The sequence below is a fragment of the Bubalus kerabau genome, chromosome 4 (genome assembly GCF_029407905.1).
Source record: "Bubalus kerabau isolate K-KA32 ecotype Philippines breed swamp buffalo chromosome 4, PCC_UOA_SB_1v2, whole genome shotgun sequence".
Lineage (NCBI taxonomy): Eukaryota > Metazoa > Chordata > Mammalia > Artiodactyla > Bovidae > Bubalus > Bubalus kerabau.
The window spans coordinates 138,238,371-138,310,459 of record NC_073627.1 but is presented as its reverse complement, the minus strand read 5'-3'; the positions used below and the strand labels follow the sequence as shown (position 1 = coordinate 138,310,459).

General features: G+C 41.7%; 1 long non-coding RNA gene across 2 annotated transcripts; it reads right to left on the bottom strand.

Annotated features, from left to right (window-relative positions):
- Positions 1-24,981: 24,981 nt before the first annotated feature.
- LOC129650371 (uncharacterized) lies at positions 24,982-67,709 on the bottom strand. Of its 2 annotated transcripts, XR_008713736.1 has the most exons (5): positions 67,556-67,709; positions 66,764-66,939; positions 65,809-65,902; positions 25,695-25,837; positions 24,982-25,100 (listed from the first exon to the last, which is right to left on the bottom strand). It is a non-coding gene; the product is annotated as an uncharacterized LOC129650371 (long non-coding RNA). The 2 variants fall into 2 exon arrangements; XR_008713737.1 differs by lacking the exons at positions 24,982-25,100; positions 25,695-25,837 and adding an exon at positions 37,944-38,147.
- Between the last annotated feature and the right edge of the window lie 4,380 nt (positions 67,710-72,089).

Here is a 72,089-nt window from a genome sequence, read left to right as displayed (position 1 = left end):
CAAGTCTGTTTTGTTTTGTAAATAAGTTCCTTTGTACCATTTCTTTTTAGATTTTATATATAAGAGACACCATATGATATTTATCTTCCTGTCTGACTTCATTCAGTATGACAGTCTATAGGTCCACCATGTTGCTGCAAATGGCATTATTTCATTCTTTTAAATGGCTGAGTAATATTCCATTGTATATATACCACATCTTCTTTATCCATCCCTCTACTGATGGACATTTAGATTGCTTCCATGTCTTGGGTATTTTAAACAATGCTGAGTGAACACTGGGGTGCATGTATTCTTTTGGAACATGTTTTTCTCCAGATACATGCAATCTGGAGTGGGGTTGCGAAGTTATATGGTAGCTCTGTTTTTAGTTTTTTTAAGGAATCTCCATACTGTTCTCCATAGATAGACATGCACTGTATTTCTATTTGCTGAACCGGGCAACACTATTTTATACACATACAACCTCCGCTGCTGCTGCTGCTAAGTCGCTTCAGTCATGTCTGACTCTGTTCGACCCCATAGACGGCAGTCCACCAGGCTCCCCCGTCCCTGGGATTCTCCAGGCAAGAACACTGGAGTGCGTTGCCATTGCCTTCTCCAATGCATGAAAGTAAAAAGTGAAAGTGAAGTCACTCAGTCATGTCCGATTCTTCGCGACCTCATGGACTGCAGCCTACCAGGCTCCTCCGTCCATGGGATTTTCCAAGAGTACTAGAGTGGGTTGCCATTGCCTTCGGTCTCCGTCTAAACAGAACAATTTTTAATGCGGTAATAATCTTGGCCAACCCTACAACATAGAGGGAGACATCAACCACCAATTCCATTCTTCTTGAAAACATAGAATATCTTTTTATTCTCAGCTAAACCAGCTTATACTGACTTGCTTCATGTGAAAGAAGTTTCTCATTTTTCTCATAATGAGATTTTGGCCTGTCCGTGTGATCTTCTCCCTCAGAGATCATGAACTGATGACCTAAGGGCTAACTAAAAGCTTAGATGTTCTCTTTTGCCTGCAGATAAGTTCTCTGTTATGTGCAAATACTTAACAAATAAGAAAATTATATTCAAGTTCTATCCAAGATAAAGTAACAACGATTTAACATCCTGCCTGAAACAATCAAACCAAACAAAACAAAAAGACAAAGCGCATGGAAAAAAAAAAAAAACCCCTTTCAAGAAACTGAACATCATGTATAAAGGACAATGATCCTGAAAGATGGAGGGAAATGAAGTGAACCGTACCATTGCCCCAGTATATTATCCTGAGAGAGTTTCCAGGTCATGACATGGAGGGAGAAAAGCCTAAGCAGAGCCCAAAAGACTCCTAGAATTTAGGAAACTGATCTAAGTTGATTATACTTCACAGGACGGAATATCAAAAAACAGAGAGTTGCACAAGGAAAGAACCTCAGATATCTGCAGAGGGTCCCCACTAAGCATTCAACAGAATACTGATCCTTGTGACAAGACTACCTGAGGCTAAGGAAAGAACTTAAAAAATTGAGGGAAAATATGCCCAGGACTCACTGAAGGCCAGGAATACTGCCAATTTCCAACAGCCAACTGGGAAACCTCATAATTCACAAGGTTCTGGGTAGAATACTCAAAAGGATCTTACCTCAGTAGTGTGAAATAATTAGTCTTAAACCAAACTTTGTTTTTATACCACTTAGCAAATCTTAAAAGCAGGACACAAGTGAATCAAAATACGTTCAAGTATCTCAACTGTGTCCTGGAACAAAGATTAAGAATATATATATACATATATTCTTATATATATATATATATATATAAAATAATATTTGTAAGATACCCAATATCCAACAAGGTAAAATTCATAATGTCTGAAATCCAATAAAAAAATCACCAGGCATGCAAAGAACCCAAAATGTGATGCCTTATGAGGAGAAAAACCAATTAACAAAAACTAACACAGATGTTAGAATGAGTAAAGGATCCATGAAGGTAGTAATAGTATTCCATACATTCAAAAAGTTAAGTGGAGATATGGAGGCTACAAGAAGTACATAAGTGTAATGCTTAGAGATTAAGGGTACAATGTCAGAGATTATAAAATATGTTGTATGTAATTAATGGAAGATTAGATATGGCAGAATAAAAGAGTATAGAACTTAAAGACATAGCAATGAAAACTACACTAAAAGGAACACAGAGAGTAGAAAAAAAGGGGGAAAGAGTAACAGCTGGACAATTTAACTGGACTAATAAGCATGTTAGGCTTCCCTGGTGGCTCAGACAGTAAAGGATCTGCCTGCAATGCAGGAGACCCAGGTTCAATCCTTGGGTCAGGAAGATTCCTTGGAGAAGAAAATGACAACTCACTCCAGTACTCTTGCCTGGAAAATCCCATGGACGGAGGAGCCTGGTAGGCTACAGTCCATGGGGTCGAAAAGAGTCAGACATGACTGAGTGACTTCACTTTCACTTTCAATAAGCATATTGTTCCTTCAATGGAAGAAAAGGGAGAAAAAATATTTGAAAAAATAATGGTTGGTTTTTGGGAAAAAATACCAAAATTTTTGAAAAAATACCAAAACTATTTTTCTGCTATTTTGAACAACAAAGTAAAGTAACACTGAGTTATAATCCAAAGTATAATATATCCATGGGGCCACATGGATGGCAATCAATCAATTGATTAATCAATAAATGGGAGATAATCGTGGCTCAGATGGTAAAAAATCTGCCTGCAATGCAGGAGACCCGGGTTTGGGAAGATCCCACTGGAGAAGGAAATGGCAACCCATTCCCATATTCTTGCCTGGAGAATTCCATGGACAGAGGAGCCTGGCAAGCTACAGTCCATGGGGTCGCAAACAGCCGGACAGGACTGAGCAACACACACACACACAATAGACAAATCACAGAAGAATTCTAAATAATTAATGGAAACACTCTGCTCCCAACGGGATGGAACGTAACTGCCCACTCCGAAAATGTATACTGTACATAATGACTTTCTTTCAAAGCACACATTATTAAAAGGAGTTCCTTCACTTTCCAGTGGAGAACCTGACAGATACTACCTCAATCAGATAATCCAAGTTAACATGAACAATAAGAAACTCTGGCAAGAATTTCCAGTACAATGTTGAATAACAACAGGGAAAGCAAGCACGTTCATCTGTGTTAGATTTGGGTTACTCATAAATACTGTTTATAGACATACTGTATAGCACAGGGAACTCTACTCAATATACTGTAATAACCTATATGAGAAAAACCTGAAAAGAAACGAATATATGTATAACTGAATCACTTTGCTGTACACCTGAAACTAACACAAAATTTGTTTTTTTTAAACGCAAATACTTCAATAAACTTTTTTAATACCGTTTATTGTGTTGAGAAATTTTTCTTCTATTCTTACTTTCTTGAGAGCTTTTATCATTAAAGGTATGTTGCATTTTGCCAAATGTTTTTTCTACATCAGTTGAGATAATCATGTGGACTTTTTGCTTTATTCTATTAACTGTGTTTTCTTAATTATATTGAGCAACACTTGCATTCCTGGGATAAATTCCATTTGGTCATGGTGTATAATCATTTTGATGTGCTCTTGGATTCAATTTGCTACTATTTTTCTCAGGATTTTTACCTCAATATTCATAAAGAATATCGAACTGTAACTTTCCTTTCTTGTGATGTCTTCTGGCTTTGCAATCAGAGTTATGCTCGTCTCACAGAATGAGTTGGGAAATGTTCTCTCCTCCTCAATTTTTTTTTGGAAGAGTCAGAGAAAGATTGGTATTAATCCTTTAAATGTTTGTTAGAATGCAGTAGTGAAGCCATCCAGTACAGGATTTTTCTTTCTTGGAAGGTTTATGGATACTGATTCAATCTTTTTAGCATTATATACATGATAAGATTTGTTATTTCTTCTTGAGTCAGCTTAGTTAATTTGTGTGTCTTAAGGAATTGTCCATTTCTTCTAGACTATCTAATTTGCTGGCATATAGTTATTCATAGCATACTCTTACAATCTTTTTATCTCTGTCAGGTCAGTAGTAATGTTATCAGTTTCAGTTCTTATTTTGGTTATTTGTGTCTTCTGTATTTCAAAATATTTATTTCAGACAGTTTCTGCCAGTATTATTGTTGTCCAGGTGGAGACAAAGGTTCCCAGTGCTTCCTGCTTCATCATCTTCTATGACATTACTCTTAAAGGGAAATTCCTATTACTAAGCACACACACACATATATGTGTTTTTTAAAGTCTCAAATCAATGGCCTCTGCTTCTACATGAAGAACTAGAAACAGAAGAGCAAATTAAATGCAAAACAGGGAAATCAAAAGAATTAATAAAGATCAAAGCCAAAGACCGTGAAATAGAACATTACACCAAACTGGCAACACTAAAAGCTGGTTCTTCGATAGTGTTGGCTGAAATAAAAACACGTGAGAGCTATGAATTTCAGTTGTATTTGGGAACTTACTGAGGACTATATCCCAGGAAAGGTTCCTCAGACAACTCTAAGAAACTTCTCTGAAGAGATAAGGGGGAGGCCAGCACATATGTGATTTTGGTGAAAGGGGACATCAACCAAGCACACATCTCAGTAGAAAGTTGCCACTAGCTGCAAGGAACAGATGCCTTAATTAATGTTTTCAGTGCTTTTGCAAGTATGAGACAATGCAAGAAATCTGATCTATAAATTTTTCTTCTGAAAATATCTGACTATCTGAAGGTTTGTTCTATAAGTTTTCCCAGAGTACACTATGCTTCATTCCTGATTTCTGCCCTGAAATCCTTTCAGGATGTGTTAAAGGTCAACAACAATAGTGGCTAGTGATTTAATTCTTGAAGAACTAGAGAGGCATTTTTTAGTTTTCAGTGTCCACTCATGATCATAGGGCACTATGATTCCCAGGTGGCACTAGTAGTAAAGAACCCACCTGCCAAGACAGGAGATGCAAGTTCAATCCCTGGTTGGAGAAGATCTCCTTGAGAAGGGCATGGCAACCCTTCTCCACTTCTGTCCACTCCATGGCAACCACTTCTCCCACTCCAGTATTCTTGCCTGGAGAATCCCATGGACAGAGGAGCCTGGCGAGCTACAGTCCATAGGGTCACAAAAAGTCAGACACGACTGTGATCATGATAATAAAACTGACCATGGTTTGAGAGGCATTTCGTGACTATTTGGTCCCATAGTCCTACAAATGCTCATTCCTAGGTCAGACCAGGATTTCACTGATAAACCACTCAATGTGTCAATTACTGGACTAGGCCTTGTTAACAGCCAAGTCTCTGGACCACCTGTCTGACTAGTCTGTGATGGTCCAGGAAAAGATTCTCTCTTGTGGCTTCTTCACATATCTAGAGGTACACTATTAGCATTGATATCATGTAGGATCTTCCCAACCCAGGGATTGAACCCAGGTCTCCCACATTGCAGGCGGATTCTTTACCAGCTAAGCCATAAGGGAAACCCAAGAATAATGGTGGGGGTAGCCTATCCCTTCTCCAGCGGATCTTCCCAACCCAGGAATCAAACCGGGGTCTCCTGCATTGTGGGTGGATTCTTTACCAACTTAACCATCAAGGAAGTCATGTAGAACTATATATTTGGTCAATTATTCCAAGTCACCTAATCTTCATTTTGTCATAGGCTCAGTCACACATTTTGGTAATGCAAGGAAGAACAACCTTGCAAAATGGGCAGAATACAAGTAATATACCAAGTAGGATTAGTAAGGTCATAAGTAAGAATGTAAAGTAAGAGCTTCCATTAGGTGCAGCACCATATATCTCTAGGTCATCTGACCTAGTCTGTTCCATACCAATTTCTATCTTTAAAGGAAATGATATATTGGCATTGTTCATAAGGCACTCAGCTCAATTTCCTAGTGTTATTAGGCTGATTATCCTTAATATGTTTTAATTGTTCCCAACATAATGGGGAGGCCCTAAATTTAAATCATCATGACCCGGCATTATCCATATAAATCCATAACTGAGGAAGTCTTTCACTAAAAGTTAGTTCGTTATTCTGATTGAGCTTGAGTAACTTGAAGAGAAAATTCAAATTTATGCCCATGGTTAGAGCAGGAATGCCTGATTGGCCAAGTGAGAGTGTCCCATGTAGTATTATTAATAGTGGCCCAAAGGCAACTATAACTTCTTTCTTCTAGAATTAATTTCCTAAGGGCTATCCAGTTAGAATCTGAGAGAGAAGAAAGCCAGTGAAGTAACTGAGAAGTGGACTGCATATAGGTAGTTAACCACAAATCCAAATTGAATGACTTTTAAAACTCTGCATTAGATTGCACTTATGATATAAAAAATAATTGATGCATATGCAAAAGTCCAAGAAATTAAGAAAACACTATAAATAATCACACAGCATCTTGGTGTAGCTGTCTACTTCTGAGGACATCTTCTTGATCGGGTGTGGATGTGGTTCTCTCCTCAGTTTGAGTGTCATTTTAAGGTGACTTTGAAATCAGCAGTCCTGTCTGTAAACCAGTCCAGTGTAGGGGCCTTTTCTAGGTGGGAAATATGAATCTAAGAGTCAAATCCTTTCAGTTTTACTTTTCATGAGCTAGTTAAGAGTATCTGATAAAAGGTCTTTTCACCTAGGCTGGAGGCAGTTCTTTAAATTATGTTCTTTTCAGTATATACATAATCTCCTGGTTGCAGGTGGTGAAGTATCTGATCTTCATCCAAAGACAGATTGCTGTGATAAGCTTCAGAAATAAGCTTACAGCATTCTTTTAATAATTCAATTAAAATTTACAAAAATGTAACATAGCAACAAGGAGCTATCTGGAAAGTGAGTTTCAGGCAGTAAATATCAAACCTCAAAGATAATTAATTATAATAGAACTTAATATCCATCAAAATATAATTTTTCTCTCTAAAATTGCCCTCATTTCTATCAAATATAGTTAAATTATAACTAATTTGTTTGAAGAATCAGTCTGGTTTCAATAAACCTGGTCTGATTACTTACATAAGTGTAATTGATCACACAGGCTTTTTTTAAATTGATTTTGCTGGAAATTTTTGTAAGGAATCTCAGAGTAAACTTTTAAAATGTTTCTTAAAGGCAGGCCCAGAAAGCCATGCCAAGGGTTTACCACAGATTCTGCCCACGATATCAGAAATTTGAGTGAATTTCTCTCTTCTCGAGCTCCCCAGTGTATCTTGAGATTTCTACACCTGTCAGGTGGTAGCCTTCCTTATTCATCTAATAAGACTTCTGGTAACCTAAGTTTTCAATTTCTGGTGGGATCAAGTAGAAAAGATAAATGTTTAAATGTTTCAATGCTGCTTGCAAAGATATAATTTACCAATTTGCTATAGACACCATTAGATTAAGGGGAAAGATTTTCTTCTATCTGGAGAATATAGATTAAAAGACAATAATATTTCAGACCAAAAAACAACTTAAAATTATAACTATATTTACCAGCTCACTCATTCCTATGTAACTAATCTTTTTTGTTAACAATTTTATGAAACCATCAGGTTTTCCATTCATATTCCCCAGTTTCTTATCCAGGTCAACAGTATGATCTAAAGTTTATACAAAAAAAAAAAAAAAACCTGTACTTGTAAAAAAAAAAAAAAAAGATGCTTCCATAAAACTTCTTGAAAATGAAGCATTTTTGTAAAGGCATCAGAGTGACATGGTAACTATCTATGAATGACAAGATTTAAAGTGGTAAAAGGCCTGATCACAATGCAACTGACAAAGAAACTTGATTCCTGCTGTGACAAACAACATTTTAAAATAATAACTACAATTACGATTGATTTTACCAGGACAGACCAAATTTTCATGAATTTCAGAAAATTTCTAGAACACTTATATTAGTAACATTTACCCATACAATATACCTAGGAAGTTTTATCACTTATTTGACAATGCTTCCCATACAATTTAACATGGAATATTTCTAGGAAAGGCTTCCCTCCTGGCGCTAGTGGTCAAGAACCTGCCTGCCAATACAGGAGACATGAGGCGCAGGTTCGATCCCTAGGTTGGGAAGATCCCCTGTAAAAGAAAATAGCAACCCACTCCAGTATTCTTGCTTGTAGAATTCCATGGACAAAGGAGCCTTGTCAGCTACAGTCCATGGGGTTGCAAAAGATTTGGAAATGACTTAGCAACTGAACAGCAACATCCCTCAAAGGACTTGCACCTAAAATATAAATACATATTCTTAAAACTCTCCTAACTCAATAATAAAAGAATCATCCAATAAAGTAATGGGCAAAGGATGTAAATAGACACTTCACCACAGAAGATACACGGAAGACAAATGATCACATGAAAACATGCCCAATGCAATTAGTGATTAAGGAAATGCAAATTAAAACCACAGTAAGATACCACTAAACACTCACTAGAATCACTAAAAGACTGGCCATACCAAGCTCTACTGGTTTCTCAGAGTGTCAGAAAAAATTTCCTCAAGCTTCCAGCAGGGGAAGGGAGAAAGAAATATTTTTAACTATGCCAGAGCATTCTTCTTAATAAAGCCTGCTCTCAGAAGAAATTAGTTATCAGAACCTAACCTGCTGGGTTATTGTGCATGTGTGCTCACTCACTCAGTTGTGTCCAACTCTTTGCGATGCCATGGACTGTAGCCCACCAGGTTCCTCTGTCCCATGGGATTTTCCAAGGAAGAATATTGGAATGAGTTGCCATTTCCTTCCCGACCCAAGGATAGATCCCATGTCTCCTTCATTGGGAGGTAGATTCTTTAGCTTATTATTAGAGCCTAACTGAGTTGGGAGAATGAAATACCCAACACAGTCAGCTATAGCTTTCCAGGTAGGAGAAGGGAAATACCCAGTTGCAACCTACTAAAGCCATCTCTTCCTGCCTAAGGGTAAGAAAAATACTGAGAAACACTCGTGAAGTTCACAGTCATAAGCACAGGCTCATTAAAAGACTGAGACCTGATCATAGGACTATAGGACACTTCCCCTCCCCCAACACGTCACCACATTACCAAAGACCTATTTACACTTGTCCCATTGTCCTGAAGCATCATGTCCAACTATCAAGAAAAATTAAAAAGCCATATCAAGACAAAAAAAAAAAAACACAACTTGAAAACACAGAGAAAGAATTAGGACCAGAATGATAGGGATATTAGAATATCAGACTTGGAAAGTAAACCAAATATAATTAATATATGCTAAGGGTTTCAGCTCAACATTCAGAAAACTAAGATTATGGCATCTGGTTCCATCACTTCATGGGAAACAGATGGGGAAACAGTGGAAACAGTATCAGACTTTATATTTTTGGGCTCCAAAATCACTGCAGATGGTGATTTCAGCCATGAAATTAATAGACGCTTACTCCTTAGAAGGAAAGTTATGACCAACCTAGATAGCATATTCAAAAGCAGAGACATTACTTTGCCAACAAAGGTCCATCTAGTCAAGGCTATGGTTTTTCCTGTGGTCAAGTATGGATGTAAGAGTTGGACTGTGAAGAAGGCTGAGCGCCAAAGAATTGATGCTTTTGAACTGTGGTGTTGGAGAAGACTCTTGAGAGTCCCTTGGACTGCAAGGAGGTCCAACCAGTCCATCCTAAAGGAGATCAGTTCTGAGTGTTCTTTGGAAGGACTGATGCTAAAGCTGAAACTCTAATACTTTGGCCACCTCATGCAAAGAGTTGACTGATTGGAAAAGACCCTGATGCTGGGATGGATTGGGGGCAGGAGGAGAAGGGGACGACAGAGGATGAGATGGCTGGATGGCATCACTGACTCATGCACATGAGTTTGGGTGAACTCCGGGAGTTGGTGATGGACAGGCAGGCCTGGCGTGCTGCAATTCATGGGGTCGCAAAGAGTCGGAGATGACTAAGCAACTGAACTAAACTGAACTGAACTGAAGGGTTTCAAAGGATAAAGTAAACATTACTTTGGCTGAGTGCTGAAGAATTTATGCTTTTGAACTGTGGTGTTGGAGAAGACTCTTGAGAGTCCCTTGGATTGCAAGGAGATCAAACCTGTCAATCTTAAAGGAAATCAATCCTGAATATTCATTGGAAGGACTGATGCTGAAGCTGAAGTTCCAATACTTTGGCCACCTGATGCAAAGAGCCAAATCATTAGAAAAGACCCTGATGCTGGGAAAGATTGAAGGCGAGAGAAGGGAATGACAGAGGATGAGATGGTTGGATGGCATTACTGACTCACAGGACATGAGTATGAGCAAGTCTAGCAGATGGTGAAGGACAGGGAAGCCTGGCATGCTGCAGTCATGGAGTTGCAAAGAATCAGACACAACTGAATGACTGAACAACAACAAAGGGTTTCAATGCATAAAGTAGACATTACACAAGAACAGACAGGTGATAGGGTAAGCAGTGAGAAATCCTAATAAAAAGTATGGTATACTCATGCAATGAAATACTATGCAGCTATCAAAATGAGTCAACTATTGATCTCACAACATGGAAAATCTCAAAATAACTATTCTGAGTGAAAAGAGATAGACAAAAAGGGAATATATAATCTATAATTCCATTTATATAAAACTCTAGAAAATACAAACTGATACTGTCCCTCCCTTGGTATCTGAGGGAGACTGGTTCCAGGACTCACAACAGATATCAAAATCTGCTGATGCTCATTTCCTATACTTGGCCCTAAACAGCTGCAGATTTCACAAACCAACTATACATGTAGCAAAAAAAGTCTGAGTATAATTGAACCTGTTGGCCCACACAGGTCAAACCATATTGTTAAAAGTCAGCTGGGTATCCTGTTTTATTCATTCTTCATCTTCCTGTTTGGCATTGACACTCTGTTGTTTGAAGCCTGCACCATCTTTGTGTTTTTAGCATTATCATAGTGACAAAACATTGAACACACTCCGTGGAAGTGGGCTTTTTTCCCCCATGAGAACTAACTTCCAAGTAAAGTCAAAGTTTTTCATTTTTAATTCTCTTCAATCGTTGAAAAAGTAATATATTTATTGAATTTATTGTTATGGGAATGCAAAATGATAGAGCCACTTTGAAAGACAGTTTGGCAATTTTTTACTATAAGTTACAGCCATCGGGCTCCTAGGTCTTCGCCAAGCTGATTTGAAAACTTAATGTTTACACAAACCTGCAAGTGAATGTTGATAGCAACTTTATTCATAATTGCCAAAAAAATGTAAACAAACAACCAAGGTTTCCTTCAAAAATGAGAGGGTAAACAAACCCTGCTATATCCACACAATGGAATACTTAAGAAACAATCAAGTTGTAAAAAGACATAGAGAAATCTCAAATAGATACTGCCAAGTATAATAAGCCAGTGTGTTAAGACCCAATTATTTGATAATCTGGAAAAGGTAAAACTATGGAGATGGTAAATATATCGGTGTTTTCCAGGGTACAGAGGGAAGAAGACAGAGTTGAATGGTGAAGCACAGGGAATTTTTTTAGGGTGGTGAAATTATTCTGTACTATATTTTAATGGTGAATACACGATACCATGCATTTGTGAAAACTCATAGAACTTTAAATACTGGTGGACATTGATGTAAACTTGAAAAATCATTTAGGAGTTTTGGGGATACCAGAATAGAAGACATAAGATGATGAAAACAACATAAGTGAATTATAAACTTATGAAACAATTTCATTGAAGGGGATGGGGTAAAAGATGCTGACACTATAGATGTTGAAGATTCAGCCTCTAAGATCAAAGGCAAAAGAAACTGTATATAAACGCTGTACCCGAGTTGATAAAGTTGTTTCATGGGGTGCAGATTAACCATTTTGATACAACTATAAATGTATACTGCTGCTGCTGCTGCTGAGTCGCTTCAGTCGTGTCCGACTCTGTGTGACCCCATAGACGGCAGCCCTCCAGGCTCCCCTGTCCCTGGGATTCTCCAGGCAAGAACACTGGAGTGGGTTGCCATTTCCTTCTCCAATCCATGAAAGTGAAAAGTGAAAGTGAAGTCTCTCCATCGTGTCCGACCCTCAGCGACCCCATGGACTGCAGCCTTCCAGGTTCCTCCATCCATGGGATTTTCCAGGCAAGAGTACTGGAGTGGGGTGCCATTGACTAGAACTGAACAATTAAATTAATGGAGACAGACGATGGGAACCAGGTTCTCACTGTTGGAGTGGGAAGTTACAGATGATCAAGGGGAAGAAACTAGAATGATCCACCTGGAAATAGATTAGAGTTGGAAAAATCAGTGTGAATTTACCTAGCTTAATATAGATACAAATGTTTATATTCATGGATATGTGAGTAACAAGTTAGTATACACACATATATTTTCTTGCTTTGTCAGCTGACATCTTTTTATTGGAGTATAGTTGCTTTACAGTGCTGTTAGTTTCCACTGTAAAAAGAATTGAATTGGCAGCATGTATATGTATATGTATATGTAGTGTTCAGCTACATGTATATGTTGATAGCTGAATCTCCTTCCCACCCACCCATCTCACCCCTCTAGGCCATCACAGAGCACCAAGTGGAGCTCCCTGTGCTCAACAGCAAGCTCCACTAGTATCTACTTTGCGCATGGTAGTGCATGAATGTCAGTCCCAATCTCCCAGTTCATCTCACCCTAACCCTGACCCCACTGCGTCCACATGTCTGCTCTCTGTCCGTGCCGCTAATTCCTGCCCAGGAAGTAGGTTCACCTGTGCTGTTTTTCCAGATTCCACATATGTTCAACTTAGAAGCAGCAACACCTCAGTAGCAATGAGCACACCTAGCACCCAGACTCTTTCTTTTGATGACACTTTCCTACTTCCCTCTGACTTTCTATTTCTTTCTCCAAAGGCACACCTTCTTGTTTTGGATAAGAAAATGGGGTCCCCAAAAGATGAATTTTATAAAGTCATACAGCCAATTAATATTAAGGTCAGTCCTGGAACACCTTGTGTTACTCCACCGATATTCACATACAGGATAATTCCCAAACTATGAGGGTAATATTTATTGCTTTGTGAAAACAAGAGAGCTGTGAACTAACTCTTCCCCCTAAACATTCCCCAACACCCTTCTAAGGGCTAGGAAGCAGTGCTGGAGATTAATTTGCCTCAGTTCCTTCCTGTATTTATTTTAACAAAAATTGATCACGAGGTTTTCTTTGATAGCTATTGCACTTTCTTATGAGCATAAAAGAAGAACTGAATGGATTTGAGTTTGTTAACATTAAGCTCTTTAAAATGAACAAATAGAACAGAGGAGGTTTCAAGTTGGCCCCAAATCAGAGAAATTGATTGACTTATGCCCTTATCTACTTTTTTTGTATGTCATTATATAACACGGGAAAAATCATCTCAAATTTTCCTGGCCCTCACCCTTCCTGCTTCTCTTTGCTTTCTTTATAGTTAAGCTAAGACACTCAAAAAAATTGGCTCTTAAAATTGTCTTTAGAAAATGAGCCTGGTTGTGAAGTGGGTAACTTTCCTTCCTGCTTTCTCTGGAGATTTCCAGATGTTAAAACCAAATTTTATGCAAATAGACACTGTCTTAATCATTCTCTTTTGTTTTGCTTGATTGAAAGTAGTTACAATAATTCACAGTGATCCATAAATCACCATTTTCCAATGACACCACTCACATGCTCATAACGTAACCTGATAATGATGTTTTTTCCCCAAACTCTTGCATCAGCTGGGGCCCTCTTTTATTCCATCTTATTTATTCTCCACTCTTCTCTAGCACACTACCCAGTTCATCCAAGCTAAAATCTTTCTCAGTCTTTCTCCCACCCCCACTCCATCACACTCATACACACACACATAACACACAAGTACACGTACACAACACCCTTGTATCGTGTTCACAATGGCATTCCCAGCCTCAGTTCAGTTCAGTTCAGTTCAGTCGCTCAGTCGTGTCCGACTCTTTGCAACCCCATGAGTTGCAGCACGCCAGGCCTCTCTGTCCATCACCAACTCCCGGAGTTCACTCAGACTCACATCCATCGAGTCAGTGATGCCATCCAGCCATCTCATCCTCTGTTGTCCCCTTCTCCTGCCCCCAATCCCTGCCAGCATCAGAGTCTTTTCCAATGACTCAACTCTTCGCATGAGGTGGCCAAAGTACTGGAGTTTCAGCTTTAGCATCATTCCTTCCAAAGAAAACCCAGGGCTGATCTCCTTCAGAATGGACTGGTTCGATCTTCTTGCAGTCCAAGGGACTCTCAAGAGTCTTCTCCAACACCACAGTTCAAAAGCATCAATTCTTCGGCACTCAGCTTTCTTCACAGTCCAACTCTCACATCCATACATGACCACTGGAAAAACCATAGCCTTGACTAGACAGACCTCTGTTGGCAAAGTAATGTCTCTGCTTTTGAATATGCTGTCTAGGTTGGTCATCACTTTCCTTCCAAGGAGTAAGCGTCTTTTAATTTCATGGCTGCAGTCACCATCTGCAGTGATTTTGGAGCCCCAAAATAATAAAGTCTGACACTGTTTCCACTGTTTCCCCATCTATTTCCCATGAAGTGATGGGACCAGATGCCATGATCTTCGTTTTCTGAATGTTGAGTTTTAAGCCAACTTTTTCACTCTCCTCTTTCACCTTCATCAAGAGGCTTTTTAGTTCCTCTTCACTTTCTGTCATAAGGGTGGTGTCATCTGCATATCTGAGGTTATTGATATTTCTCCCGGCGATCTTGATTTCAGCTTGTGCTTCTTCCAGCCCAGCGTTTCTCATGATGTACTCTGCATATAAGTTAAATAAGCAGGGTGACAATATACAGCCTTGATGTACTCCTTTTCCTATTTGGAACCAGTCTGTTCACCTCCAATATTCTGTGGATGAAATCCTATCCATCCTCCAGGCCTTGCAAGTATTTCGTCTTTCCCAAAAACACTCCATAATTTGCACAGTACTCAAAGAGAAAGATTAGTTCTATGTAACCTCTATTGCCAAAGAGCTAATCATTTTCATTGATCTCATCTCAAAATACTAGAGCATTTCATCTCACCAAAAGCAACTGAATATATATGCAATCTCTTGTGTATATTCTATACCTTAACAAGAGATTGTTATAAATTATAGGGACTTCCCCGGTGGTCCAGTGGCTGACAGTGGTTATGGAGGGTTCAATCCCTGGTCAGGCAACTAAGATTCCAAATGCTGTACACTGTGGCCAAACAAAATAAGTAAATAAATAAAACAGTTTTTAAAAAATAGTCCTAAGAAGGACTCTTCATCTTTAAAAAAAAAAAAAAAAACATAAAATATCTTACACTTTCATAGTCTTTGTCTTCCTATCCTAGTTTAAAAGAGAGGAGTAGATAACAGGGGAAGGAAGATGGGAACCTAAGAGCCCAGGTAGCAATCTCAATAGCCTTCAATTCTAGGCCTAAATCCAACAATAATGAGAACTCTGAGTGCGTGTCAAGTCTCATCTTTTGGGTCGAATTCCTTGGGACCCCGACAGGCTCCTCTGTTCATGGGATTCTCCAGGCAAGAATAGATGAGAACTCTGTTGCTGTTCAGTCACCACGTCATGTCCGACTCTCTGACCCCATGAACTGAAGCACGCCAGGCTTCCCCGTCCTTCACTATCTCCCAGAGTTTGCCCAAACTCATGTACATTAAGTCAGTGATGCTATCTAACCATCTCATTCTCTGCTGCTTTCTTCTCCTTTTGCCTTCAATCTTCCCCAGCATCAGAGTCTTTTCCAATGTGTCAGTTCTTCGAATCAGGTGACAAAAGTATTGGAGCTTCAGCTTCAGCATCGGTCCTTCCAGTGAATATTCAGGGTTTATTTCCCTTAAGATTGACTTAAAGGAGATTTCATCTCCTTGCTGTCCAAGGGACTCTCAAGAGTCTTCTCCAGCACCACAATTCAAAAGCATAAATTCTTCAGTGCTCAGCCTTCTCGATGGTCCAACTCACATCTGTGCATGACTACTGGAAAAACTATAGCTTTGACTATACAGACCTCTGTTGTCAAAGTGATACCTGCTTTCTAAGTCTTTTCAAATGAAAAGGCTGGGGCTGAAGTACAGATAAAGTCCCATGCATCATGTCTTTAAATATTTTAAAATTTTAAGCAAGCTAACAAATTATTAAATAAAATGTTCTTTCATCTTATCTTGATGAATATATCCTCATAACAACAACAACAAAAAAAAAACCCTCTGTATAAAGCTAGGACATTAAATGACTGAAAATCAGAAAAATAGCAATAATGATTGAATTACTGTCCTTGTGTGGTATTCTATTGTTGGGCTAGCCATTAACAGTAAAAAAAAAATTATACATGATTCATAATTATTACTTATTTATTCCACAAGTTTATTTTCCTTGCCTTCATATCAGTAAAACCACTGTTCTTCCAACTGAGATTTTTACATGTTTTAGACTCTCTTGACAGTAATGATACAAAAAACTAAAATTCTAATATATTTTCAATAAAAGTATAAAGTAAATGTCAAAAGTTATTGTGCTCATGTGTGCATGCATAGTAAGTCGCTTCAGTCACATCTGACTCTTTGCAACCCCAACGACTGTAGCCTGCCAGGCTCCTCTGTCCATGGGATTCTCCAGGCAAGAATACTGGAGTGGGTTGCCATGTCCTCCTTCATGGGATCTTCCTGACTCAGGGATTGAACCTATGTCTCTTCCATCTCCTGCACTGGCATCTTTACCACTAGCACCACCTGGGAAGCACTTTCAACCCAGGGATGTTCGACTCAGGGATCGAACCCCGGTCTCCCACAATGCAGGTGGATTCTTTATTGTCTGAGCCACCAGGGAAGCCCTTTTGCGTTCATAATGCATTTCAAAAGTTATTTCTTCTAAAGCATTCAAAATGGCCTATTAAAATTTAAAGACAAAAAGAAATAAAAGGACAAAAGAAAAAATAAATACAATTTAAAGACAAAAAAATGAATTATTATAGTTTAAAAATAACAAAGTTTAAATCAAACTGGTTTATGTAAACTAGGTTTTATTCATTTTTTGAAAGTATGATTATCTCTAACTCTGACATATCTCATAAAAGAAACCTATTTCCAATTCAACATCCATCCAGTTGCCAATGAATGATTGGTATCGCATTTCACAATGTTACGTCTAGACCCACATATACACAAATTTCAGAGTATTTTTGTTTAAAATTGCAAAATGTTCTTCAGCTGCTATGAACAACTGTTGGCAAATATTATGCTAATCCTTGAATAACTCTGAAACCACAATTTAAACCTGAAGACGAGCAAGAAATGAATACTGGGTGCTATTGGAAAATGATATTTTATCAGGCAAAAATCTATTGAACTCATGCTAACTGAGAAAAGGATTTGACAAATTGTTTTTACATTTACGTAAGTGCTCCCATCACTCACATCCTCCTCATTCACCTAAACCATCTCCTTCTCTAAATCCTGCGTGACACCACCCAGCATTTGAAGACAATTCCCTTCAATCCTGAGACTTTGGGCAGGAGACATGAATAAATATTTCCCTGGAGTTAGTCATGAAAACAAATGTTTAAGTTACACCTCATGCCCAGTGCTGAACACCAAAGCCCCAGGGACAAGGGCATTCATGTATTCTTCAGCAAGTTTGTTTTTATTTCTCTGCATGTCATACTCAAGACTAAGAGAGAGTATTTTATGATTGGTACCATCCACAAAATAAGAAATCCTAGGTCCATGATACAAGAACATTATACTGTAAAAAGGAGAATATTCAAAATATAAGAAAGAACTTTTGAGAAGTAAAAGCACAATAGCAAAAACAAAAGAAAAGAAAATTTAATTCAGCAAAAATGTAGGGAAATAATCCCAAGAAGTCAAACAAACAGAAAAAGAGAGAGAAAACTGATGAGATAAGGAAAACAGAGGATCAATCCAGACATACAATGGCCAACTAGTAGGGGTTCTAGAAAGAGAAAGTAGGAAAAGAGCAGCAATTATACAATAATAACAAAGAATCAAAAAGAGTCAGACATGACTGAGTGACTGAACAACAACAACAACTGTAATAATAATAATTTCCAGGACTGAAAATGTTCATCATGTCACTTTTATGAATACCAGAAATGAGAACCTAAAATTATGTGAAGAGTAATAATGGGTTCATTTACAAGACATGTATCAACATCATTAAAATTCTTATTAGCAACACTAGTAGCTAGAAAACAGTGTAGCAGTACCATCAAAATGGGAGAGAAAATTGATTCTAATTTAGAATTAAGTATCCAGCCAATGGGCTTCCCTGGTGACTCAGTGGTAAAGAATCCATTTGCTAAGGCAGGAGACTTGGGTTCAATACCTGGGTCAGGAAGATCCCATGGAGAAGGAAATGGCAACCCACTCCAGTATTCCTGCCTGGGAAATCCCACTGATAGAGAAGGGTGGCAGGCTACAGTCCAAAGTGTTGCAAAGAGTTGGACACAACTTAACAAACTCAACAACAGCAATTCAACCAAACTATCAATCAAGTATGTGGGTAAAATAAAGATATTTCTTGTTTTCAGTATGCCCCCAAAATTGTCTTCCCAGGTACCTTTCTTGGGAAACTACTGGATGATTCACTACCTCACAGAAAAGACTTAGGCTAGAAAGGAAAATGTGGGATCTTAGTAGCAGGGCTTTAACATAAGAAAGATGAAGGACCCCACAAAATAGTAATGAAGAGTGGCCCCGGATGGCAATTCTGCAGGAGCCCAGAAAGAAACCAGCTGGACTGGAACAGGGGAGGGAGGTTCCCTGAAGGAGGCTGTCAAGAAAAAATTAAAATAATAGAAAACCTGGAATATTCAGAGAAGCTTCTCTGACATGTTTCAGAAGAAAGTTGGAGAGATTCATGATTAGAACAAATAAAACTTGGTGAATAAAAAAGTGACAATAATTCAGAGAAAAATTCATTTTTATCAAAAAGAAGAAATGGTGTCCTGGCATAGTTGAAGCTCAGCTGTGAATACTAGTTACACAGCAATAATAATGTAACCACTGGGGAATGATTTAACCAAAACTTTTAAGAAAACACTATTAAAGAGGGAGTGATGGGAGAAGAAACATGTGTGTGCATGTACAAATGTGTGTGTGTGTGTGTGTAAAGTCAATATGTCATTGATAAAACAAGAAGTACTAATATAATCATGGACTTTCACTGGGAGAAGGAAACAAAACAAACAAGAAGTGGTGGTCCAGTGGTTGAGACTTGGCACTTCCACTGCAGGGGGCATGGGTGCTATCTCTGGTCCGGGAAGTTCCATATGCCTCAAAGTGCAACCCGCCCCCCAACAAAAAAGGAAGTATCACGGCAAGAATATGAGGATAAGAACACAAATTTGGCAAAGAACTGTTGTTTTCATTATATGTCTAATGTTATTTATTGGCTTTTAAACTATGTACATGATTTACTTTGATAAAATTCAATTAAAAATTAAGTTCCATGGGAGAGAGTGTGTGGGATGAGACTGTGATAGATTGTGAAGAAATTCTGGAAAAGTGAGAGAATGAGATAACCAGGGGTGAAGAATAAGATTGCTCCTCAGCATTAAGTCCACTTTAGATTCAAGGTCACGGTTTTAAAGTGAGACTACCCAGTGTAATTATATGTTTTCCTCCATCTACATTTCTTCAGATACTTACTTATTTTCACTGTGCCTGTGGCATGTGGGATCTTTGATCTTTGTTGTGGCATGTCAGGAAGATCCCCTGGAGGAGGAAATGGCAACCCACTCCAGTATTTTTACCTGGAAAATCCCACAGACAGAAGAGGCTGGTGGGCTACAGTGTATGAGGTTGAAACTATCTCAGCTTCATATAACACATTCCTGGACTTCCATGGGAGTCCAGTGGTTAAAACGCCACACTCCCAATGCAGGAGGCATGGGTTCGATTCCTGGTCAGGAAACTAAGATCCCACATGGTGCAGTCAAAAAATAATAATAATAATTCATTCCTACTGCCTATCCCAGGCCTACAGGTGGGTCAGGACAGTCAGCATATGAGTCTTGGCAACAGTGAGTACAAAACCTGTCCCAGACATCTTTTCTTCACATTCTCACTAAACAAGGGAGATGTGTTGAAAATTTTAACTAAAAGATATATACATTTCCACTGGATTCTAATCCTGTGGCAGCATCTTTTCTTCTGGAGATAAAAATGAATAATCCAAGACTCTTGCCCCTGGGATATGCATTCATGTTCTATGTCTCCTGCTCCATTGCTTTTCATCAAACAAAGTCTTACAGTTATCTTGCATGTGCCTGGTACAGAGCTAGGAAGTGTTGCAAAAATAAAGAGGACACAGTCAACCTTTCTATAATTCTTTAATACTTAAATATTACAAATGAGTTTTAGTACAGATTTCCTCTGCTTTTGCAACTGAAGACTTTGTCTACTAAAACAATAATTTTTTGCTCAATACCCTAATTTTATTGAAGTATGAAAAAATTCAATCCAAGTAAAACTTTACTGTCAATTATCTTGAAATCCTTCTCCAATTTTGCTATTAGCTAAGGAATTTATATGGCCTAAAAATAAAGTTTAAATAATTATTTTAATGTTGCACTTACCATTTTTTTTCATGGTGATTTCAAGGGTATTTTAAATTATTTTTCTCAAAGAAAAAATAATTGGATTTAACCAATTAATAGGCTCTTTTTAAATCTTCCACTGATTTTTTAACTTTTCATCCATCTTATTTCCTCAGTTAGGACAGGGATTATTTCTAATCTTTCCTTATACCATTTACAACTTCCAACATCACAGCATATACACAAAATGGCCTAAATACCTGTGTTTCTGGAGATTCAGGGAAGGTGGGTAGCTTTGTTTTGTTTTGTTTTGTTTTGTTTACAGTAATACACTCTTTAAGTATGGGCTCAGACAGTAAAGAATCTGCCTACAATGCGGGTTACCTGGGTTCGATCCGTGGGTTCGAAGGGCATGGCCACCTACTCCAGTATTCTTGCCTGGAGAATCCCATGGAAGGAGGAGCCTGTCGGGCTACAGTCCATGGGGTCGCAAAGAGTAGGACATGACTGAGTAACTAAGCATACACTCTTTAAGAAAGGTATGGAGAACATTTGTTGTCTTTAAAAACTTTATGCATTTTCTAGTAACTACACTATACTTACGTAAGAGAATATCCTTTTTTTTAAAGAAAATACACATAGGTATTTAAGAAGAAAAAGGCACAATGTTTCTAATTTACTTTCAAAAGTTCAGGGGAAAAAAACAGAAAAATAAAGATGGAAAGAGAGGGGGAATGAGGCAGACATGATAGAGCAAAATAGAAAATGGGGAAATTGTTAACAGTGAATGAATCAGTAAGGAAAGGTGTATATTCTTGCAACTTTGCTAGAACTTTGACATTATATTAAAAGTGTCCCTAAAAAAACAATATCTAGAAGGAAGTGTACCCGAGAGTGAAAAGGCCTATCTCGCTATGCTCTAGAAAGCAAGAGGAAAATTATCTTGAGCGCTGCATTACGATGATGGATGAGGTGGTGAGCACTCCGTGGTTTCAGCAGAGAAAGAGGCCCAACGGTAAATGAATTTTCACTTTTGCTCATCTAGGTTTGGCTCTCAGACGATTCATCAGTCAGACTTTAAGAAGCTCTGAGAAAATCTTAGAGCACATGTCTGAGCCCTCTCTAGGACTGCTTCTGGAAGCCCTGCCCTAGGACAAGTCCACCCCAGACACTGTCCTATGGAAAAGGAAGTCAGAGGAACAATGAGTTATAATTACTAGGGAGACTAGACGACTCAGAGGCTGGGAAATAGCTGATATCTCTGGGCTTCTGAAAGTAAGTCAAGGTTAGCTCCCTCATGCTAGATCAGCCCCTGAAGTCTCAAACACTGCCTTTTCTCCCTCACGTAAGTCACGACCAAATGCCAAAATGCATCAGCTGATGGACTCTAGCTCCTGTGTATTGATGGGAACTTGCAGTGCAAAGACCAGCCTCAAGGCACACTCTGCAAGTGTCCTAGCATTCTGGCTCCCCGCTGATGCAAACTGCTCAGCTCTTCTGCAGTGACCTGTGAAACCCAGGGTAGGCTTACTGTAAACCAGGCAAAGAATTAAGTCAAGAAGCTTCAAGGCAGTAAACAGATGCTCAGGGAAAGCAGGGGACTGCCGAGGCCTGAGCACAATTGAGGTCTGAGTCAAAAGTCAAGAAGTCATTCACATGCCAAGGGCCATTTCCTCCACCGCACCCCCACCCCGCTATGCTGGAAGTCAATTCTCCACAGTCCGTGGTGAGTCAGGCGTGAGTACTTTGATTACCGCTCGGCTGATGTCATTCAAGAAAGCAGGGGGTCACCCACTGCATCAGAGGAAGAGACATTTCACTGAGACAGGTCCACCCTTTAGCCCTCTGGGGAGCCTGACATTTCCAGGACACAGAAAACAAACTTCCTCTTCAGAGGGAATATGCTTTCAGTGTGGGGGAAAAAGAGAGAGAAAGAACCCAGAGAGGGTCAAGACGTGCTCACCCTTGGCTGAACGCCCACAATCAGGGAAATTTCTGTCCTTTCAGAAAAGGTGAAAGCATCAAATGTCCTCTGGTTCAAAGGCAGATCCAAGTTACTGCACGTAGGCAGAGAAAACTCAGTCTTGACTCAACAGGACTAGCTGTGCCAAGTAACCTCCTAACTCTCTGTCCATGGAACCCTTTGTTCCCACAGAAGTTAACACTTCGTACATATAATAAGTATGTGTTAAGAAGCTCCCAATGTTTGGCACCAAAGTCATCCTTTGTGGTGGGGAGAGAGGTCTCAGAAACAACAGAGCCAGCATGAGAAGCCATGTTGTTTAGCAGCTAATCTTGAGTGTTATGTTTCTGCCACACCATTTATATGGATTATCTTATTTGAACCTTAACAATTGTGTGAAGTTAGTACTATTATTTTCTCCACCCTATAAATGAGTGAACTGAGACACTGAACAACTAAGTAGTTTATTCAAAATCACATAGCATATGAGCAGAGGTTTGAACCCAAACAGTCTGTACCAGCACTGTCCAACAGAAATTCCTGCAATGTTTGACGTGTTATGTGTTCCATCATCCAACAGTAGCCACAAACCATATGTGAGATGTACTTGGTGCACCTGGATGACTACATTTTAAATTTTTGTTTCATTTTAATTCACCTAAATTTCAATAGCCATTTTTTGCTAGCGGCTACCATACCAGACAATGCAGATCAGAACCAACGTACTTAATTAACCATGTGCTAAATCACAATATTAAGGATCGAACTTCACCTTCTTTTAAGTCATGGGAAGCCAAATTACAACAAACATCAACATCATCCTTGCAGGGGAAGAGGGTCATCATGTGCCTGTATGGGGGAAGGGCAAGGGTTGCAGTTGCCAGGAAGAGAATGAGGCATGCGCTGTGCTGTCATTCAGGCGCTAAACATATGTGTCTTTGGACACGATAAAGGCAAGTGTCTTACCTCCCTAGCTATCTCCACCTGTCCTCCCTGTCTCCATTCAGCCACCACCAGCCTTCTTACAAGTTTGAATTCTGGTCCTGTAGATGGGTCAGCTGGTCCTGGGAGAAAGGACCACCGGATGCTCCTCTTTGTGATAGTATTGTGCTTAACACCAAGGAAGATGCCAGAAAAAAGATCTGCCCTGGACACTTGTCCTCTATGAGCTCTCGCTCCAGAAGGCAGGCTTACAAGCCTGACTGCGCTCACCAAAGCATATACAATGAAAGACAGTGTGTGAATGTACCAAAGCACATCTTATGTGCTCAGCCACATATGGCTTGGGGCTACCATATGGGTTAGTGGAACAGAGAATGGATTTCAGAGTGGGTATAAAATAGGATACTAAATTTGGGCTGGGTGAACAAAGATGGTATTTTGCAGGAAGAGGACTTGAGCTGATATAAACAACAACAAAAAGTGGGTGAACTTGAAAAGTCCAAAAGGAGGGCAAATAACATTTGATGTGGGGCATGATCACAGAGACCAGGTGAGTCAGTACTGGTGTGGTGAGGGGCTCTGAGAAATCAGCTTAAAGTGTGAGATAAGGTGGCAAGATGGGGTGGTGGTCAACTTTTTGGCTAGTCCCTCCTCATCTCAACATTAGGAGCTATGTTAAAAACATTTTGTATCTCAGAAGAGAACCCAAGAGATGATTTAAGATGGCAGTTGGCCCCCACCTGCAGAACTTATTTAAATATATAGATTTCAAGCACCACCCCTAGGGATTCCCTGGAACTAGGGTGAGGACCAGGGGGTCAGTTTTCTTTGGTTTTAATTTGTTAACCAATGACTGAGATCATTCAAATGCTTCTGAGCCCTCTTGGATATCTGCAACCAGAGATTTCAGCCACTCCCTGCTCCAAGCAAGAACCTACTCAATGGGGAATTCCCTAAGGCTCACTGATTCACTGGTTAGGGCTCCAAGCTTCCACTGCAGGCGGCACAATTTCACCCCTGGTTGGGGAACTAAAATCTCGCATGCCCTGGGGCACAGCGAAAAAAAAGAAAAGAAAAACATTATTTTGAAATATAACTTTTTAAAAAAAGAACCTACTCAAAGGCCAGAGGTAAAGGAGAATGTACCCCATTTTCAAAGCTGTCCAGGCAGCATTACCCAGCCCCCCTGGGGAAGCCTTTCTGAGAGGTTATGAGCTTATCCCATGAGGGGAATCATTGAGGGATGATAGAAAGGAGTATCTGGTTTAAAAAAAAAAAAAGCAATTTCAATGAGCTGCATGGAGATTCAAGATTTCTTTGTAGGAAATTGAACACCGTTTCTCTGATCCTTCATTGTATGGTTGAGTATGCTGAGGCTTAGTGAGAAGAATGACTTATCTAAGCTCACACAGCCACATCAGGGCATAAACAGTAGATGAAGACAAGCACCCAGCTAGCCTTGACTCTGCTCTGTGGCCCCTTGTCTGCCCCACCCTGGACACAGAAGAGCCTCATCCTTTGGCACCAACTTCATAGTGCCAATCAAAACAAAAGAGAAATTTTTGTTTGGACCCTTTCATGCTATTTTCATTCCACCATTTTACTTGAGAGCAGTTCTTTATTAAACAGCAGGCACTTATCTTTGGAGGACATGTCCTTTGTTATATCATCTCAATATTTCCCAAAGGCTCAAGGAGATCCAGGGGAAGATAAACGTCTGCCAATAAGACACATATTAGCATTTATTAAGGGGGGAAAGAAAATGAAGTCCCTTAGTGCTTCCATTCTGTTCCCACAATGGAAGTAAGCCTTGTTTGCAATCTGAATTTCCTCCTGCCAAACACAGGTTCCTTTTTGGTCTCCCAGCCAAGCCAATACACTCTTTTGAAATAGTCACTAATTTGCATTAAAATGGAAGAAACAGTCATGTACATATTGCTTAACAAACCCCTTACCTTACCTCTGAAAAGTATAACCTTTTTATTAAAGTATAGTTGATGTACAATATTATATGCTATAGGTGTACAATATAGTGTTTCAAAATTTTTAAAGGTTATACTCCATTTACAGTCATTATAAAATACTGGCTAATTCCTCATGTTGTACAATATATCCTTGCAACTTACTTTATACACTATAGTTTGTACCTGTTAATCCCTTTCTCCTACAAGTATAACTTTGGGGGAATTAGGCTCAAACAAACAATTTGGTCTATTTACACAGTTGTTATTAGAACCCTTGATTTGTCAATTCCTATTGTAATAAATGCCCATGCCACACACATGAAAACAAATAAATAAACAATCCTTACTTCTAATGGCACCTTTCAATCTCCAGCTCTGGTATATCCGTTGGAAATGGGTAAGATACAAAAGCATTACTCCTTTTTCTGCTTTTGGTCAACACCATCTTGTCCACACCTAGCATGATGGGCATCTCTCAGAGGCCAAGCATCTTGGAAAGACAGAAAATGCAGATCCCAGCCTCTTCCAGGCACGATAACTGGATTTTCCAATTCTTCTGGGAGTTGCCGTGTGTTACTCCCCAGTAATGCCTTCAATCCCCATATGTACACCCACTCGAAACCACTTTATAGGGTGGAAAGAAACACGGAGTGTTGGGACTTTACAAGGCATTCATCTATCCTATCATCGCATAAACGAAAAGAATGGCAGGTCAAGAATTTTAAGCGATCTGTTAAAAGTCACACTCATTTAGTGGCAGATCAGGAACTAAGCACAAGTCTCCTGAGAGTCTAGAAAGAGCTATGTGTTCCCTATTATCACTTGGGAACACTGCATTAGGTTTTGATCCTGACTTGCAATGATTTCCTAAGTTCCTGAGGTACTCCCTGCTTCACTTTTTTTGTCCAGAAGATCGGAATTAAAATGTCTATTTCAAAAAAATTAATAAATAAAATGTCTATTCCCCTCAACTCACAGCTGCTACTGCTAAGTCACTTCAGTCGTGTCTGACTCTGTGTGACCCCATAGACGGCAGCCCACCAGGCTCCCCCGTCCCCGGGATTCTCCAGGCAAGAACACTGGAGTGGGTTGCCATTTCCTTCTCCAACTCACAGAGATGCTATCAAAATCAAATAACACCGTGAAATTGAAAATGTTCTAGAATGTGGAAAGCACTATTTTCTCGTTTTTATGACACTTTTCCCATTTCAGATATATCTTCTAACAACCTCCCCCAAAGGGTAGCCATTTTTCATATGTAGTTAGAAAATAACCTCTCAGAAAGAAACTGAGGCAGGAAGACACATGCAAAGCCCGTCTCATAAACAGATTGTTTTTAATCTGATGAAAATGCCCAGGTTGTGACTATTTCTGACAAGTTGGCTCACAAGACAGAGCCAACTTGTCAGAAATGCTGGGGAGTGTAAGGAGGAGTGTAGGGAGGAATAACCCAACTTGGGTCATTAGTCACAACTGGGCTTTTTCTATTTAAAAAAAAAAAAAAAAAAAAAACTACCCTACATACAAGAGGAACTGAAAACCCATTCCTCCTTTTGGAGTGATTTCAAGTTTGTGATAGAACATGACAGAAACAAAGGAAAATCTTCTGCAGATCACAATCTCCACTCCAGAAATTAAGACCCAGGGTATTTCTGATGTTGTTTTGTTTTTCCTTCCTTTTCATTCTTAGAAAATAACTAAAACCAAGAGTAAGGATTCCTAAGAGTCATTATGATGGGCGTGTTGGCCAGAGGAAGTGCTAGAAAATAGAGCACAGGCTGTCCCAAAAAACACGCAAGGCACACTGAACTGGCGGTCCTAACCCCTGCATTCCTGCCCTGGCTCCCAGACCAACCCCTGCCTCACAGCGGTAGAGTAGTTGATGTTTTTTAATAAATAAATATTTCTGGAGGCATTTAGTAGAGCCAGGGTATGTGATCCATTTATTTGGAACCAAAGTTTTATGTAGTGTTTTATTATTTTTCCCTTGTAAGAATTTTTTTCCCCCAGAGAAGAGTACTCATTAATTTCAACCATAGCCCTTAAGTATTTTGAAATCTTCTTCTCATATTGGCTGTCACATAACCCAAGTTCAAATACCACCCTTTTGGTAAAAGCAAAGGTTGGTGAATACTGACATGGAATTGGTTTCTCTGTGACGAATCCTCCAGCACCATCCTGGAGACCTTAGATACTGAGTAACAGTGTCACCGAAAGAGGTTGTTATTTGGACCCCCTAGTGCAGATCTTCCAAAAATGGGACCCGGGGCTTCCCTGGTGACTCAATGGTGAAGAAACTGTCTGCCAATGCAGGAGACACAGGTTGGATCCCTGATATTGGAAGATCCCACATGCCATGGAGCAACTAAGCCCAGGCACCACGACTATTGAGCCTGTGCTTGCTCTAGAGCCCGGGAACTGCAACCACTGAGCTGGGGAGCCCAAACTACTGAAAACGGTGCACCCTAGAGCTCATGCTCCACAACAAGAGAAGCCACCACAAAGAGAAGCCCCGAACGGCAACTAGAAAGTAGCCCCCACCTCGCTGCAACTAGAGAAAAGCCCGGGCAGCAATGAAGACCCAGCACAGCCAAAAATAAATTAATTAATTAAATTATTTTTAAAACAGCAATTAGTCCATTTAAATTTATCTTTTTAAAAGAATAATGGGACCCAGAAAACCCATATTTTCCATGCTTTTCAACTAAGATTTATCTTATGTAGATACACATCTAGCTGCTGTTTACCGACTGTCTTGTAATACATGACAAGTACCTTGAAGACAGTCAATTCACTCCTATAGCATGAAAAGTCCAGTACAGCAATTTTTACAGAGTACATATGTTCAGTAAATAACACGACCTAACACACTGAAAGCTCACTCTGCAGGAGGCACTATGATAAGGGCTTCCCATACGCTACCTCATCTAACCTTCCCAACAAGTCAATGATAGAGTCATTGTTAATATTTCCACTTTACAGAGGAGGAACCGAGGAACAATGATTAGGTAAATGACTCAAAAATCAAACAGCTAAAAAGTGATGGATCTGAGGGACACACTCTAGCAGCCAGATTCCCAAGCCTGTAAAAGCAATGTTTGTCTCAAAACTGGTCTACTCTACCACCTCCCAGGTGACAAAAGACATCACCCTTTGGATGAGACCTTATACCACCTTCAAAGAGTCAGTTTTCCTGGGACAACTTTCCCAAGTTGATAAGTGTGTAGGTCAGGAAAAGTTAGGTTATGCCACAATAACAAAGATGACTCAGAAATCTCAGTGGCTTAACACAACAAAAGTTTGCTTCTTGTCAAATTTTGTGGAGGTCTGCCAAGAGCCCATTGGCCAGATCTATTCACGAATCCCCAAGCAGACTACTGGGGGATATAGGGAAACACACCTAATATTAGGTAAGCAATGGCTATGGCTGCCACTGGGAATATCCTTAAGTCTCTAGGACTTCATGGGAAGAGTCCATACTGCTCTGAAGGATGCGGTTCCAGCCTCAGATCTTCCAAAAAACCCACACAGAACTGGCAAATGACTCCCTTTTTGAACTGCAGTTTCCTCGTTTCTCAAATGATGTGATTACACGATTGTCCCTCAAGTCCACTCCAGCATATTTTATCAACGTGCCAATGAATGTCCCTTACACAAGACTACAATATCCCTTACACAAGACTACACCAGCACCCTGTGGAGGATATAGAAACATCTCTGGATGTGATGGAAGGCGAGGCTGTTTCATGGCACAAGCTCAAGGCTTTGCTTGGATGGCGGGCTGGGGGGAGACTGTTTGCCAACCTAACGGAATGGGGTCAGCGGTTCATGGCAACTCCCAGAACTTTGGGGATGTTGGGAGCTTTTTTGTTGGTTTTTACACCTAATAAAAAGTAATTTCCTCTTTTCAAAAGGCACATTTTTTTTTCTGTTTTGGAAGATTAGAGAGTCTGGGGTTTTGTTTCATTTTTGTTTTTAAAATTAAAAGGACATCCTCTTTCAAGGCTGAAGTTATGGGTAACAGAAAGAATAAATAGTTTAGCTCAGGTCACCCAGCAAGATGAGCAGAACAAAGGGTAAAATCCACTGCCTTGGATGGGCCTCATCCCCAGGCAGGAAATCATTCTTGGATAAAAATTCTTGCCAAATGGTCCACGATGAATGAGTGTTAATAAACCTCAAACATGGATTTCATATCCTTTTGAATACACGAAGGAAAGGCAACTTGGTAGATTTTGGCCCAACCTAGCACATAAAATAATGCCAAGACGTTATTTTGAGACACACCCCTGAGCCAACCCAGGGGATGGTGCCCCTCTGGCACTTTCTGGGAGCAGAGAAATTGTCGCTTTTCTGGAAACAGGATTAAGGGCAGGTATGTGGAGTGGCCAGTAACACACAAACCAGCTCCCCTTACTTAAAAGCTATCAGTTCTCTCTAGACTAGGACACAAATAACTCAGACACTGGGCTGCCTCCATGCTGGGTTCTTACCACCCCCATCCTCCAGGTCCCTAAAGAAACATTTGTATACCCAAAGACCAGCCCGGAAAGGAAAAGAAAAAAGCAGCAGGAATCCCACCCCTGGCCCAGCAACAGGAATAACTTCCAGGTGTGTTTAAAAGCCAAGTTGCTTAAGCCACTTCCTTCTGTGTCTCCCCAACTAACTGCTTGCCATCAAGTTGAGTATAGCTCCCAGAGGTTTGGGGGACAGCCATGGTGACCCAGCTATACCCTAGGAACCTGACAATATCCACCAAATTTCACAATAGTAGAGTCTGAGGGGGGTCAGTGCTTCTGTTTCCCCAAGTATCCCTCTTATGGTACAGGAACAAAAAGACTTTACATTGTACCACTCTTTTTTTTTTTTTTAATTAAACTTTTATTTTATATTGGAGTATAGTTATGGGGCTTCCCAGGTGGCTCAATGGTAAAGATGGTCAATGCAGGAGAAGCAGAAGACATGGATTCAACCCCTGGATGGGGAAGAATCCCTAGAGAAGGGGATGGTTACCAACTCTAGTATTCTTGCCTGGAAAACTTCATGGACAGAGGAGCCTGGCTGGCTATAGTCCAAAGGGTCGCAAAGAGTCAGACATGACTGAGCACAAAGCTGTGGTTGACATAGTTGATTTACAATGGTGTGCTTGTTTTAGGTGTATAGCAACATTATTTAATTGTACAGATACATGTATTTATTCTTTATTGGATTATTTTCCCATGTAAATTCTTACAGTGTACTGAGTAGTGTTCCCTATGCCATATAGTACTCCCCTGTTGATAATCTGTTTTATATTTATTAGTGTATAGATGTTCATCCCAATGTCCTAATTTATGCCTTCTTCCCAGGCCCCCAGCTTTTTCCCTTGTTAACCATAAGATGTTTTTCTAAGCGTTTGAGTATGTTTCTATTGGAATATAATTACTTTACAATATTGTGTTTGTTTCTGCTGTACAACGAAGTGAGTCAGCTATATGTATGTCAGAAAGAGAAAAACAAATATCATATATTATTGAATGTACGTGAAATCTCGAAAAATGGTACAGATGAACCTATTTGCAGGGCAGGAACAGAGATGCAGATGTAGATAACAGACATGTGGACGCAGACAGGAAGGGACGGGTGAAATGAATTGGAAGATTGAGACTGACATTTGTACACTGCTAAGTTGCTTCAGTCATGTCTGACTGTTTGCAACCCTGTGGACTATAGCGCTCTAGGCTCCTCTGTCTATGGGATTCTCCAAGCAAGAATACTTGGAGTGGGTAGCCATTTCCTTCTCCAGGGGATCTTCCCAACCCAGGGACTGAACCCACATCTCTTATATCTCCTGCATTGGCAGGCATGTTCTTTACCACTCAAGCCACCTGGGAAGCCCCATAAATATACTACCATATGTAAAATATATAGCTAGTGGGAACTTGCTGTACAGCACAGAGCACTCAGCTCATGCTCTGTATCACTCTTGACATTTTAAAAGTGCTTCGTCACATCATCCAGTATCTCATTTGATCTTTACGACAAATCCTGGGCGGAGGTGGACAAAGATTGTTGTCCTCATTCTAAGACCAGAACATGCAGTTCACAAAGTTCTGAGTAGCCAGCCAGGCTGGCCCCATGTCCACAAGAGCTCACAGGTACTGTGACAGCAACAACGTGAACTGCAACATTCTAGTTGCAAATGCAAATTCCTCTGCAATTTGCTTGGCATTTACGTAGATCCTTGATTGGGTGTCATCAACCTAATGACGAGTGGCCTAGGATCCCAAAATCTAAGCCTGTCCACAAGTTCCATAAACAGAGGCCATATTCCTCATGTCAGGGAGAGGGCTGCCTGGAAATGATTAAGAGAGGAAAGGAAACTGAAATAAGAACAACCCTGACCCCAGGTCACATCTAGCCCTGGGACAGGAGGATGTTCTGGCTGCTCATGACTCAGTGCTGGTGGGAGGGAGGTCCAGCTAATTTCCAGCTCACCTCCTGGATCATCCAGGTTTGGGGGACCATTTAACCAGGAGAAACTCAGGCTCTTTGTCAGTGGTCAGATGTGACAGGATTATCATCATCAAGTCTGTTTTCTCAGGTGTCCATGCCACTGAGGCCCCAGGGAACATCAGATACCAGGATTTGACTGTTGACAACTGTCCAAAAAGCCCCCACAGGCATTGAGCTCCCCTCCCCAACATAGACCCACTAGGAAACAGTCCCAGCGCTGGCAGAGGAGCACAGACACCTACTTCAACTGCTCTGCCACAGGGGAAAGACCCACTGGAGGAAAAGCAGGCAACTCCACTGACTGAAAGCTAATTGGTTACCTGGAAAACACACAGAAAGTTACAAAGTAAGCCAGAGTGGAAAGACTCAAGAAGCTTCTTTTGCACAAAGTTTTAATACTCATAAAGACGCATACACAGGCACTCTCTCATTAGATCTCACAACCTCCTGCAAAGGAATACTTATATCCATTTTATTTTAAGCAGTTTTGTTTGGGGGGTTTTACTTTCTTTGGCCACACCATGCAGCATGTGGGATCTTGGTTCTCCGACCAGGGATCAAACCCACGCCTCCTGCACTGGAAGCATGGAGTCCCAGCCACTGGACCACCAGGGAGGTTCTCCTTATCCTCATTTTAGAAGCAAGGAAATGAGTTTCAAAAAGGCACATTTTCCCTGGGGTCCACACGGTAGAACTACAGCTATAACTTTTGAGTCTCATCACTCTCCCTCCAGGCTCCTGGTGCTTTTCTCACTCACTCATCATTCATCTATCCACTCAAGGATTAGATTCAAGACCCGTCAAAGAGTTCTTCACCAGCACAAATATCTCCCAAGGGACTGGCTTTCAGGCAGACTGAAGTTTTCCACTTTGCAATTAGTTGTGGATTGAGAATACTCAGTTACTCCACTGCTCTACAGTAGTCTTTTCTTTTATCCAGCTCTGTTCCCCTCCCCTGTTCCATTCAACCTTTTTTTCTGAAAAAGATTTCAAATTCAGAAAATCTTTTACCATGATAAAAGCAGAAGCTATGAGGCAAAAGAAATAAAAGCAAACATTTTTACATGAGACCTAACTAAGATGAAAAGCATTTGTACAGCAAAGGAAACCAGCAACAAAACAAAAAGACAACTATGGACTAGGAAAAAATATTTGCAAATGATCTGACCAACTAGGAGTTAATATCCAAAATATATAAACAGCTCATATAACTCAATATCAAAAAAACAAACAACCAAATCCAAAAATGGGCAGAAGACCTGAGTAGAATTTTTCCAAAGTAGACATACAGATGGCCAACAGGCACATGAAAATGTGCTCAGTATTGCTAATTATTAGAAAAATGCACATCAAAACCACAATGAGGTATCACCTCACACCTGTCAGAATGGCTATTACCAAAAGTCTACAAATAATAAATGTTGGAGAAGGGTGTGGAAGAAAGGAAACCCTCTTACACTGTTGGTGGGACTGTAAATTGGTGCAGTCACTATGGAGAATGGTGTGGAGGTTCCTCAAAAAACTAAAATTAGTTATCATATAATTCAACAATCCCACTCCTGGATATATATATATATCCAGAAAAAATGAAAACACTAACTCAAAAAGATACATGTACCCAGTGTTCATGATATTTGGCAAAACTAATACAATTATGTAAAGTTTAAAAATAAAATAAAATTTAAAAAAAAAGGAAACGGGAAAAAAAAATAGCAGCATTATTTACAACAGTCAAGAAGCAAACCAAGTACTCATCAACAGGCAACTGGATTAAGAAGATGTGATATTAATATATATTTTTACATACAATAGAATATTCCTCAGTCATAAAAGAGAATGAAATGTTGCCATTTGCAGCAACATGAATAGACTTAGAGAATATTATACTTGTGAAATAAGTCAGGCAGAGAAAGACAAATACTATGTGATATCACTTATATGTGAAGTGTAAAAAATAATACAAATGAACGTATATACAAAACAGAAACAGATTCACAGACACAGAAAACAAACTTATGGTTAACTAAGGGGGGTGGGACAAATTAGGAGTATGGGATAAACAGATATAAACTATTATATATGCAGCAAATAAGCAACAAGGATTTACTGTACAACACAGGGAACTATGTTCAACATCTCGTCATAACCTCCAATGGAATATAGTCTCCAAAAATACTGAATCACTATGCTGTGCATCTGAAACTAACACAAGACAGTAAATCAACAACACTTGAATAAAAAAAAAATGGAGCTACGGGCCAAGGGATAAATCTAATACAGAACTGTTTCTTTTATTTCCTGTTGCTGTATGATATAGAACATACTTTTAGGGACTTCCCTGCTAGTCCAGTGGCTAAGACTCCAAGCTCCCAAAACAGGGGACCTGGGTTCAATCCCTGGTCAAGGAACTAGATCCCACATGCTGCAAATAAGAGTTTGCCTGCCGCAACTAAAGGTTCTGCGTGCCTCAAGAGGCACAACTAGGACCTGGCACAGCCAAACAATTTAAAAAATAATAATAACATACAGTTAGCCTTTAGATTGTCTACTTTTAGCTATGAAATGAGGTCACACTTATCACCAAGAACTAAATCTCTTGGGAAGCCAATATCCATTCAGTCCTCTCTAGCATAGCTGTACTAGCCATTGAAAAACAGAAAGTCAACGGGAAAAAAAATCAAAACACTTCTCTGACCTTCCCCTAGAGTCACCCACACTTCCCATGGTCCAGCAAGTAAAGGGTTAGCACCTGGATCTAAGGGTGGACTCAGGAACCTGCTCGAACACAAGGCCATTTTCTCTCTGATTGGTAATGCCTGGACATGGAAAGGGCAACAAAAAATCATCACCACACTACCACCACCACCATCATCATCATCATTTTATAAATTAGAAAGATGAAACCTAAGAAGCAGCAGCAGTAGCTCAGAGCCAAATCCCAGCTCCTTTCTCAGAGCCTAGTGAGGTGGTGGCTAAATTCTTGTACTGTCATGAAACCCTGGGTCATGAAGTCATTTCCACAAAACCACAAAAGCTTTTCTTCAAACATGTCACTTCCGCTATTCAGAAACATTCAACTAGCCCTGATTTCCTGTTTGTTTTGTTTTGTTTTTAGCTTCTCTGTTTGCTGCTCAGGGCATTCCTCAGCCTGTACCCCGCAGGTCCCAGACTAGCAGTCTAGTTCCCACACAGGGCCCCATGTTCCCATCTCTGAACCTTCCTCATGTCCTTCCAGGCTTCCCAGGTGGCTAGAGTGGTTAAAAAAAACAAAAACAAAAACAAAAAAAACCACCTGCCAGTGCAGGAGACATAAAAGACATGGGTTCGATCCCTAAGTTGGGAAGATCCCCTGGAGAAGCATGAGGCAACCCACTCCAGTATTCTTGCCTGGACAATCCCCATGGACAGAGGAGCCTGGGGGCTACAGTCCATGGGGTCACAAGCAGTCAAACATGACTGAAGCAACTTAGCATGCACACGCATATTCTTCTGGGGTCTGCCGTGTCCTCCCAAATCCTTCAAGGTGAAGTTCCTGTCCATCTTCTCCAAAAAGTTTTGTCCTGCCACTCCTATGCTCCCTGGATGCTCTCTTCTTTGCGTTCCCACAGCATCTACAGTTTGAATAATATTGGGTTGGCTGAAAAGTTCGTTTGGGTTTTTCCAGAACATCTTATGGAAAAATCTAAAGGAATTTTTCAGCCAACAAAATATTACACAGCTTTGTATTTTTCTGTTATTTCATGCATGTTGATTTCTTCTCAGTTACATCAAAAGGACAAGAATGAATCTTTAGCTTTCTCTTAGAACCCCCAGAAAGTTGGTATAAAGCTAATAACCTCCAAATGGTACAGTCACAGCTTGTTCACTGAAACAAACTTCTAATTTCATCACTCTGCAGAGGACCTGGCTGAAATGCTTCTATAGGCCTCTGTAAGACCCATTTTGGAAAATGCATTCTACATCTGAGAGTGTATTCAACCATGTTACTAAAGCCATTCCAACATCACAAACTGCTAGAAGATCCTAAAAGCTTACTTTTAAAAAGCCAGTGATTACAGAAACCACCAGCTCTATGGATGGTCCTGGCTTAGAGTAGAATAAGTTTGTTGACTCTGAAATCAGCCTAGAGGAGAAAAACACAGACCTGCCTTTTCTCTTCCTGACAAAATACTTAGTACCTCATTCCCACCTGCCCACCGAAAGCAGAGGGACGGGTGCTGAATTTCTTTCTTTCTCTCTCTCTTTCTCTCTCTCTCTCTTTCTCTCACTCTTTATTTCTCTCACTCTTTCTTTTTTTCTCTCTTTCTTTCTTTCCATAGAGCCTCAAAAAAAGAAGCCTCTTCTGAAGACAACTGAGACCAAAGGTTGTTCACGTGACTTCCTTTTGGAAAAGGTTTGTGCTGATTCTCAGCAAGTCTGACCACATCCAAGACAATGAAAAGGATGACTGACCAGACTAAGCTGAAACCGATAGTCTCCGAATGTGTCGCCTGACAACCTGGGCCCTCCTAGGGTGATGGAGCTGTCTGGGTGCCCATCCCCCTCTCTCCCTCATTTACTTACACCCCCTCTCACCCAGCTGTCCTCCCCCCACTTTGATCTGACCCTCCTTTAATCACTACAGGCCTGGTTATCTAAACATCACTGTGCTTTGGAGAAATTACACTACAGAAGCCAAACAGATAAATAAACTCTGATCTTAGACCTCAGCTAGATCAAACTTATGAGTCCCATGGGGATGTTTATCTTGGAGAAGTGCAACTTTAGATCTGGGTTCATTATTTGAGAAGGCTGCCAAATCAGTCCATGGTAAGAGTAAGTGGGGACTATGCAACCAGGGCTCAGGTTGAACAGGTCTGGTGAACAGCATCTCCCTTACTCGCCTGAGTTCTGGTCCAGTTGAGAAATGAGTCAAAACCTATCTTTGGAGACTTCCCTGGTGGTCCAGTGGTTAAGAATCCACATTGCTGGTCCAGTGGTTAAGAATCCACATTGTTAATGCAGGGGACCCAGGTTTGATCCCTGGTCAGGGAACTAAGATCCCATATACCTCAGGGCAACTAAGCCTGTGTACCACAACTAGAAAGAAGCTTGAGAACCTCAATGAATATCCCTTGTGCTGCAACTAAGATCCAACTCAACCAAAAAATAAATATAAATAAATATTCTTTTAAAAACTAAAGACAAAAAAAAATTTAATTATAAAGTGTCTTTGATGAGACACTAAATTATCACCCTGATTACTGATAAATATGATAAAAAAAAGTATGTGACTTACATATAAAACAAATCGGCTTCCTAGTCCTGGATCCCAAAATTGTCTGGATTTGACCAACCAGTCATAGACAGACTCCTGGTTTTAGCACCAAAAGTCTCAGATTCCAGGAAATCCTCAGCTGGACAGACTGATCACTGGTCATCCCAGCTGGGCCAGGACAGACTGCCCCCAACAGCCTGAGAGCAGGGCATACCACACCTCATGTGGCCAGCTCCCGGTTCAAGGAAGGAGAACAGAAGGCCTGGGCTCTGCTGCACAATTTCTTCTTCTAAACGCACCAATCAAATTAAGTCACTGGAGGGCCAAAGTGTTAAACTGGCGGGTCTCTCAGCACATGGAAAGAAACATCTGGAGTGAGGGAAAGAAAACATTACTTTCCAACAAAATGTAATAGATTTGACCAAAAAATGAACTTTCAGCAATCCAACGAGATTGGGTTGAAAGTCTGAACTATAGACTAATTTGAAAAGAAATATAATTTTGTGAATTTCACCCAACTTGAACTAAGCTTTAAAACTATTCTTTAATAATAATCATATTGGGACTTCCCTGGTGGTCCAGTGGTTAAAAATCCACCTTGGGGACACCTACCTTTGATCCCTGGTCCAGGAAGATCCTACATGCTGTGGAACAACTAAGCCTGTGTCCCTAGAGCCCTCATACCACACAACAAGAGAAACCACCACAATGAGAAGCCCATGAACTGCAACTAGAGAGCAGCCCCCACTCACCAAGACTAGAGAAAGTCTGTGTGTAGCAACAAAGACCCAGAACAGCCAAAAATAAACAAGCAAATATTTTAAAACTCATCATCATCATCGTATTGTTAAGCAAAGCTTACATGATACGGTGGTGGCCTGTGGTTGGTAAGGCCACGTGATCGGGTCCTGTCATAATTTGTGGGCAGGAGTCATGTACGCTAGTTTCTGCCCAAGCATGCAACGTGTGGACGCTCACAGCACTCTTGTCTCCACTGCCATGGCTATCAGAGATGTTCCAGATCCTAATTGCTCTGAGGGAGGACAAGCTGCAATGGACACGTGCCATGAGCTAGAAACAAATGTATCTGTATCAATAGTCCATCAAAATTTGGAGGTGCTTATCACCACATCATAACAAATCCTAGGAGCTTCCCTGGTGGCTCCTTGACAAAGAATCTTCCTGTGATGTAGGAGGCACAGGAGACCTGGGTTCGAGCCCTGGATTGGGAAGATCCCCTGGAGGAGAAAATGGCAAGCCACTGCAGTATTCTTGCCTGGGAAATCCCATAGACAGAGGAGCCTGGCGGGCTACAGTCCAGGATGTCACAAAGAGTCAGACGTAACTGAGTGACTTGGCATTCATGAGCAACCAATCTTACTGTGACTGATACAACATAAATGTGAATAGAAAAAAGATTGGAAGGAAATGTTAATAGTGATTGTCTCTCTGAGGAAGGATTTTAAGTTCTTTAATTTCTTCCTCTTTATGTGCTTTTGTACTTCCAAGTTTGGTTTATTGAGTTTTTTTTTTTAATTTATGATTTAAAAAATTCAAACGAAAACAGATGCTTTCAGACCACCTGCTTTAACAAAATAGAGTGGAATGCTTTAAAAGTATTTTATCACTTGTTTATATGCAAACCACATGTCATGATGCTAGTTTGAATCTCAATTTTAAAACATTCTTACTTAAATTCAGCTCAAAATTTTGCTCTGTGTCACACATAAAAGGAAATATCTTCCAAAAAGCTTCCTAACTGAGATGACTATAAAACTTTTTGGTTGCTAAGGAATGTGAAAGCTATTTAACTGGTTAAAAATAAGGGCCAAAATATTCTCATCAATTCCTAACCTGAAAAGGAATTCAGAAATGTTTTATTGTTCTTTTTCAAAGTCACCAAGAAATCTACATGTCAAAAGAATAAAATGACGTTGTCATTGTTCTAACCATTATCTTCTTCCTCCTCTTCTGTGCTATGTACAAGAAGAGGGAGAAAGAGAAAGACAGAGGTCATTTGAAAAGGGAAAAACTACAATGATTGGCTATTTATTCTAGGAGCAAACTGTTCAAAAAGCCGATGATGAAGAGATATCACAAAGGTTGTGACAAGGTCATGTGGCTAGTTAGAAACAGGTAACTTGTTGAAAGCATTCTACTACTGAACAGTGTACCCTTACCTTTCTAACTCAGGAAGAGTACTGGACCTTCAAAGCTCCATGGCAATTTTTTTTAATTTTTTTAATTGAAATATAATTGACATGGTTTTCCTAGATGGCTCAGCAGATAAAAAACCGACCTGCAATGCAAGAGACAAAGGTTTGATCCCTGAGTAGGGAAGATCCCCTGGAGGAGGAAAAGGCAACCCACTTCAGTTTCACTGCCTGAAAAGTCCCATGGACAGAGGAGCCTGGCAGGCTACAGTCCAAAGGGTTGCAAAGAGTCGGGCATGATTGAGCACACACATACATACATATAACTGACATATACCACTGTACTAGTTTCAGGTATATAGCAAAATGACTTGCTAGAAGTGTACATTATGAAATAATCCCCACAATAAGTTCAGTTAATAGCCATCAACACACAAAGTTAATTTGTGTGTGTGTGTGTGTGTGTGTGTGATGAGAACTCTTAAGATCTACCATCGTGACAACTTTAAAACACACTATAGTACTGTTAACTATAGTCAACATGCTGTCCATCACATCCCCAGCACTCATGCTTCTTCTAACCAATGGGCAATTCCTTTTATAATTATCAATCTGCTCTCTCCCTCAGATTCTCTTCAGTCTCTCAAACTCATTTCACCCTCTCAAATCTTGAATTCTATCATTCCTTTCTAAAAGGTGAATGCTTTTGCTTCCAAGATAAGATAATCAGATGCAGCTGCAGCGTTTGCACAGAGATTATTCAAAAATCTATCAGAGAAGAGCTTTGGTGAGAAAATGCCAAATCATGCACAATGAACAATAGCAATTGTTGGTTAGAAACACAAGCCTTTGAGCCAGAGACCTAGATTCAGGTTCTGACTCTACTTCTACCTAGAGACCTAACTTTAGGCAAGATGGTAAACCATCCTGAGCCTCTGATCTGTAAAAGTAACATTACCTGCCATACTGACAGACTGGGAGGGTTACATGCAATAATGGACATAAAATGCTTAGCACAGTGCCTGGAACATAGTGTTTAACATAAACTAGTTGCTGTTCCATGTCTTTTTAAAAAGTTGCTCCCTAACATAGTGTTTAAATACAAAACGCCTGTATAGTCAAAGCTATGGTTTTTCCAGTAGTCATGTACAGTTGTGAGAGTTGGACCATAAAGAAGGCTGAGCACCAAAAAATTGATGATTTTGAATTGTGGTGCTGGAGAAGACTCTTGAGAGTCTCTTGGACAGCAAGGAAATCAAACCAGTCAAACCTAAAGGAAATCAACCCTGAATATACATTGAAAGGACTGATGCTGAAGCTGAATCTCCAATACTTTGGCCACCTAATGCAAAGAGCCAACTCATTGGAAAAGACTGATGTTCAGAAAGATTGAAGGCAAGAGGAGAAAGGGACAACAGAGGATGAGATGGTTGGATGGTATCATCGATTCAATGGACAGGAGTTTGAGCAAGCTCCTGGAGATATTGAAGGACAGGAAGCCTGGCATGCTGCAGTCCATAGCGTCACAGAGTCGGACACGTCTTAGCAACTGAACAACAACACGATGTTTAAATACAAAATCAGTTTAAATACAAGCCCCTTCTTTCTTTGTGTTTTTTGTTCACATGGTGAAAAACACCATACTTCTTTCAAGACTGAAAATGACATCCAGGAGTACCAAAGTAAAAGCAAGTTTCCAAGGTGCCTGAGTGGGCTGGCAAGCAATTTCTTTTGCTCAGATATCCTAAGCATTTCTTTTTTAGTCTCTTTCCTACTATTGATCCAGATTCTCCATGCACAATAGATCGAAGAAACAAGTGTGACAGACTGGCCCCCTTTAGATATCAAATGTTCCCAATGATTCAAGCAGAATTAATTAGCTTTGATTGACAGCACGAAAGGTACTCACATCATTTATGTCAACATGTTTTTATTGAGCACTTGAGTTATGGATGCAGACAAGCTGACCCCAGGGAAGATTATGAATCATTGGTCCTCCAGATATATAGGTCCCTTTAGCTAGTTTACACAGAGTACATTCAGACAAATAATTTAAGGAGTCCATTATTACTTGGCAGATAAAAGGGTAACTATCCATAGGATGGAGTGAGGGGAGAAAGAAGTAGGTACTCTTGGAACATGGAACATGTCAATTTATGACAACCCTGCTTGAGCAAGGGCTTCCCCAGTGGCTCAGACAGTAAAGATTCTGCCTGCAATGCAGGAGACCCAGGTTTGGTCCGTGGGTCGGGAAGATCCCCTGGAGAAGGAAATGGCAACCTGCTCCAGTATTCTTGCCTGGAGAATCCCATGGACAGAGGAGCCTGGTGGGCCATAGTCCATGGGGTCACAAAGAGTCAGAGATGACTGAGTGACTAACACTTTCACTGTTCCAGCAAGGAGGCTTTCTTGGTGAAGGCAGCAAACAGGATGGAAAGACTGTGCTGCAGAAAGCAAGATTACCTACCTCATAATTAGACACCCTGCATGGTCAGTATTACCGAAGAACATTCTCCTTGAAGCCTCATTGTCTTCTCTCCTACAGAGAACTTAACAGAACATCAGAGCTGCATCTCAGAGATTCAGCACCAAAGGCACCATTATCAGTAAAGTCACAGTTCTAGTCATAGTAGTTTAATTCAGATAGTGGGATAATCTAACAAGACTTTGGTTGGACCCTCCAGGTGTGTTTCAGAAATGATGTCCTTATGTACACACTGCTATATTTAAAATGGATACCCAACAAGGACCTACTGTATAGCATATGGGACTCTGCTCGATGTTATGTGGCAGCCTGGATAGGAGGGGAGTTTGGGGGAGAATGGATACACGCAAATGGATGGCTGAGTCCCTTTGCTGTTCACCTGACATACTGCTAATCGGCTATACTCCAATACAAAATAAAAAGTTCAAAAAAAAAAAGAAATGCAGTCTTTGACAATCCATCACAGCCTCTGGGCAGCATTCAACACCACTGCTGCACGGATGTAAGCTAATGCAGCCAAAAGCAAAAACTCTCGATCCTTTTTTTAGCTTGTGTGGCCATATCACAGGTAAAGTATGATTCCCAGGAGTCATTTTTTAAATATTGGAAAGATCTCTTGAATCCCTAAGCACCTCAGAGCTCATGCTAAATGCCAGTTTCTGATCTAAGTCTGTCCTTTTATGGATGGGCAAATTTGCTTAGGGTCACATAACTAGCAAGAACAGCAGGTTTCACAGCCCTCATCTGCTGTTCTTTCTGTTCCACGGCAGCCACACAGGAGAGAATGGACACTTAGACAAAATACCAACCTGAAGAAGGAGCCGATTTCAAAAGGACTCACCTAGGTCTTCTGGCCATTCATCAATCAACCTTTGGGCATTCTTTGGAGAGCAAAATAATCCTAGAGAAACTGACCTCGAGTGAAAGCTTGCCCAGAGTTACACCAGAAAATTCTGAAGAAACAATCTTCTTACACTTTACCTTCCACTGGCCTGACCTCTCTCAGGGACAGTGGACTCCGGAACTCTGCATTGCTGTTATTAAATCTAACATAGCATGCTGGCCAGGGCGCCTGCAAATGTCCTGACAACTCCTAGCCACCCGACATTCTCCCTGCTCTTACCCCCATTGCAACCCTCCTCAAAGGACTGATGTTCCAACTCCCAGCCAGTGCTGGAGGAAGCAGTCAGTCCAGGCCAGTATAATTTTCTAGCGGCTCATCAACCCTCCCATATCATTCCAGGGGAGTGTGGACTCACCCAAAATGATATATGGGGGTAGGGAAGGGAATACTCCCTGTTTCCACCTCATTCTTTTCATCTTTTATACAAACTTTCAAAGTCCCTAGCACCAGACTCTTCACTGTAAAAATCACATAGAAAGAACATGAATATTTGTAAGTAGGGGTTTCTTCTATTATGGGGGGAGGGGCATGCTTTCTGTATCTATAGGATTTTCCTTTTTTTTTTTCTCGCTTTGAGGTTTTTTGACAGATGGGAAGAGAGAGAGGGGCGAAGAGAGGAAATAGGGGAAAGCCTTGATGGAGCCCAGAAACATAAACATGGACAGTTTGTGCCTTAAGATAAGCAGGAACTAACTTGTAAACTAACTTGGACCCAGGCAGGGGTCAATCTGTGTCCATGATTATGATTAAATGAGGTGTCAATTTTGGCCTCACTCTGCATATTGAAAACTGATTCTTCATACAATTTGATAGCAAAAACAAAAAAAATACGGTTAGAAAATTAACAGAAGATCTGAACATTTTTCCAAAGAAGACACACAGATGGTCAACAGGTATATGAAAAGGTGCTCAACATCATTAATCATCAGGGAAATGCAAATCAAAACCACAATGGGATATCACCCCATACCTATCAGAATAGCTGTTATCAAAAAGACAAGAAACAATAAGTATTGGTGAAGACGTAGAGAAAATGGAACTCCTGAGCACTGTTGGTGGAGGTACAAGTTGGTTCAGATGATATGGAAAACACTATAAAGATCTCTCAAAAAATTAAAAATAGGACTGCCATATGATCCTGCAATCCCACTTCTGGATATGTATCCAAAGAAAATGGACACCGGATATGGAGGAGATGTCTGCACGCCCATGTTGACTACAGCATTATTCAAAATGACTAAGGTATGGAAATAACCTGAGAGTCCATCAGTGGCTGAACAGGTAAAGAAGACACGGAATATACATACAATGGAATATTATTCGGCCACAAGAAAGAAGGAAATCCTGCCATTTGCAACGGCATAGATGTACCTTGAGGACATTATGCAAAGTAAAAAAAAAAAAAAGACAAATACCACTTGGTGGAATGTTAAAAGAAAGAAAAGTCAAGCTCACAGAAACAATATATAAAAGTGCATGGGGAATAGGGAAAACAGGAAAAGGTTAATAAAGGGTACAAACTTTCAGCAATGAATTGTTATTGTTGATGTAGTCGTTTAGTCTCTGACTTGTGTCTGACTCTTTGTGACCCATAGAGTGTAGCCTGCCAAGCTCCTGTATCCATGGGATTCTGCAGGTATGAATACTGGAATGGGTTGCCATTTCCTTCTCCAGGGGATCTTCCAACTCTGGAGATCTTCCAGGGATTGAACCCATGTCTCCTGCATCTCCTGCTTTGGCAGGCAGATTTTTTACCACTGAGCCATCAGGGAAATCCATAAGAAGATGAATAAGCCCATCTAATTATAAAATCCTGGTGGCTCAGATGGTAAAGAATCTGCCTGCAGTGCAGGAGACCCAGGTTGGATCCCTGGGTTAGGAAGATGCCCTGGAGGAGGAAATGGCAACCCACTCCGGTATTCTTGCCTGGAGAATTCCATGGACAGAGGAGACTGGTGGGCTACAAGTCCATAGGATCACAAAGAGTCAGACACGACTGAGAGACTAACACAACGTAAAACATGGTTATAAATCGTTATACATAGTTATACATAGCATGTATAATTCAAATTTGCTAAGAGAGGAGAATGAAATGTTCCCACCAAGAATAAAGAAAATATAATACAATTACATTTGTCAATTATATCTCTTAAATCTGAAATTTTTCAATAAATAATTTTTTTTTAATTTTGCCACCAAACCTTAAATAAGTTTAAGGAGATATGTTCAGAGAGCAATGGGAAAACAAGATACTTCTGCTATTTAAATTAACTGTGAAAGAAAAATGAGATATTTGTTCCTTTCTTGGCTAAATATCCACCAGAGAAACACTGGAATTCTTCACTGTAAAATTCTGCAGGTAGCATTCGAATTCCATCTCAAATAAATGCTGAGTTGAAACCTGTATTTTAATAATGAGCCAAAAATCATTTATTTTTTAAAGAAATCACTTCTTGAATGAAGAGGGGCATTAAAAAAACATATTTGAGGGCTCTGGGGGAAAAGATGGTTTTATCATGAAAGAAAAAATCATATAATTAGAGAGCTATAAAATTACTCATTTGCCTTTTGTTTATTTTCTTTTTTTAAATATAATTGCTTTTCAGTGTTGTGCTAGTTTCTACTGTATAACGAAGTGAATCATCTGTATATATACATTTATACCCTTCCTCTTGGACCTTCCTCCTGCCCCACCATCCCACTCTTCTAAGTCATCACAGAGCACTGAACTGAGCTCCCTAAGCTATACAGCAGCTTCCCACTAGCTATCTATTTTACACATGGTAATATACACATTGTGTCAAATCTAATACCCAATTCATTTGCCTTTACAGTGTCCAATAAAAATCATTTTAAATAAAAGATTATCTAAGTTTCTTCTGAAGGTATCACAACAAATATAAGATAGGCACAAAGTTCAACTGAAAAATATGGCATTATCCAGCCTAAACCAGCTACTCGGAGCTCCATGTTATGGGGTAATGTGAGTGTGTGCATGCTCATTTACTTCAGACATGTCTGATTCTTTGTGATCCCATGGACTGTGGCCCACCGGGCTCCTCTGTCCATGGGGTTGTCCAGGCAAGAATACTGGAATGGGTTGCCATTTCCTTCTCCAGGCAATTGAACCCACCTCTTTTATATCTTCTGCATCGGCAGACAGGTTCTTTACCACTAGCACCAAGGTGCAGTTAGCACTACAACAGGAGAAGCCATCCTACCACAAGTCCAGGGATACACAGGAGGTGCAAAGGCATGAGCAAATCTCTGACATCAGGGTTAACTTCTGGTTTCATACCCTGGTACTTGATCCCTAAAATTCACAAGCATGACCTCTATAAACCAGAGAATAACCTCCCTACATTTTACTGCTACCAGCATTATGGGTCTCACCTTTTCTGATGCTTAATTTTATGCATCAACTTGACTAAGCCATGGATGCCTATATACCCAGTTAATATTATTTATTGGGATGACTGTAGTAAAGTGGTACATGCTAGTAAAGTAATGCTCAAAATTCTCCAAGCCAGGCTTCAATAGTATGTGACCCGTGAACTTCCAGATGTTCAAGCTGGATTTAGAAAAGGCAGAGGAACCAGAGATCAAACTGCAAAGATCTGCTGGATCATCAAAAAAGCAAAAGAGCTACAGAAACACATCTACTTCTGCTTTATCTACTATGCCAAAGCCTTTGACTGTGTGGATCACAAAAAACTGTGGAAAATTCTGAAAGAGATGGGAATACCAGACCACCTGATCTGCCTCTTCCTGTATGCAGACCAGGAAGCAACAGTTAGAACTGGACATGGAACAACAGACTGGTTCCAAATAGGGAAAAGAGTACACCAAGGGTGTATATTGTCACCCTGCTTATTTAACTTATATGCAGAGTACATCATGAGAAACGCTTGGATGGATGACGCACAGGCTGGAATCAAGATTGTCGGGAGAAATATCAATAACCTCAGATATGCAGATGACACCACCCTTATGGCAGAAAGTGAAGAAGAACTAAAGAGCCTCTTGATGAAAGTGAAAGAGGAGAGTGAAAAAGTTGGCTTAAAACTCAACATTCAGAAAACTAAGATCATGGTATCTGGTCCCATCACTTCATAGCAAATAGATGGGGAAACAATGGAAACAGTGACAGACTTTATTCTTTGGGCTCCAAAATCACTGCAGATGGTGACTGCAGCCATGAAATCAAAAGACACTTGCTCTTTGGAAGAAAAGTTATGACCAACCTAGACAACATATTAAAAACCAGAGACATTACTTTGCCAAACAAAGGACCATCTAATCAAGGCTATGGTTTTTCCAATGGTCATGTATGGATGTGAGAGTTGCACTATAAGGAAAGCTGAGTGCCGAAGAATTGATGCTTTTGAACTGTGGTGTTGGAAAAAGACTCTTGAGAGACTGCAAGGAGATCCAACCAGTCTATCCTAAAGGAAATCAGTCCTGAATATGCACTGGAAGGACTAATGCTGAAGCTAAAACTCCAACACTTGAGCCACCTGATTCAAAGAACTGACTCATTGGAAAAGACCCTGATGCTGGGAAGGATTGAGGGCAGGAGGAGAAGGGGACGACAGAGGATGAGATGGTTGGATGGAATCACTGACTCAATGGACATGAGTCTGAGTAGGCTCCAGGAGTTGGTGATGAACAGGGAGGCCTGGTATACTGCAGTCCATGGGGTTGCAAAGAGTCAGACATGACTGAGTGACTGAACTGAACTGAACTGAACTGGGATGACTGTGAGGGTGTTTCCAGAAGAGACTAGCCCTTGAATCAGTGGACTTAGTGAAGCAGATGGCCCCTCCAACATGACTGGGCTTTATCCAATCCATTGAGGACCTACATAAACAAATAGTCAGAAGGGAGAATTCGCTGGTTCTACCTTCCTGCCTGAGCTGGGACATCAGCCTTCTCCCCCGAGACTGGGACTTATACCATCAGCAACCCCCACCAAACCAGTTCTCACGCCTCTGGACTTGGTCTAGAGCTCACACCCTCAATTCCTCTAGTTCTCAGGCCTTTGGCCTTGAACTGAACTAAACCACTGGTTCTCCTGGGTCTCCAGATTGCAGACAATGGATTGAAAAAGTCCGAAGCCTCTGGAATTGTGTGAGTTAATTCCTCATAATAAAAAACTCTTGGGACTTCCCTGGAAGTCCAGTAGTTGAGAATTCACCTTCCAATGTGGGGATGTGTGTGTCTGTGCTCAGTTGTGTCCAACTCTTGGACTGTAACCCACCAGGCTTCTCTGTACATGGAATTCTCCAGGTGAGAATACTGGAGGGGGGTTGTCATTTTCTTCTCCAGGGATCTTTCTGACCCAAGGATAGAACCGCACCTCTTGCATCTCCTGCACTGACAGGCAGGTTCTTTACCACTAGTGCCACCCGGGAAGCCCCCTCCATTGCAGGGGATTCAGGTTAAATCCTTTGTTGGGGAACTAAGATCCCACATGCCGAGGGGTAACTAAGCCTGTGTGCTACAACTAGAGAGACTTTGTGCCATAACTACTGAGCCTGTGCGATCTAGAGCCTGTCCATAGCTAGAGAAGCCCCTGCACACCACAACTAGAGAAAAGCCCGTGTGCTGCAACAAAGGACCCAGCACAGGACAAAAAGAACCTCTCAAACGCTTTCTGTCACTCCCTGTATATATATGTGTGTGTGTGTGTGTGTGTGTGTGTGTGTGTAGCAGGAGAGATTTAGCTAGAAAAATATATAGATACAATGGACTGGCCAAAAAGTTCATTTGGATGTTTCCATAAGATGGTACCAAAAAACGTGAACAAACTTTTTGGCCAACCTAATATACCCTGTTGACTCTGCTTCTCTGGAAAACCCTAACTGATACACATTCCCAAAGCAGAAGCAGAAATAGTACATTTCTCCAGACCGCCTTGCAGCACAGTTACAGGCCCCTGACCACTCAAATCCACACAAACTTGAATGTAGGAGGAGTCGCGTGTGCAGAGGCTGAGTGCAGGCAGGTGAATTTGGGGGCAAGGGTGGTGGTGGAGGAGTCTGGCTTAGAGACAGCTATGGCGGAGCTTCTGAACTGATCCAGGACCAAATATGTCCAGGGGCAGAGTGGTGGCAGCAGTGGGGCTTTGTTTTCTTTTGTTTTTTAGCAGTGGTGTTTTTGTTAGAATAGCTCCAGGCGCAGCCCCTAGCTCATGGTCTCTGGATGTGCTGTTCTTAGCTGTGTAGCATCCAATCCGGTTATCTGGCCCTCCCAGGGATTTTTGTGAGGTATGTAACACCCTTTAAAACATTCCTTTCTGCTTAGAGTTTCTAGAATATACCACGTTATTTGTAAGCAAGATCCTTGAATGACAGAAATGACAGCTTACTTGTAAAGGCTAGAGCTAGGAGGTATGGAACATGGCATCCATGAATGATGATTATTATAAATTCAGGGGTACAGGGAAGGATTCTTGTGTGCCTCACAATAACAACCCTCATCTACCTGCTACTGGTGCTTGAGCAATGCCCTCAAATGAGAATAAAGCCTCCATTTCTACAGTGAAGCATAAGAATTAGAATGCAGATTTTTTTGTAGAAATGACAGCTGACAAAATCTCACAAGATCTATTTTAAAACAAATGTGATCCCTTCTCCAGAGCAGGTTTTAAGATGGGGCTGGTTGGAGAAAGAATGAAGCAAATGAAAGAAAAGGAAGGAATGACAGACAGGAATCAAAAGAGAAGATAGGGGAACCAATCAGAGATTTCCTCTGTTCTCAGTTTGGCTCAAAATGTGGAGGAAATTGAAAAATCAGTATGTCAAAATATTAGTGATTGTTATCATCACCCTTATATTTTTCTTCATTTTTGAAATATTTATAATACACAAATAGTACTTTTAAACAAGATTTTTAAGTAGTATTACTAATAAACTGGTCTAAGTTTCATTGCACTCAAAGCAATTGGCTGTTAACTATTTAGACTCATAAGAGAGCCTGAGAGTCATTTCACCTAACTCCCCACGGATGCAGGTTTGATCCCTGGATCAGAAAAATCCCTGGAGGAGGACATGGCAACTCACTTCAGTATTCTTGCCTGAGAAATCCCATGGACAGAGAAGCCTGGCAGGCTACAGTCCATGGGTTGCAAAGAGTTGGACACAACTGAGCACGCAGACACTCATGTTGTCCCCACAGACAGGCGCATCCCTAAGGCCAGACCTTCAGGACCCAGGGCTCTTCTTTACCCTGAGTTCCCTGAAACACAGAAGACAAGCCCTTGCTTCTTCTCCCCAAGACTATGCCTCAGATGTTTGAAAACAGCTTTCATTTGGATTCTGAGATTTTTTCTCCAACTTAAACATCCTTGTTTCCTTTAGCAATTTCTTAAATGTCTTCTCACATCTTTAGTGACTGTCACATTTACTAATGTCCTTTCTAAAATGTGACACCCATGAATGGAACATTCAAGTTGACTGGAATATTCAAGTTGTCATCAAATCAGGATAAAGTATATTGCTCTCAATCTTACATTGACCATCAAATATATCTTTTGCTTTGCTTCTCCTTCCCCTATCCCTTCCCTCCCCTTCTCCTCCTCTGTCCTCCTCTGTCCTCCTTCTCTATCTCGATGTCCAGAGCAAAATACTGTCTTTGAATGAAGTGCATGAGTGCATGCTCAGTCATTTCAGTCATGTCCAACTCTTTGTGACCCCAAGGACTATATAGCCTGCCAGGCTCCTCTGTCTATGGGATTTCCCAGGCAAGAATACTGGAGTGGGTTACCATGCCCTCCTTCAGGGGATATTCCCAACCCAGAGACTGAACCCAGGTGTGCTGCATTGCAGGAGGATTCTTTACCACTAAGCCACTGGGGAAGTACACATTCTCATAAAAGCAACTTCTGTCCTATGAAAATCTCAAATAATGTAAAGGATAAAAACAAGATAGATAATCGATAATAGAGATAAGCTATAAAAAACATATGTATGACATACATCTTTTTACTTATTTTTGGCTGTGCTGGGTCTTCATTGCTCTGCAGGCTTTTTCTCTGTTGCTGCAAGCCTCTAGTTGCAGCATGGCTACTCTCTAGTTGCAGCGCATGGGCTTCTCATGGCGGTGGCTTCTCTTGTTGCAGAGTATGGCTCCTAGGGTGCACAGGCTTCAGTAGTTGGAGCTCCCAGGCTCTAGAGCACAGGCTCAGTAGTTGCAGTGCACAGGCTTAGATGCTCCATGGCATGAGGCATCTTCCCAGATCAGGGATCGATTAAAGATATACACAAAGAAATAAGACATATAGAAAAGGTTCTGAGTCTACTGTGAAAAATGCATGAGAGCAAGCTTCATTTTTCCGTCCCAAATTCTAGGACCTTACTCTTGTGTGCAAAGTCTCCTGCCCTCCTTGTGTCCTTTTCACAGAACAAGCTCAGGTTCATGTATGTGAAAACCTTACCCACTCTTCTCAATAAGCATGTCTAGCAAGGAATGTCTTCCCTGGAGTTTGGTTCTATTTTTCAAGGTGACAGCTTTTAGTTAATAAACTCCAGTTCTAATTGATGTATGTACACTGCTATGTATGAAATAGATCACTAATGAGAACCTACTCCATAGTACAGGGAGTTGGTGATGGACAGGGTGACAAAGTGGGGATATATGTACAGGTACAGCTGATTCACTTTGCTGTACAGCAGAAACTAACACAACATTGTAAAGCAACTAAACACCAATAAAAATAATCATGATAATAAACCCCAGTTCCTACCAGTATACCTATGGTCAATAATAGTTTTTTATACCTTAATCCATGACTATTTGCATTTTAACAAAGAATATACCTTTACTCACAAATCACACAGATCAAGGCAAACTGTGGAGGTGAAAAAAGAAATGAAAAATAGCTCTAAAAAAGTTGAGCATTATCATCTTCATATTACAGATTTTAAAAGTTGGACTATCAGAATGCTGGAGACATTGCCAGAGATCAACCCAGGCATGAGTGGCTGAGTGAAGTCCCAATGATGGTCAACTCTACACTCCACTGTCCTGCCCCTCAAGGTCAGTCACTGGAGCCCCAGTCCCAAGATCCTTCATTCTCTCCCTCTCGCCATTAGTAGCACTCCCTTTCTCCAAACAGAGTAGCCAAGGAATCTTCATTGCCTCCCCTCCTCCCAAATCAAAGCCTGCTCTCAATTCCTCTTCAAGAGGGTTAAACACTTGGGACTCCCAGTTATTAAGTCTTTGTTATTAAGGCAAAGTCCAGTTATTAAGACTTTGCCTTCCAATGCAGGGAACTCAGGTTCAAAACTGGATCACGGAGCTAAGATCCCACATGCCTCATGGTCAAAAAACCAAAACATAAAACAGAAGAATATTGTGACAAAGCTAATAAAGACTTCAAAAAAGATGGTCCACATAAAAAAAAAAAAAGAAAAACTTAAAAAGTGTTAAACACTTAAATATTATATGCTTCAGTTCAGTTCAGTTCAGTCGCTCAGTTGTGTCCGACTCTGCGACCCCATGAATCGCAGCACGCCAGGCCTCCCTGTCCATCACCAACTCCCAGAGTTCACTCAAACTCACGTCCATCAAGTCAGTGATGCCATCCAGCCATCTCATCCTCTGTTGTCCCCTTCTCCTCTTGCCCCCAATTCCTCCCAGCATCAGAGTCCTTTCCAATGAGTCAGCTCTTCCCATGAGGTGACCAACGTACTGGAGTTTCAGCTTGAGCATCATTCCTTCCAAAGAACACCCAGGACTGATCTCCTTTAGGATGGACTGGTTGGATCTCCTTGCAGTCCAAGGGACTCTCAAGAGTCTTCTCCAACACCATGGTTCAAAAGCATCAATTCTTTGGCACTCAGCTTTCTTCACAGTCCAACTCTCACATCCATACATGACTACTGGAAAAACCATAGCCTTGACTAGACGGACCTCTGTTGGCAATGTAATGTCTCTGCTTTTGAATATGCTATCTAGGTTGGTCATAACTTTCCTTCCAAGGAGTAAGTGTCTTTTAATTTCATGGCTGCAATCACCATCTGCCGTGATTTTGGAGCCCCCAAAAATAAAGTCTGACACTGTTTCCACTGTTTCCCCATCTATTTCCCATGAAGGGATGGGACCAGATGCCATGATCTTGGTTTTCTGAATGTTATATGCTTACTTAGTTGTATGTAAAAGTGGTTAAAGTGATCAATAGTACAACTCTAAAGTCCATTTTGAGTAGTATCAGGCTGGAGCAAGAAAGAATTCTTCTAAATAACACCATGTTTTTCCTTTCATTGAAACTTATTCTGACAAACTGCATAAAGATCAAGAATTTAGAGCAAAGTTGCAAATTCTAGGAGAACTATCTCTAATTCACCTCCTGTAGTCCCAGCACCTAACTCATTGCCAAGCACATAGTGAGACCTCAGTAAATACCTGTTGAACAAATTAGTGAACTTCAATTAGCCAACCATCCTTTGGAATGTTCCACAGGCCTGAGGTAGAATTCCAAAGCTCTCTTGCTTCTTGATACTGAACCTCCCAAGAAGAAGCGATCTGAGCTAGAAGAAGACCCACTATGCTCCACACTTGAATTCCACCACTGACAAAAGACAGAAAAGGCTGGAATATTCTCATTAAACTTTGGGATTCATCACATATGCATGAATCAAAAGACTTCTATAAAGCCAGGATTGTGAGCAAGACTGAGAGTTCTAGGTTGAATAAAGTGAAAGTGAAGTTGCTCAGTCATGTCCGACTCTCTGCGACACCATGGACTGTAGCCTATCAGGCTTCTCCATCCATGGGATTTCCCAGACAAGAGTACTGGAATGGGTTGCCATTTCCTTCTCCAGCAAATCTTCCTGACTCAGGGATCAAACCCAGGTCTCCTGCATTGCAGGCAGATGCTTTACCCTCTGAGCCACCAGGGAAGCCCAGGTTGAATAAAATGTGGCCTCTACTCTCAAGAAGCCACAATCTACTCTGCCATATAAATGCCTTAATAGATCATTATCAAATGACATGTCAAAAGAAAGTGGAACACCTCCATCCCCATTCCATTGAGAGTATTTTGAAACTAAGAAAAATCTAATAAAATCTGTTGCCAACTAGCCAGGACTTAAGGGCGTTTGTAGATGGCATGGTAGAATACTACTTACATTAATGGTAGGTGTTACTATTTCACATGAGACAAGAGAAGGAATAGACTTTGCTCAAGTAAGACTCAATTGTATTGCCTGCCTCAGCAAGGTGACCTTGGTTTTAGTTTAAACTGATGGGGAAACCATACTAAAACTTGATCACCCACTTCCATCCTCATTTTAAAAATCTGAGTCCATTTCCACTCCAACCAGAGGCAGCAATGAAAAACTGAGAAAACATCATTAGCATTCAGGTGAAGCAAGAAACACTCAGATTTGTAAAGCTCAAGAATAGGGGAGCTACACTCCTTGTGGGGAGGGGTGAAACTGTGAAAGGGAATGGAAGCCCCAGTTTAGGAGACGTTAAGACGCAAAGGATGGGGGTGGACATATTGGACATTCTCCTTTCAAAGGCCTCCACTTTTAAGAAACTTCCCTGGGATATACAAAGGAACAAGCAAATTATTAAGTGATTTTTTCCATTCAATGTGCCCTGTCGTGTTCTTCTGGTAGCTACACAACCCCTCAATAAAAACTTCTTACTCTTCCACTGTGGTACAGTGTATGGCCTGAAGAAAATTAGAAAACCTCTAGTAAGTCATAGGAATTGCTCCCCCTCCAAAAAAAAAAGCTGCACAGCCACAGCTCAGGGTAGGGGAGCATCTATTTCCCACCCACCCCACAAGCGCCACCTTTCCAGACAGCGGAGTCACCACTGATTCGAAACAGGTGCCAACAAGAGCCCTGTGTCCAAGAGGCGGTAAGACTAACTTCCCAGGAAATCTTTCATCAATTAATCCAAGTTAAAAAAAAAAAGTGATGAAAAAAGGATCCTTCCTACATTTGAGTTATATAAAATATAACAGATACAATGATGAAGATGCAAATAAAATAATGTGTGTGTGCTCAATCGCTTCAGTTGTGTCCAACTCTGTGCAACCCTATGGGCAGCCCACCAGGCTCCTCAGTCCATGGAATTCTCCAGGCAAAAATACTGGAGTGGGTTGCCATGGCCTTCTAATTACCATTTGAGTGCCTACTAATGCCTACTAATGTCTGGCACTACACACATATACATTATTTAAGATAATCCTTCCCAGGGACTTCCGTGGTGGTCCAGTGATTAAGAATCTGCAGGGGATTTGGGTTCCATCTCCAGTGGGGGAACTAGGATCCCACATGCTTCAGAGCAGCTGAGCTTTTGCAATATGACCAGAGAGCCTGTGCACCACAAAAAGATCCTGCACGATGCAATGAAGATCTCACGTGCTGCAACTAAGACTTGATGTGGCCAAATAAACAAATATTTTTTAAATAAATAAAAATTTTTAATTAAAAAATAAATAATTAATTACAAAACTAAAAAAGATAATCCTTCCCATATCCTTAATCAACCGAAGACAAAACTGACTGAGGCCCAAAATCAGAAGTACCTTTCCCAAGGTATCAATGGTGCTATTTTTTTTTTCTTTTTCTACTTTTTGCATTTTAGTTTTTAAATTATGAAAGTATGGGACTTCCATGGTGGTCCAGTGGCTAAGACTCAGGGCTCCCAATGCAGGGGATCCAGGTTCAATCCCTGGTCAGGAAACTAGATCTCACGTGCCACAACTAAAAGACCCTGTGTGCTGCAACTAAGACTCAGTGCAGACAAATAAATAATAAATTAAACAAGAATTATTTTTAAAAAAATAATTAAAGTATGATGACACATTTATAGGAGACTTGAAAAATACAGAAAAAAGTTACATGGAGCTCCACTATATATTATAATTATTTTTTAAGTAGATAAATTAAGATTTTTAGTTGGACTTTCAATATCAAACTCCCAAAAATTAACAGAATGAATATATAGAAAAGTAAAGGATATAGTAGACTGGAAAAGCACCATGAACCAATTCAACATAATTAAGATTTATACAATTTTCACACGACAGTAGAATAAAAATTCTATTCTAGTTCCCACAGACTATAAACTAGGAGACCCTGGAATATATCCAAGGACATTAAACAAGGTGCAAAAATGCCTTGGTCTAAAGGTACTGAAATCATACAGAGTCCATTCTTTTATCTCAGTGGAGTTATTTATATCCAAGTCAGTATTCCTCTAAAGCCCTTGTTCTTTTTATTATCCACATGCTGAGATACATACAGACATTGGAGGACTCTGAGCAGTAGCAGTTTGAAGGCTCAAGGAAGCCTTCCTGTAGCAAGTTTCATATGAACTGGATCTTACACGACAAATACAAGAAGGGGCAGGAGGAGGAAAGAGATCATCTTCACCAAGGGGACCATCTAGGCAAAACCATGATGCAAGCAGGAGCGTGGCATGGGCTGAGACTGCTGAGCTAGCCAGTATTGTTAGGAAACAAACGTGAGGCAGGCAGGCAGAAAGGAAGGCCAGAGGAGGCAAAAAGATTTAGAGAGGCTAGTTGGTGCAGGGTCCCACATGCCATGTTAAGAAGTGTGAACTTTATCCCATTGACAATGTGGAGTCATTGAGAGGTTTTAAACCTGGAGTGACAAGGCCAGAGCAGCATTTTAAACAGATCACAGTGGCAGATGAGCTTAGTATGGATTTAACAGAGACAAGATTAGAGGCAGAGATAAGACAAGTGATGTGAAGTGAAGTCGCTCAGTAGTGTCCGACTCTTTCCGACCCCATGTACTGTAGCCCACCAGGCTCCTCCATCCATGAGATTCTCCAGGCAAGAATACTGGAGTGGGTTGCCATTTCCTTCTCCAGGGGATCTTCCCGACCAGGGATCGAACCCGGGTCTCCTGCATTGTAGGCAGACACTTTATCATCTGAGCTACCAAGGAAGCCCTGAAGTGAAGTGAAGTGAAGTCGCTCAGTTGTGTCCAACTCTTTGCGACCCCATGGACTGTAGCCCACCAGGCTCATCCATCCATGAGATTCTCCAGGCAAGAAGAGATAAGACAGGAAACTTACAATATTAAGTTGATCATTAACAAAAGTACAGATTAGGGCGTTCATAATACGAATGGAGGTGAGAGACCAAATCCAAAAATTAATTGGAAAGAACAAGTGCTAGGACTTGGTGATCGATTAGATTCATGTGAGAAGGAGAAAGTCCCTAGGAATAGAGCTGGTTTGAAATGATGAGTCAAGTATTGAAGATGCTGAATTGAGGTGTCCATGATCCTGATAGCTCAGTTGGTAAAGAACACATCTGCAATGCAGGAGATCCCGGTTCGATTCCTGGATCGGGAAGATTCCCCTGGAGAAGGCAAAGGCTACCGACTCCAGTATTCTGCCCTAGAGAATTCCATGGACTGTATAGTCCATGGAGTTGCAGAGTCAGACACAACTGAACAACTTTCACTTTCACTTCACTTCATGAGACCTCAAGTAGAGATGCAATGGAATATACATATCCAGTATGCCCTGGGGAGACATGGATGTTACCTACATCCAGGTGGTAACTGAAGTCCTACGTATGGATGATTTCTTCCAGGAAGAAGGGCAGTGAGCCAAGGATGGGCCCCAAGGGTGAACCCAGACCCTTGAAAGTGGCACCCAAGAGGAGCTCCTAAGGGAGACATTGATAATTAGAAAGTGGTGGGAAAGGAAGGAGAGGGTGGGATGAATTAAGAGAGTAGCACTGATTATATACACTCAGCTCAGTTCAGTTCAGTCGATCAGTCATGTCCGACTCTTTGCAACCCCATGAATTGCAGCATGCCAGGCCTCCCTGTCCATCACCAACTCCCAGAGTTCACTCAAACTCACGTCCATCGAGTCGGTGATGCCATCCAGCCATCTCGTTCTCTGTCGTCCCCTTTTCCTCCTGCCCCCAATCCCTCCCAGCATCAGAGTCTTTTCCAATGAGTCAACTCTTCGCATGGGTTGCAAAAGTACTGGAGTTTCAGCTTTAGCATCATTCCTTCCAAAGAACACCCAGGACTGATCTCCTTTAGAATGGACTGGTTGGATCTCCTTGCAGTCTATGGGACTCTCAAGACTCTTCACCAACACCACAGTTCAAAAGCATATACACTATTTTGCACATATTTTACCATGTGTAAAATAGATAGCTAGTGGGAAGCTGCTGTATAGCACAGCGAGCTCAGCTCAGTGCTCTGTGATGACCTAAAGGGCTAGGATGGCTGGGGGCGGGGGTGGGGGGAGGCTGTGGGAGGGAGGCTCTAGAAAAGGGGGATATATGTATAATATAGCTGATTCATGTTGTGGTACAGCAGAAACTAACACAATCTTGTAAAGCAACTATACTCCAATAAAAATTAATTTCAAAAAATAATAATAATTGAAAAAGTAACAGAAAAATCAGGAGACTGTAAGTTCTGGAAGCTGAAAGATAACACTTTAAGAAAATGAGAGTCATCCATAGTGCCAGATTCAGAAGGAAGCTAGAGAAAAACCAGAACAAATAATAATAATAATAAATACCCCCTGTATAGAGCCACTCAGGAGACATTGGTTTCCAGAAGTGCCACTCAATAGCAGACTGAAAGAGAAAAGTGACTAAGTGGGTCAGAGGCCAAAGGGGGGTTTGGGAAACCTTAGTGTTGTTAGAATGGGGAAGAATTGACTATGTTTATAGACTTAGAGGAAGGAACTGTTAAGAAAGACTGAGGATATTAGCCAAGACAGGGAGGAGGTAGAGGGGTTGATTAACACAGTAGTACCTGATGCAATAGACTTCCCCTGGTGGTTCAGATGATAAAAAATCTGCCTGCAATGCAGGAGACCCAGGTTCAATCCCTGAGTCAGGAAGATCCCCTGGAGGAGGAAATGGCAACCCACTCCAGTATTCTTGTTTGGAGAATACAATTCACAGAGGAGCCTGGCGAGCTATAACCACGCGCGCCTGATTAGAAAGGAGGTTGGACCTAAAACATTCATAAAGCCCTTGATCTGGATGTGAAGCACAAGTAAGCTTTGAACCAGCAGAAAACAGCAAGAAAAAAAAGGAAAAGAAAACAGCAAGAAAAGTAAAGCTTCAGATAAATTATAAAAGGTTTTAAGAAAGTTTAAAGGATATTGATCATATGGTAGCTCTTCTGAAATAATGCCATTTGCAGCAACATAGATGGACCTAGAGATTGTCATACTGAGTGAAATAAGTCAGACAAAGACAAGTATCATATGATATCACTTATTTGTGGAATCTAAAAAAAAAAGATACAAATGAACTTATTTACAAAGCAGAAATAGAGTTACAGATGTAGAAAACAACCTTATGGTTACCAAAGGGGAAAGGAGGGGAGAGGAATAAATTGGGAGATTGGGACTAACATATACACACTACACTGGGAAAGATTGAGGACAGGAGGAGAAGGTGGCAACAGAAGATGGTTGGACAGCATCACAGACTTAATGGACATGAGTTTGAGCAAACTTCGGGAGACAGTGAAGGACAGGAAGCCTGGCATGCTGCAGTCCACTCAATTGCAAAGACTCAGACATGACTGAGCAACTGAACAATAACAACAACACTATTATATATAAAGTAGATGGCTAATAAGGACCTACTGTGTAGCAGAGAGAACTTGACACAATACTCTGTAATGACCTATATGGGAAAAGAATATAAAAAATAGTGGATCTATGGAAATGTGTATCTGATTCACTTTGCTGTACAGCAGAAACTAATATGACATTGTAAATCAACTATACTCCAATAAAAATTAATTTTAAAACAATATTTATAAAGATCATCCTTTTGGCCTCTGTTTTTCTTGTTGAAGTAAGAAGCAAGTTTTCATGAATTTGTGGTGATATTAATCCCCCCAGGTGTGTGATTAACTTAAAGCAGTCCCAGGAGGCAGGGAATGGCATGGAGGAGGGTAGAATTCTGTCAAGGAAAGCTGGGAGAAACCCTATGCTATGCTATGCTATGCTAAGTCGCTTCAGTCGTGTCCGACTCTGTGAGACCCCATAGACGGCAGCCCACCAGGCTCCCCCGTCCCCGGGATTCTCCAGGCAAGAACACTGGAGTGGGTTGACATTTCCTTCTCCAATGCATAAAAGTGAAAGTGAAGTCGCTCTGTCGTGTCCGACTCTTAGCGACCCCATGGACTGCAGCCTACCAGGCTCCTCCATCCATGGGATCTTCCAGGCAAGAGTACTGGAGTGGGGTGCCATTGCCTTCTCCGGGGAGAAACCCTAGAAAATACTAAATGCACTTGTGCATGCTAAGTCACTTCAGTCCCATCTGACTCTTCTCAACCCTGTGGGCTATAGGCTGCCAGAGCCTCTGTCCATGGGATTCTTCAAGCAAGAATACTACTGGGTTGCCATGGGCTCCTCCAGGGGATCTTACCAACCCAAGGCTTGAACACCCATCTCTTATGTCTCCTGTATTGGCAGGCAGGTTCTTTCCCACTAGCACCACCTGGGAGGCCCAGAAAATACTAAATGGTGGGAATCAAAGAGTAAGTTTAGGAAGCCCCATATGGGCAGTTCCAGGAGATAACAAAATTCATTTTACTAGAACCCCACCTCAAGGAAAATACCATCCTAAGATTCCTAACCTGATTTTAGTCCTGGAGAAAAACAAGATTCTTAGACCTACCCTTGTCATTGAATAATCTGACCTTAATCATGCTAATCAGAAGCTGCTAGCTTTGTGTTATCCCTTTTTAAAAAATTAAACTGAAATAACAAGTAGGATTCCAGCCAACTCAACAGTGCAGGAACCCCCTTCTTCTCTGACATGAGTAGCATTTATTCCATTTGTTTGCTTGTTTTCCATGTTGGGTGCCACTAAGGGCATTAGACTTTGCCCTTCTCCCCACCTCATCTGTAGGTCTATTTCTCTTCCAATAAAGCAAAATGTTTCTGCATCAGAGTTTTTAAATCAAACCCTTAAAATCAGTTAGTTCCATGCCTCTCATCTCCTTGACCTCATTTACGACACATCCCCCTCTGCCTCTCAGCTGACTCATCTGCTCTCTGATAACCTCCCTCCCGATATTTTCAAAGTCTAGAAACCCCAGGCACACTTTTGAAAGGTGCTCCCACCACCAACCTGCCATAGCTGACGTTGACCCTTCCCCAAGGATATCACTTCCCTTACAACCCTCTAGGATGTGGAGTGTACACATTCCCAAGTCCCATATTCTAGAGGCAGGATACACTCTCAACTTGTCATTTTCATTTTTGAAAGTTCTTCTCCTTGACCATCTTGCTATCTGGCTCTACCACTCTCTGCCTGGCCTTCTCATAAATCTACCTCCACTCATCCCAGTGACAACTGGCTCACTAGTTTCTCCTCACCTTAACACTGCCCTCAGACGACCCATCCAGCACCCCGGCTTCATCATCTTTAAGTCAACAGTGCATGCTGGAACTGCCTCCCTGCCAAAATCTTAGCCTCTTAGACTCTAGGGGTCCACATCCAATGACAACACCTGTCCTTGAGCTCCCCTGCTCTCTTTCCTCCAACTTTACTCTCCATCTTCACAGAGTGCACCAAGCCCTTGCACTCTTTTACCCCAGTCTGTTCTCTGCTTCATCTCCTCCTTCCTCTAGACCAGATTCTCCAGACCAGACCCTACACAACAGGTTATCAATCACTTCTCTCCATCGCCTGCAGCTCCTTGGTCCTGTCCTGCTGCTCTCCTCATCTAGAAAATCTCCAGTATTCCAAAATGCATGTTCCCCAGGACTGCAGAGGTGACTAGAAAAAATTCACAGCTGGGAAGGTTTGCCATTCCAAAGGCATAGTTTCAATTCTCAGATGAACTCTCAAGTCTGCTCAGATACCCTGTTACCTGCCCAGATCAGCTCTCTGTCCCTAGTCACTATAGTAATGTGTCCAACACTGTCCTTAAACTCTCTCCCTAATAGTATCTTCACTCTATCTATGTGTTTTGCCTCTTATTTCACAAAGAAAATAGGTGTGAGAGCTCTCGCAGCATCCCAAATGAGTCCGTGTCTATACCAACCCTTCCTTCTCTAGACCTTTCTTCTGAGGTGAATTCCTCCACCTTTCTCTGCTTTAGATCCTATCCTGCAACATTAATTCTCTGCTTTTTTCAGGATCTTCTGTCTCTCATTCCCCTCAGATTTTAGGTTATAAATGCACCTGAGCTTTTCCTTCCTTAAAAAAAAAAGTCACTATGACTCAAGAGCCCTCTTCTAATTGATGGTCTTCACAGCCCAACTGTGCAATAAACACTCCTCACTTCCCATTTTGAAATCTTAAGTTATATACAAGCATAGCTTTTGAAGTCAAACAGTGCTATGTCTTCACAATTTTTCAATAATCCTCACTTTTCTAAATAGTCCATTTACATTCTATTTTAACTTTTTATATATTTTGACATTATCTTTTCTCTTCCTATGATAGTCGGCAAGCATTCATTTCTCTCTCCAACCCCTCACCATCTCCCACCAGACATATAACATCCCTTTTCCCTCCCTCTATCCTCCTCATATAGTTATATCATGCTTAGTGGTGAAATTATTATTCAACAGTTATATTAACATATCTATATATTTGGGCTTCCCAGGGGTGCAGTGGTAAAGAATCTACCTGCCAATGCAGGAGAAGTAAGAGATGAGGGTTCAATTCCTGGGTTGGGAAGATCCCCTGGAGTAGGAAATGGCAACCCACTCCACTATTTTTGCCTGGAAAATCCCATGGACAGAGGAGCCTGGCAGGCTACAGTCCATGTACTATGATAATGTTTTCCCTTGTACATATTTTATTTTGCATAAATGCTTCTTTTTCCAATCTACCTTTCTAGTATCTATCTCTAATTCAGCCCACATTTTCCAAAAGAATAGTAAAACTCTCAATACAGTGAAATGCACAAAGAAATCTACCACTTATTACATTTCCCTCATGCAACCTCCCATCATCAGTTTCATACGGAAGGATTGCTCTAGGCTGTTCTCCACTATTGTCTTGAGCTTCCCTTTACAGTCAGCTTTTAAATTTCCTTTACTTTCATCGGTTTTATTGTCTGTGATTCCTAGATTCCAAGTCTTCCTATATTTTTGGTTTACATCCTCATTTGGTAGAGCACTTCCCACAGCTGCTTTCTCAAAACAGGGTTCAGGAAGGCACATTTTTTTGAGATCTGCCTTTGAGTCTTGACTGGTCGTTTTGTTAGAACTAGGATTATAGGCGGGAAATCATGATTCCCTCAGAACAATGACGGCACTGCTGTATCATTATCAAATGTTTGAGAATTTTTTCACCATTCTGATTTCTGGTCCTTTGTATATAATCTGCTTTGTTCCTCTCTGGCAGGGTCCTTATATTTCGAAATTATGTGCTCTGCATGAGACCTTTCTTTCATCCTATTATGCTAAACACTCACTGAGTCTTTTTGGACTGGAAATCCAAGACTTTAGATGCTTTGAAAATTTTGTTCTCATTTCTTTGATAATTAACCCCTCGATTTTCTTTTTTTTTTTTTTTTTCTCTCCCTCTTGAGCTCCTAATCATCAAATGTTTGACCTGGACTTGCCTCAAATTTTGGTGATTCTTGGCTTCTTTTCATACCTAATGGCGAGAAATGAAGCATTTATTAGAGGTTTCTCATGCGTGGGCAGGACTAATTGCCTGGTGAGCTTCACCAGAGCTTCAGCGAGGATCCATCTGTTCTGTTCAGTCTGTCTGAAACAGGACAGTTTTCCCAGAATACAGCCTCCACTCTCCTCACCTGGCCACCTGCATTGAGTGGATACAGCAGCAGAAGGGGATAAGGGAATCTCAATGTTCAGGCTGCAAATCTTCCCTTGTGTTTTTAGCACATTACATGAATGCCAGACTAAGTCTACAAGCTTGATGGGAGCATTGCTGGTGAGAAGCAGGGAGAGAGGCACTTGCCTGGATACCTGAAGAGAGAATATGAGTATCCAAGTATTCTTTTTTAAAATAAAAATACTTATTTATTTATTTTTGGCTGCATCAGGTCTTTTTTGCTGCACACAGACTCTCTGGCATGCAATTTCAGTGGGCTCAGTGCATGGGCTTAGTTGCCCTGAGGCATCTGAGATCTTACGGCTTCCCAGGTGGTGCAAGTGGTAAAGAATCCACCTGCCAATGCAGGAAATGTAAGAGATGCTGGTTCAGACCCCTGGGTCAGGAATATTCCTGGGTCAGGAAGATCCCCTGGGGGAGAGCACGGCAGTATTCTTGCCTGGAGAATCCCATGGACAGAAGAGCCTGGAGGGCTACTGTCCATAGGGTTGCAAAGAGTCGAACATGACTGAAGCAACTTAGCACACATGCACGCACATGTGGGATCTTAGTTCTTTGACCAGGGATCAAACCCACATCCTCTGCATTGCAAGTTGGATTCTTAACCACTGGACCACCAGGGGAGTCCCCCTAAGTGTTCTTTGGGCAGACTTTCCACTGACCCTTCTACTTTTTTTCCCCTTCGGTACTGAAATGCCAATGCTTCTGATTCCTAAGGCTTCCAGGGTGTGTGTTCCTTGTTCATTTTGGCCCACCTCATTCCCACAGACTGTTAGGTGTCAGCTTTCTCTGACAGAGAAGAAAAAGGGGAAGGGGGAAAGGGAAAGAGGGAAAATGGGCAGGAGGGGAGAAGGGAGGGGTGGAGGAAGAAAGGAAGGAAGAGAAGAAGGAAAGGAAGGAGGGAGGGACGAAAGATGAACAGGAGCAGGGAGAGGAGAGGGAAAGAGGGAGGTAGCATTTATTGAGCCTCTATTATGCACCAGACCTTCTCTGTGCTGAGCCCTTTACATAAAGAAACATTTTAATCCCAACAACAACCCTCTTAGGTGAGTGTGCTGTGTTCAGTCACTTCAGTGGTGTTCAACTCTTTGCAACCCCATGGACTGTAACCCACCAGGCTCCTTTGTCCATGGATTTCTCCAAACAAGAATACTGGAGTGGGTTGCCATCCCTTCTCTGGGGGATCTTCCAGACCCAGGGATCAAACACACATCTCTTGTGTCTCCTGCATTGCAGGCAGATTCTTTTATCTACTGAGCCACCTGGGAAGCCCTTATGTGGGTACTGGTGTCATTATTCACATCATGCCATTGAGGAAACACTGTTCAGAGATATTGGTTAACTTGCCAAAGGTCATACAATTAGAAAATTGTCTACATTCAGACTCAGGGCTCTGTGAGCCCCCAGACCCATGCTCCTTTCCCTACCTCATGCTAAGAACAACTTATGACCCTGGAGTCAACAGGCCACCTCTTAAGTCACCCAGTGTAGGCACCCTGCAGGCTCTCGATCCATCCTCTGATCCCCCCAAGCCTTACAGGCCTTTGAGGGCAATGGGTAGAGCCTTTTCTAGCCTCCCTGGAAGGGGACCAAGGTGCTGTGTTCTCAGCTGCTTGAGCTGAGATCTGAAGCCCAGACCCAGCCACTGACGTCACTCGGTGTGCTCTCCACTTCCACCGGGCCGTTTATGCTGGCACAGCCCGAAAGCAAGGTTGGCGGGAAGGGGATCAGCCCAAACAGGATTAATAAGAGGCAGCTGGGCTTTAAAAGCCTTCCTGACAATGTAAAGAAACTAAGTCAGATGTTTTTGGAAAGCACTTTTGAATGAATGTGTCCAACTCCTGGCCTTCTTCTAGTGGCCCTCTCTACTTCCTCCCCACACACTTGAATCGAGGTTTCTGTTGCTTTTTTTTTTTTCAGTGGCCTGATTGGCTGAGGTCAGGCCCACGGGAGTTAGTGTCCCAGGGTGAACAATTTGAGCAGATCCTTAAGCTTGGCTCACCCACTAAGTGCCCTCAGCACCTCCCTTGCCACACCCTAGTCCTGGCCCTGCTAGACAGAGTTGGTGAAACATTTGGGTGGATAAAAAGGAAGTGGACACAGGAGGTGGGCAGGGATTAGGTCCTTTGTGGATTAACCTAAAAACCACACTGGATACCACAGCAGAGGCCTGCATTACTAAGTAATCTTTGAGGACTAGAAAAACCCAAGCTAAGATGTATTCATACCAGGTGTCTGCTACACACTAGTCTTTCAGTGTTTTCATTCCCTTGCTTCATCAAGCCGTAGCCAGGCTCTCTTCCCTTCTAGCTAATCCAGATCTTTCCATCCACAAGGGAGAGGTCTTACCTGTCTCCTCTGTGAAGCCTCCCTGGGCAAGTCCTCCCACACAGAGCGGTCCATCCAGGCCTCTCTCCATCATATGATTTATGTTGAGGACAATCTGCCATTTACATTAGTTTATGAATCCGAGGGAAGGGATTTAGTGCCAAAGGAAATTCTCACCCATAAAGAGCTAGCATGTTCTCTCCCTTCTGACAATGAGACCTTTGTAACTCATCCCGTTTCCCTCTTTGCTGATGGAGAAGCTCCAAGCACAAATTTGATTTCTTTCAGTTGAGGGCGTCAGGAAAGGTCTCCTCTCTAGAAGGAAAAGACCTTTCAGCTACAACCCAAACTAATGATTAAGAATTAGCCAGATGCAGATTAGAGGGAACATCCTCAATCCGGAAACCACAGCATGTGCTAAGGTTCTGCGATAGAAAAGAACTGAATGTCCAGTGTGGCTGGATCATGCTAAGTCAAGAAGACCATGTTACTAATAAACTGCGTCATGAGTTTCAGACCCTCAGAGACCACTGAGCCAGCTCAAATCTTGGGTTCCAGATTTGAGCTCAAGTGCACCAGGAAGCACTTGAGTTTTATGGGGAGGTTGTGTCCTAAACCAATTTACCTTTTAAGATCATTTCTCTAGAGCCCTCTGGAGAGCACATTGGAGACAAAAGCAGAAACAGGGTAATCAGTTAAGAAGCTATTGCAGATTGCCAGTTAAAAGATGATGCTGGCCCAGCCTGGATGTATTCAGGTATATGAAGGGAGTTAGACAGAATCAGGACACATTTTGGAGACAAAATCAAAGAACACTTGAATTGCATCAAGCACCATAAAGAATGGCTTTGGAGCCAGGCAGAGGTGGAGCTGAAAAACTGGCTTTGCCTCTTAACACTGTGTGACCCAAGGCATACTGCTTAACCTCTCAGAGCCGCAGATCACTCATCTGTAAAATGGAAGTGATAATACCTACCTCAATAGATGAGAATAATCTTAAGAAAGGTGATGTGTTGGAAGTTTCTGGCACATGTTGGACAATCAATCGATGGAGGGTGTACTCCTATATAGGGTTTCCCAGGTGGCTCGGTGATAAAGCATCCACCTGACGATGCAGGAGATATGGGTTCAATTCCTGGATTGGAAGATCTCCTGGAGAAGGAAATGGCAAATCACTCCAGTATTCGTGCCTGGGAAATCCTATGGACAGAGGAACCTGGTGGGCTACAGTCCACAGAGTCCCAAAGAGTCAGATGTGACTGAGAGACTGAGTATGCAAGCATACTCATATAGACAGGCCAGCAGCCAGTCAGGGAAGGGATTGGAGGGCAGCCAACATCTGCCTTGGTGGATGAAACAGGAGCCTAGGCTAAGCCACCCCATTAGCTCAGGAGCACCTTTTCTTATCACCCCACCCCTCTCCCAGCTCCTTAGCTTAGGAAATGTCACCTTAAGAACTTCCACTTCCATATCCTATAGTAAAGCAGATTCTGCCCCCCGAAAGAGCACTTGAGGAGAGAGAGACAAAGTGACTTCTAGGAGGAAAAGCTTGTGGCTTTGGGAGGCAGGGGCGTCTGCAGCAAATAAACCATTTCCGGTACATTTGGCAGCGTTCTCTCTCCATCCTCCCTCTCCGCCCCCTCATTCTGCTTCCTTTCCATTCTGTTTGCTCCCGGACTCTCTCCTGCTTCAGCTCGTCATTTTCTCTCCTAGTCCCAGGGACCAGCCTGTCGCCCAGCTGCGGGGAATCAGGGCTAAGAGGACCCACCTCTGCGTCTCCTGCACACCCCTCTCCTCATCAGTTAGCTCACAACCAAGGTCCATCACGTAGGAGCCTCAGGGGAGAAGACAGACAACACGCCCTCTGTCCCTTGGGAACCTCAGAAGGTCAATTTCACCTCCTTTCCCAGCACATCGTCTCCGGCTGCGGGCCCTTGGCTCCAGGAAGCAGCGGCTTCAGTGCACCAGACTAAAGCCGTTGCGTAATTCTCAAACCGGCTCCCAGAAGCCTCACAAAGCTATGCTTCCAAAATAACCCCAGTGAGTGAGCCCAAATAATACATGAAATGGTATCGGCCCGCGGAGCCCAGAAGACCCACCCGGATGGGAGGGGCGCCGGCAGCCTAGGCGGCCGACATTTGATATCTTCTCACCAAGACAGGATTAGAAAAGGATTAGGATTAAGTGGACAAGGGGCAACTCCAGTGCACGAGGCAAGGTTGTGACTGGGCAGGAAGGAGAGGAGCCCTGTAGAGCAGCTGACAGTCCACACACTCCGGGAAGCCACTCTCGTGACCCATCACCGCGCCCGCATCACTGTCTTTGTGATGCAGGCGCAGTGATGTGGGTTCACATGAGTCGCAGTTCATCTCGTCAGGCGGATGAAGGCATCAGGGCTCAGAGTTGTTCTCCAGCCCGTACGTGGCCACATAGCACAGGAACCTGGACTGTCCTCTTTTTCCAAGCCCAGGCTTCGGTCCACCGGCCCCCACTGGCCCTTCCCGAAATCAGAGGCCAGAGCCACTGTCTTAGGGGAAGCCGGGCTTCAATCTGAGAGACTGGCTCAGCTGGAGAAGTTTGTTAGATCCTTCTGTTGCAAAATGTCCATGGCACTGATTTTAAAGTCCCTCAATTCTAGTCCAATCATAATTTAACAGCTGGGAGAGCAAGGAAAGCAAAGAAGAGGCTATGAACAGAGTGAGAGCCCCCTGGGGAGCAGGGGAAGGAAGTCAAGGTGGGTTGCAGATAGGTCTCCAATCTGAGGGTCCCTTGTTGCCCTTGCAAAGCTTGGAGGGGTGGTTTCATTCTCGCCACTTCTCACCCCAGCTCCTCCACCTGCACCAGGCCTGTGTCTCCTTCCCAACTTCTGCCAAGAGATTCGGGGGTAATTGGTAGGAACTGTCTTGGGGAGCCTGCACCCTTACTAAGCCTGCATTTACTTACATCTTCCCAACCCCACTGCTGACTTTCTTGCCACCATTCCTGTTCAAAATGATTGCCCTTTCCCTAACCCAGGCAAATCCACCAAAAATGCACTTGTAATTCCTGCTTCCTTTCACTTCTCTAGTTTTTTGGGTGGTTTTTTTTTTAATATTTATTTATTTGGCTATACTGGGTCTTGGTTATGGCATGTAGGACCTTGTTTCCTGAGCAGGGATCAAACCTGGGTGCTCTGCATAGGACACTTGGAATCTTAGCCACTGGACCATCAGGGAAGTCCCTCACTTATCTAGTTTTGAAATCTGCCTGACCCTCCCAGGCTCTAATCTTGCATGTGTTTCATTTAAAACATCATTTATCAACCCCAGCATCCAACCACAGATGAATGGATAGGCAAAACATTTCCACAGATTGTTGAAGGCCAGGTGGGCACTTACTGTACACCTCTCTGAGGTGGGCACCCAACAAAGCACTTAGCACCTAGGGTACTCAGTAAGTGGTTAGGAAATGAGTTTCTGATCCCTAAGCACTGGGTTTATATCCCTGATCCTACTAGTCACTTTCCTCTTGTGAAAATCAGAGAGAAAGCGAAAAATAGACAGGAAGCAAATGGAAGTGGGGTGCAAGATTTAAGGAAGAAAGAGGGAATGAAGGAAGAGATAAATGAATGAAGGAGAGGAGGAGAGAGAGAAGAAAAGGAAGAAAGAAAAAAGGGAAAGGGGAAGGAAGGAAGGAGGGGAAAAAAGAAGGAAACAAAGAAAGGAAAGAGGAAAGGAAGAAAGAATGAAGGGAAGGTCCTTCCACCACGGTCCAGTGGTTAAGACTTCATCATCCAACGCAGGGGGTGTGGGTCTGATTCGTGGCCAGGGAGCTAAAATCCTACATGCCTCATAGCCAGAAAAAAAAAAAAAAAAAAACAGAAATAATAGTGTAACAAATTCAATAAAGAATTTTTAAATGGTCCTTAAAAAAAAAAAGGAAGGGAAGGAGAGGGGACAAAGGACTGAAAAGGGAGGAGGAGGAGAAGAGAAAAGGAGAAGGGAGGGGAAGGCAGTAGAGCTGTCTACAGAACTGGCTCCCTGAAGAGAGCTGCTTCAGTCGACTCTAGCAAATCCTTCCAGTGCCATCTTGCGCCTCCTGGGGTAGCTTATTCTGGCAGAGTGATTTATATCTGGGGGTGGGGAAGCAGTCAAATACCTCCCTCCCCTCCCTTAGTCGGCAAGATCTAGGACAGATCATCTTGCAGAAAGAGTAGCGCTTCACAATCATCTTTGCTTGTAATTATCCAATTAAATTCAGGCACTCAGCCATCCTTCCAAACAGGGGCTGAGGGCTGTAATCCACCGTGCATTTTGTGAGCTTGCAGCAGCCCAGACCAACAGCTGTACTGTGTTTAGTTTTTTGGGATTTTTTTTAGAGGGGGTGGGGTGAGTTTTTTTTTTTTTTTTTTTTAAGAAAAGATAGAAGAGGAAGCTGGGTAGATGCTGGTGAACATTGTCCCTGAGGATATAGAGCATCAGAGGGGAATCACCTTTCTGATGACTCAGAGACAGGAAGTGGTGACCCAGAGGGAGGCATCACACAAAGGGGGAGGAATGCACATGTGTGATGACATCACTTCCTGTTTTTGTGAGTGTGGGGGTACCGGAGTGCAGAAGGGAATGAGGGAGCAGACAATCAAAAGGATTCAAGAGTGAGCCTCCTGCGTTTCTCTGCTCACATCCTCACACGCCCAGCCCCTACTTCTTAGGACACACCTATCACAGCTTCCTCTGTTTCACCCTCACGCTTTGTCTGGGAAGAAAACTAACACAGCTCATGTTGATCCCTTCTGAGTAAGGACAGAGCTAGATTGACAGGTAGGGACCCTCCATCCTACACAAGCTAGCATGCTGGAGATGGGAATTCTCTTAACAGTCAGTGGAAGGAACCATGATCTGAACCTCCCAACTCCTCCCCAGTCTCCATGCCAGACTCCATCCCTGGGAGAGGTGGGAGGACTACACAGAGCAGCCAGCAGCCTGGCGCAGAGCAAAAATGGAGAGACCCAGTTATGTGCAGCAGAACATTCAGAGCTTCACAAGGGCATCTGGTGGGTTTGAAGGGGAGAGCACTAGGCGTTGAAGCTAGGTCTATTGAGACAACAGCATCAGGGGGAAACTGAGGACCCTTCTCAGTCCTCCTTGCCCAGAGCATGACAACTAGAGTCCTGAGCACAGTGGATGTGCCAGTTCTGCCCCATGAGACCAAGCTAGAGAGCAACCCCACCTCGCGGTGTCTGCCAGGGTCCATCCTACCTTACCTCTGAGGTGACAGTGAAGAACTCTGTCCCAAGAATGCCCTAACTTGGACTCCACTGGTGGCTTAGTGTTAAAAAATCCACCTGCCAGTGCAGGAGATTTCTCTATTCAAATCTCTGACCTGAGAAGATCCCACATACCGCAGAGCATCTAAGTTCATGTGCCACAACTATTGAGCCTGTGCTCTAGAGCCCAGGAGCCACAACTATTGAGCCTGCAAGCCTAGAGCTGGTGCTCTGCAACAAGAGAACCCAGCGCAATGAGAAGCCTGTGCACCACAACCAGAGAGTAGACCCTACTCGCTGCAACTGAAGTCCAAGCAGCAGTGAAAACACAGCACAGCCAAAAGAAAATTATGCTCTGACTCTACAGAGCAGCTCTGCTTGTCCAGTCTTATCCCCCAGGTCCCAAGGGCAAGCACTAGAAGAGAAATAACTGTGTAGGTATAGTGAGGACTCTGATAGACAGAGTGCCTGATGAACCATGGATGGAGGTTCGTGACATTGTACAGGAGACAGGAATCAAGACCATCCCCAAGAAAAAGAAATGCAAAAAAGCAAACTGGCTGTCTGAGGAGGCCTTACAAATAGCTGTGAAAAGAAGGGAAGCGAAAAGCAAAGGAGAAAAGGAAAGATATACCCATTTGAATGCAGAGTTCCAAAGAATAGCAAGGAGAGATAAGAAAGCCTTCCTCAGTGATCAATGCGAAGAAATAGAGGAAAACAGTAGAATGGGAAAGACTAGAGATCTCTTCAAGAAAATTAGAGATACCAAGGAAACATTTCATGCAAAGATGGGCTTAATGAAGGACAGAAATGGTAGGGACCTAACAGAAGCAGAAGATATTAAGAAGAGGTGGCAAGAATACACAGAAGAACTGTACAAAAAAGATCTTCACAACCCAGATAATCATGATGGTGTGATCACTCACCTAGAGCCAGACATCCTGGAATGTGAAGTCAAATGGGCCTTAGGAAGCATCACTATGAACAAAACTAGTGGAGGTGATGGAATTTCAGTTGAGCTATTTCAAATCCTGAAAGATGATGCTGTGAAAGTGCT